Source organism: Pinus tabuliformis, chromosome X (assembly GCF_031772625.1).
Source record: "Pinus tabuliformis cultivar Carrire ecotype Pingquan chromosome X, CPIR1, whole genome shotgun sequence".
NCBI classification, from domain to species: Eukaryota; Viridiplantae; Streptophyta; class Pinopsida; order Pinales; family Pinaceae; genus Pinus; species Pinus tabuliformis.
Window position 1 is genome coordinate 1,180,116,292 of NC_142308.1, and position 72,089 is coordinate 1,180,188,380.

The following is a 72,089-nucleotide window of genomic DNA, read 5'->3' on the forward strand; positions in this document are numbered from 1 at the left end:
CCAACTTCTGGATTGCCATTCTTTCCTCTAGCTTCTAGATGAGTAGCTTGTACAGATACCTCATCTATGCTAGTGGGATTAAACATGAGGATGGTATGCCTCATGTAGCTGTGTAGACCACCAATGTACTTCAAAAGAGTCTTTGGTGAGACTAATGAGATACCCAACATCAATGCTCTCTTTCTGAATTCTTGAGTATACCCTTACACACTTTGCCCTTTCAACTATCGAAGAGTTTGCCAACTCATCATGGCTTGTTGCATGTAGCCCAATGGATAGAACTGCTTTTTGATTACAGCAACAAATTCACTCCAGACAGAGATGGTCTTGCCATGTCTTTTCATATCAGCTTAGGTTTTGCCTTCCCACCAAACCAAGGTAGTTCCTCCTAGGAGTAGGCTTGCCAGCTGAATCTTACCCTTATCTGGGTTTATGTTCTATACCCTGCAATACACATCAATTTGTCTAATCCAATTGTCCAACTTTTCAGCATTTAGCTCTCCATCATATATAGGCAAATCAAGTTTAACATCTAGCTTAATCAAAGATGCTTTCTTATTATGCACAGGGCTATTAGGAGGTGTGAGAAATATTTCCTCTTTCCCCTTTCCTTTGGAGTTGTCATGGAAGTGAGACTCATCTTCTTCTTTATCTTGCTTAGAGCCTGATGCATCTTCCACCTTTTGCTTTCTAAAGTCTCTGTACATTTCTTCAACCATAGACATTATAGCTAGGAAACTCTCTATGAATTGAGGGTCTAGCCCTACAGAACCTTCCTCCGACATTGTCTTTCAAGGATAGACTCTCCCAATTTCAGGATTAGTTTCCACCAACTCTCCTTGTCCTAATTTGAGCTTTGATCTTGTGAGCATTCACAGCTTAACCAACACAAGCTTGTCTAACCTTACAACCTTGAGCTCTGATACCACTTGATCTAATATTCACCCTATGAGTGACATCAGTTAAAGATTTATTAAACTAAGGTATTACAAACTCATGTGCTGGTGTGTGTTCTATGTTATTGATGAACCAGATCGATTAGATTGCCAATACACAGACACTAAAATGGAAAGACGGTAGAGAAATACAGTAAGAAAACATAAAGACACAAACAATTTTAATAAGGAGTTCACCCTATTCTCCAGGGCTACGTCTCCGGTCCAGCTTTCAGTGGTGGCCTTATTTTATTGTGCCTTTAAGCAGAGAAAATTACAATAGAGGGACTCAATGTGAGTTCTCCTAAAGCAGGTTTTGCTTGGCAGGGTGGTTCTCGGATTCCCCAAGCCACTTGAGTACACAGACTTCTTCTTCCTACCAGCTCTGTGACCTTCTGGTATACAGTGGAAAGAGCCAACTGTGATGCTCAGTCTAGATAGATTCCTTTATGGGATGGCTTGAATCTTCAAGCTCTCTAGTGCTCGATGCTGCCCCCGGTTAGCTCGGCCCTCTGTCTCTTTTGCTTTGCTTTACTGTTCTCTATGTTCAGTCCTCCTCTCTGGGTTCATTGTTCCACTTCTTCGTCTCTCGACTTCGATTACTCAACTCTCAATTGACTATATTCTTCCCATGTTCATGGCTTTAGCCATTTGACCCCTATGCCTATTCAGTTCCTCTTCCGCCTCTATCGATTCACCTTCTGTAGCTGTGCTTGGAGTTCCCTGTTTGGTGTCATCATGAACGCTCAGGGAGTGACCACTTGTCCTCCTCTAAATGGCGCCAGCATGTTTCGTCGATTCGTTTCTTCGGTTACGTCATGGATGAATGCTTTCTCCACCGTGGCAGTCAAACGGATTCCAAATCCCTTTAAAATGCAGTTTAATTCCTTGTCAGTTCCACTTCCTCCATCGGGCGCGATCTCAACCGTCCGATCTGGACCCTCCAGATCTGATGCCATATGCATGTTTCGCGTGGTTGACTTGCTCGACAGATAGCGTGTGACCAACGGCAGTTTTGTCTCACCTCCGCTTGCCATGCGTTGATCGATGTATAGAATTGCTCTGCTCTCATCCAAAACCTCTTACCATTTAAAGGTTCCCCGATCAATAACGCCGATTTTCCAGAGCGCGGGTCCCACTATTGCGTTTAGTGCTTTTTCCTTTTTCTGCCTATGGTCCTTTGGTTCCCCCACGTGACTGAGTGCTCAGGCTTTTCCTTCATGGCCCTGTTCACCTAGCAATATCAAAAATCACCTCCTTTTCCCATTTTGGGGCTCCCAGGGGCTACTTTGGCCTCTTGCGCGGTCTCCATGGGCCTCAATCAGCGCGCTTTGACCGAGGTCCTCGTTGCTCCATGTTGGCTGCCATTGCAAGGTTCAAGGTGTCTTTGATCACTATTTTGGATTTCTTTGGAGATTTGTTTGACCTGATACAGTCATCGTACTTTGACAGTCTTCTATTGATCCAATTCGAATCACTTGGCCGCATGTCGCCTTAGAACTCTAGCATTCCTTAACATTGCCAAGGATGCCTTGTAACTCCTCCTTAACACACTTGGAACTCATTAACACTCCATGCCACACACTCTTATTCCTTCATTTCCATGCATTATGACCTAGTGCTCCCTTGTGTTTCCCTAACACTCCTTGGCACACATTGGGCACACCATGGCACTTGTCACATCTTAGTAGGATTTCCTAGCACTCTATCATCTATTGGCCCTGCTTATCATACGTTGTCATCCCCTCCTTAGCAAACCTATAACTTTTTAACACTCCCTATCACACACGCACATTCATTCATTTACACATAATTGAAACGATTCCTCCCTTGTGTTTCCTTGGCAATCCCTAGCATGTGTTGGCACCACATCCTAGAACCTAGCACAAATTGGCATACCTTAGCACTTGGCATGTCTTGACATGCCTAACATTCCTTGGAACTTTATAACATGTGTTATCACTTCCTAAAATTCCCTGCACACCTTGGCACTCCCTAGTTTTCATGCCCTCATAGATAACCTTACCTTTTTTGTGACTTGGGAACCCAACCAAGTCATTGAAAAAATAGTGTTGTGCCTAGACCAAAGTATCCCTTTGTCTCAAACTACTTTTTCCATCCTCTTATCACAATCATAGGATTTCCTCCTACAAGTCCTAATATGAAATTCTCCTAACACACTTCATCCATGGGACACCTAGAATTCACTGACACTCCCTGGCATAATCTCTTATTCATTCATTTCCATGCACTTTGACCTAGTTATCCCTTATGATTCCCTGACACTCCCAAACACTCCTTGACATGCATTGACACTATCTGGCATATGTCAGCATGCCTTTTCATTCCTTGGCATGCCATGGCACTCCTTAATTATCATTCCCTCATAACTACCCTTATTTTCTTTTAGACTTAGGAACCCAACCAAGTCCTTCCTCGACTACAACAACTTTACCAAGTTACATTTACTACAACTATACTATGCCTTGTTCCCCTAATGGACTATAAATCATCTTGGACTTCTCATGTCCAATATTAACTCATCCCACTTAACAAGTTACCAATTTAAGGCTCACATCCAACAATGCCCATAAGACAACTAAGCAACATAGTTTACATCTTCACATGCCATAACATCTGGCATGTATAACAATCCATTGGCACTACATGGCACACATTATCATCCCCTGCATTCTTTGGCATGCCCTGACACTCTAGCATGCCTTGGCACTGCCTAGCATATACCCTTGTCACTCCCTCCTTAACACAATTGGAACTTACTGACACTCCCTATCACACACTCTCATCTATTCATTTCCGTGCAATTTGAACTAGTTCTCCCTTGTGTTCTCATGGGACTCCCTAACAAACATTGGCACACTCTAGGACTTGGCACATCTTGGCATGTTGCCCTGGCACTCTAGCATTCCTTGGAGCTACCTAGCATACCTTGTCACTCCCACATTAGCACACCTAGAATTCACTGACAATCCCTGTCATGCACTCTTATGCATTCATTTCCATGCATTTGAAACTAGTACTCCCTTGTTTTTCCTTGAAAATCCATAACTCACCCTGGCATGCATTGGCACACCTTACCACCTAGCACATATTGTCATGTTTCCCTTTCCTCTAGAATGCATTAGCACTTCCAAGCATACCTTGTCACTCCCTCCTTAGCACACACTAAAATCACTGACAGTTCCTGTCACAAACTCTTAATCATTCATTTGCATGCATTATTTTCACCTAGTGCTCCCTTGTGTTTCGCTAACGCTCCCTAACACTTCCTAGAACTATTTGGCGCACCTTGGCACCTAGCACATATTGGCTGCATGTCACTCTGGCATGCTAGAATGACTTATCGCTACTTAGCATACCATGTCACTCCCCTCTTACAACACCTGGAACTCATTGACACTCCCTATCACACACTCTTATTCATTCATTTCCATGCATTTTTACCTAGTGCTCCCTTATGTTTCCCTAGCACTCACTAACACTCGCCACACATTGGCACACCTAACTGCAATGAGTTTCACTAACAATCAATCCAAAAACCCTTACAGAGTCTAGCTAGTTACTTGTTCTTCACTAAGATATTAGAGTTAATTTTATTGTATAGTGTTCAGTGTGAAAATATTACTGGGTGTTTTTATCGCATAGAGTAATTATGATCTTCCCCATGTACACAAGAATAATTGAGAAGTGTTTCCCATAATCATTCAAGTGGAACTTCAACATGTACATCAGGGTAACCACAAAATATTTATTATATTTACACAATGCAAGGTGATAGGAAAATATTTACATTATATACGTGAATGTACTAAGATCAGGACCATTAACATCATATCTACATATTTACCACAAGATGAGGGTCATTACAACCCCTTAAAAATAGCCATAAGGCCTCCCTCTTTTGTAGCTCCTTGACCACAAGGATTTAATTTAAAAACACATAGTTTCTTTAAATATTTGTAGGTTGAGGCAACCACTTCAAGCCCTTGAACTTAAAGATAGTCAAATATTTGCAATTTGTTACAATAATAAGTCCATTATGCACACTCCTCATCTTAGAGTTGGGTAGAGAGGGAGAATACTTGATTGATGCCAACCTTGTAAATTAAAAACTTTGCCTACTCATTGGTTGGACACTCCACAACTAGTTGACACCACTAACACACACCAAACGTCCAAGATACCCATAATATGTGTCCTACACCCAAGGGCTTAGACTACACCTCCATAAAATGTACCTTCAACTTTAGATGTCCCAAAATAGTAATATCCTAACCCTAGCCTATTTGTTAGATTTTTGTAACTTTCTCCTTAACTAACATTTGTTTTTAACTATTTAATCCAGTTACCACATACTCTCTCTTGTTTGCACCCACCTAGTATACAAGAACACTTATGTTTTTAATACAACCAAGTTAAGACCATGTGTTTCCTTTTCAAATTCCAAAAGTATAACATGTCTATCTCTATAAACTAACAACAAAATCATTGCATAAAAAATGTAAGCTTAAAATTAAATTAAAATTAGATTATTATTATTATTATGATAAATACACCAAATATGGAAAAATTATTTTCAAACACAACCATAAAAAAAGTGTTAGTTTATCAAATACAACTACAAGCTTATTAAGCTAACCAGATCCATCTTAACCCGGATCTATCAAGCACTGAGAGGGATCCAATCACTCGATGTGAAAACCTCTTTTTTGGCACTTGGTAGATCCAGGTTAAGATGGATCTAGGCTGGTTATATAATACTATATAATATCTATATTTGTATCTATGTGTTTCTTTCTTATTCCCTCTCTCTATCTCACCTCCCAAACATACACACTATCTCTCTCTCACTCCCTCTTCCTCTCTGTCTCTCTCTCTTCCCTCTATCTTCCTCTCTCCATTGCTCCCTTGTCACTCCCTCTCTCTCTCTACCTTTCTCCCTCTATGTCTTTCTTCTTCCTTCCCTCTCTCTCCCCCTCTAACTTCATCTCTCTTAGTCCTCTCTCTCCCTTTCTCTCTCACCTCCCTCTATCCCCCCCCCCCCATCACTCTCTCTCTCTCCCCCCCCTCCATCTTTGTGCCTCCCCCTCTCTCTCTTTCCCTTCTCTCCCTATATTTATCCCAACCTATTCTCTCTCTCCCCTTCTCTTTTCTCTCCCTCTTTCTCTATACATCTATCCCTTGTCACTCCCTCTCTCTCTCCACCTCTATCTCCCTATGCCTTAGTTCTTTCCTCCCTCTCTATCCAGCTCTATCTCCCTATGCCTTAGTTCTTTCCTCCCTCTCTGTCCCCCTCCAACTCCATATCTCTCTCCCACACTCTCTTCTTTTCTCTCTCCCCTCTCTCTCTTCCTACCTCCTCCTCTCTATCTCCCCCCATCACTCTCTCACTCTCTCTTTCTCTCTCTCTCTCTCTCTCTCTCTCTCTACACCCTCCATCTTTGTCACTATCTCCCTCCCCCTCGCTTCCCTTCACCTTGCTTGCTATCATCACTTGGATCCTTAGTTAAGATAGATCTATGTTGGTTCTTACTAATATTTGTATTATATAAATTTCACATCTTTAAATACAAAAGTATTCTCATTTTTAATTTTATTAAAACCTTAATTTAATTTATATGGAAATAATTTTAGTAGTAGTGAGGATAGAGGGATTATATATATCTCAAAACTAATTACAACCCTTTTCCTATTAGCTTCAAATCAAAAATGTTATAAAATTAAATTAAATTAAAATATTTTTATTGTGAAATAAGTTATGGTTTTTGGGCATGTGGTATTGATAAGGCATGATATTGGCCCATAGTATTGTAACAAAGCCTATTTACAAGTTAATAATATCCATGGTAAAGTGGGGGTGAATATCGATGGTTAAGAATCTTGTCATATTGTTATAAAATATTTAGATTGTGAAATAAGATATGATTTTTTGGCATGTGGTGTTGATAAGCCATGGTATTAGCCCATGCTATTGTAACAAAGCCTATTCACAAGTTCATAACATCAATGACAAAGAAGGGTGAATATCCATCATTAAGAATCTTGTCATATTCTTATAAAATATTTTGATTTTGAAATAAGTTATGTTTTTTGGGCATGTGATATTGATAAGCCATGGTATTGGCCCATGGTATTGTAACAAAGTCTATTTCCAAGTTAATAATATCCATGGTAAAGTGAGAATGAATATCCATGGTTAAGAATATTTTCATATTGTTATAAAATATTTTGATTGTGAAATAAGTTATGCTCTTAGAGCATGTGATATTGATAAGCCATAGTATTGGCCCATGGTATTATAACAAAACCAATTTTTTACAAGTTAATAATATCCACTGTAAAGTCGGGGGAGAATATCCATGGTTAAGAATCTTGTCATATTGTTATAAAATATTTTGGTTGTGAAATAAGTTATGGTTTTTTGGCTTGAGGTATTGATAAGCCATGGTATTGGCTCATGGTATTGTAACAAAACCTATACACAAGTTAATAACAAAATCAAAATATAGCAAATTGAATTTTATTATTTTTATTATTAATTAAGCCCAGATTTAGATTTTTGCACTCATCCCCATGCTTTTTACTTTTATTATTATTATTACTATTATTATTTAACTAAGCCCGTTTTTAGAATTGTTTACATACTTACATTACACCTACACATCTACTCTATACTCTATAAATATTGTATTTATTGTTTTTTAGGGAGGGAAATTTTAACATTTTTGAAAAAATTCAGCCTTAATTTTGATGTAACAAAGCCCTCCTAATTCCAACCTTCATTTACTTTCTAAAACAAGTAGTATATTTTTACTTTTCATAGGGTGGAGGGAGAACTAGTAGATATTTTCACTTTTCATAGGGTGAGAGAGAAAACGAGATTAAAGAGAGTTGTGAACTAAGTTTTCACTTTTCATAAGGCAGAGGGAGGGAAAACTAGTAGCATAGATATCGAACCCCACCATTAGATCTTCAATCCATTAATGGTGCCTAGGTATGTTTCATTTCTAACCTCACTGCATTTATACCCCACTTTTAGTCTTCTTCCACACAAGGAGAAGTATAAACACCTCATATCTCTAGTTTAAAATTCACTATTTTTTTCATCCTTGCTTTTAAGTTTACGAGTAGCATATTTTCACTTTTCACAGGGCAGGAAGGAAAATGAGATTGAAGAGAGTTGTAATTAAGGTTTTACCAATATCAGACTAATATCGAACCCCACCATTGGATCTTCAATCCATTAATGGCACCCAGGTATGTTTCATTTCTAACCTCGCTGCATTTCCACCCCACTTTTAGTCTTCTTCCACACAAGGAGGACTGGTTCAAAATTCACTATTTTTTTCATCCTTTCCTTTAAGTTTAAGAGTAGCATATTTTCACTTTTCACAGGGCGGGAGGGAAAATAAGATTGAAGAGTGTTGTGAATTAAGGTTTTACCAGTAGCATACTGATATCAAACCCCACCATTAGATCTTAAATCCATTAATGGCACCCATGTATGTTTCAGTTCTAACCTCGCTGCATTTCCACCCCACTTTTAGTCTTCTTCCACATAGGGAGGAGTACACACACCTCAAATCCCCCACCATTGGATCTTCAATCCATTAATGGCGCCCAGGTATGTTTCATTTCTAACCTCACTGCATTTACACCCCACTTTTAGTCTTCTTCCACATAGGGAGGAGTACACACACCTCAGATCTCTGGTTCAAAATTCCCTATTTTTTTCATCCTTGCTTTTAATTTTACGAGTAGCATATTTTCACTTTTCACATGGCAGAAGGGAAAACGAGATTGAAGAGAGTTGTGAGTTAAGGTTTTACCTCAATTCACTATTTTTTTCATCCTTGCTTTTAAGTTTACAAGTAGCTTTTTTCACTTTTCGTAGGCGGGAGGGAAACCGAGATTGAAGAGAGTTGTGAGTTAAGGTTTTATCTCTTCAATCCATTGATGGTGCCTAGGTATGTTTCATTTCTAACCTCTCTACATTTCCACCCCACTTTTGGTCTTCTTCCACACAAGGAGGACTAGTTCAAAAGTCACTATTTTTTTCATCCTTTCTTTTAAGTTTAACAATAGCATATTTTCGCTTTTCACAGGGCAGGAGGGAAACGAGGGAACATAGGTAAAAGAATATGTATTTTTCATTCTTTTATGGTTTGTCTCTATAGATTTGAATTTACTGGGTGTACATTGTATGCATCTCAAAATTTCTCTTTAGGAAATCCTATTTTTATTCTTTCCAAGAAAAACTCTCTGGGGAATCCCAATGGATGTTTCCCCACATTCATGGATGGCATCCCTGGTAAACCCACTGCCATTGACTAGTGCACCTCATCCAAGGGATTTCAAACAAGGCACCTACCAACACAAAACTAGCCAAATACCTAGTAACATTAATGACATTCGGTTGGGCTAACCCCTTGGACTCAATAAATCATAATCAACTACACTATTTCCATATTAACATATTGATCCTATTTAACATTTTGTTAGAGTAACCATAACAATCCAAGCATGTTCCTCTTTTTATTTTGGTTTTTAATTCCTTCTTTGGTGTGGTGACAAATTTATATGACTGTATAGATGTTTATTTTTTTAGAGTATATGTTGAAAAGTAGATGCTCCCTTCCATTCCACCTTGTCTTTTATGTATTGATGGAGTTCAGTTTCATTAGTTGTGAACAAAGTACTATGTCAGGCATGTATAAAAGGATTCTTGTATCATTATTTATAAACTAAACATTGTCCTTAAACAAGAAAGGTAGATTTTAGATAGAGAAGGAATGACCTATTATTCTGGAGCTATGCATGAGATCCTCTTACTTCAGTTTCAAAGGTAAAATTTATGAACAAACTCATGGTGTGGCTATGGGCTCTCCTCTATCCCCCATAATTGCCAACATATTTATGGAGCACTTCAAACAGAAGGCTCTTAGGTCATTTCCATACACCCCTGAAGAATGGAAAAGGTTTGTAGGCGACATATTTGCCAAGTGGAGTTATGGAAAAGAAAAACTTGACCTATTCCTCAATCACTTAAATAGCCTCTCTAACCATATAAAATTCACTATTGAAATTGAAAATAACAACCAACTTCCCTTTCTTGATATCCTTCTAACTAAAAGGGATGGGTCTCTTGGTTTCCAAGTCTATAGAAAGAAAACCCATACAGAAAGATATCTACATGAAAATTCCCATCACCACCCTAAACAGAAGATTGGCATCATTAGGACCTTAACTACTAGGGCAGCCAGAATATCTTATCCTGACCATTTAAATGATGAACTCAACCATCTTCACAAGGTGTTTGAACTAAATGGCTACAATAGAAATACCACCAAGAAAGCCATGCACATATCCGTAAACAAGATTAACAATGATATTAAAAATCAAAATTTATCAACTCCTAAGGTCTCCCTTCCATACATAAAAGGCACTACTGATAAAATCGCTAAAATTCTTAATAAACATAACATTAATGTAGCATTCACCCCTACTATCACTTGTTATCACCCCAAGAAACTCTCCTAGGTTGTAGCTCGGAGATGCTTGGGACATCACAAACTCAACTTGATGTTGGAAATGGATGAATGGAAGGAATGATGCATATTCAAGCCAGATAACCACTCCTACTTTGCTTGATTCCAGACATGCGTGAACATCCCCAGACTACAAGGCTTTAGACCACCAATTACTCACAGTTTAAGGATTTGGTGGATATGGAGAATACTGACCACACCAGCAGATGCACAGGACCCTGTGATGGCCGGCTGCAACCAGTAAAAAGGTCTGCAAATCTAATTCCCTAGTGCACAGATAGGATGACAGCTCTCTATCACTAAGTGAAAAGAAACCTGATCAATACATTCACTGATACATTCAAGATTATAACACAGAGGTAGGATGACAACTCCTCTAATGCTACACATCAAGAGTCCAAGAAAAATGCAAATCAAGCACAACCTAGAACAGAAAAGAAATGGAAAGTCAACAATTAACAGCAAAAGAAGCTTGTATTAGCTGAAAATGAAGATGAGATGCTGCGAGTATCAAAGCAGTTACAGTCTCTAGAAGTTGAACCTTACATCAAAACAACAACCATCAACCCTGATTGCATCTATTTTCTAGGTATATATAGAGTTTGATTACAAAAATTTTCTACTATTCTATGCATGGAGGGGTCATAATGGACCACCAACTGCTTTAACTGCTTGACAGAACTTTTGAGTGCAATTGCTTGCTGTAGTGAACAAAATTGATCTTCTGTGGATGCTCTGTTGTCCTTCTCGGGCAGGTGGACTGTTATATGGGATGAAATCCCATAACCATTGAATGCATTTACCTGCTTGACTTTGTACCTTTTCTTCTCAGCCATATTGCCTCTTGAATGCAGTTGTTGAGGAGTAACTGCGCAGAGTACTGAATACTGGCCACCTTCGTCCTTCGGATGTATGGGACAGGCTATGGGTGAGAGGACTGCATGGCGGATGTATAAGCAGGGCGGAGGAAGGACTTCGGCCATTGGATCGAATGGATGGATGGCGGAGATCGCTCAGCGGGAGGTATCGGGAGGAAAGCGACCGAGAGCCGTTGGATCTTGGGCGGGCAGATCCAACGGTGATCGGGCAGAGGAGATGTGTAGAGTTTAACGAGCGGGACAAGTGGTTTAGGCAGTGGGTGGTATTGATCGCACCGCTTTGGAGGGTCGGGTGATAATCATACGTAGGGGAGCGATGCCAATCAATGTATGACGCGTGGCAAACGGGACGTGAAGAAACCGCTTTGATCGCGAGTTAATGTCCGGGCGGTTTGAAGGCGCGGGAGGTGAGACTGCCATCCGATCACGGTGGAGTTGATTGGACAGTGGAGGAAATAACAGGTAGATCATTCATTGAATGTAACAGGGGCCATTAGATCAAGGTCCGACGATCAACGGCTGGGATCAGAAGGTGGTGATGGACTATGGGAGTGCGGGATCACATGAATATGGTTGTGTGGGGACTTAAGCTTTGCGCTTAGGGCTTGGAGAAACAGGGTTTATACAGAGTTTTGGAGGAAAAACAGAGGTGGCAGGGTAATGAGAGTGTGAGCGGGGTGAAAGGGAATGAGAAAGATAACTGATACAAGTCCCTTTTTAGCCACAACAACTCGGCCTGGCCTGCATTTGAACCTCAAAATTGTCCAAAAATGTAGCAGAGCTAACAACACCATCATACAATTATTCAACTCAGTCAAGGATCCCATAAACCCTAAACTTCAAAAAGGTGTTTATGTGATTCCTTGCTCATGCTGTAAGGAATACATAGGTGAAACAGGTAGGTCTCTTAATATTAGAATTAAAGAACACACTGCCGACTTAAGAAGAGAAGGGAACTCTAAATCAGCCTTAGCAGAACATGTTCACTCTTCCTCTCATTACATCTTCATGGAAGAAGTCAAACTGGTTAAAAAAGAAGACCACTATCTTAAAAGGAAAATCAAAGAAGCCATTGAAATAGAAGAAAAGAAGAACAACCTGAACCCAGACGATGGATTAAAACAAAGAAACACCTGGAAACCTTTACTTGAAACCTTAAAAAATCAATAATTAACTCTTATCCCTTAAAATAACCTATTCTCTCCTCCCTTAAAAAAGTAAAAAATAAAAAATAAAAAATAAAAAAATCAATATAATAATTAAACAAAAACATCAATTATGTAACATCCTCCTTAAACAATAGACCAATTAACAAACATAAACATAAATTAGTAATTGATTTCTTCACATTTAATCATTTGATAACATTTAAAAAATAACTAATAAAATGCATATAGTTGTCATTACTCAAATCTAAACAAGTAAAAATTAACTCACCAAAATAATAGCAAAATAACTCACCAAATCTATAAGGATTAATTAATTAATTAATTAAAAAGTTAATTAATTAATTAAATTAATTAATCAAATAAAACAAATTAATCAAATAAATAAATAATTAAACAAAGAAATAAATACATAAAATTAAATTAATAGACATATTAACAAATAATAAATAATAAAATTAATTAATGAATCTATTCTTTTAATTAACTAATCAAACAAATTAGTTAATTAGTAAAACATATGAATGACTTAATTAACCAAATTATTTAAAAAATTAGTTTTACATAAAAGTAATAAACATAATAATTAAATCAACAAATAGCAAAATTAATTAATTAATGTATCCCTTTAAACTTATTAATTAATTAATTAATTAATCAAATTAATAAATTAATAAACATATTAATAAATAATAAATAATTAAATTAATTCATTTTATTAATCAAACAAATTAATTAATTATTTAAACAAATTAATGAATCAATTAAACCAACTATCTAAAATAATTAATTTTATATAAAAATAAAATTAATAAACATAATAATTAATTCTATAAATAATAAAATTAATTAATTAAGTTATCCCTTTAACTTATTAATAAATAAATAAATTAATTAATTAATTAATTAAAAAGCTAGTAGGATAAGAGCCGGCCTATTTTATTATTTCTTTTCTTTAATAACATATATATATATATATATATATATATGTATATGTATGTATATATATATATATGTATATATATATGTATATATATATATATATATATATGTATATATATATATATATATACATATATATATATATATATCTATATATATATATATAGATATATATATATATATATGTATATATATATATATATATATATATATATATGTATGTATATATATATATATATATATATATATATATATACATACATATATATATATATGTATATATACATATATATATATGTATATATACATATATATATATATATATATGTATATATGTATATATATATACATATATACATATATATATATATATATATACATATATACATATATATATATATATATATGTATATATACATATATATATGTGTATATATATATATATATACCCTAAAAATAGCTTTTGGATACATCATTAAGATCTGGATAATATCTATTGACGCATCCCCTGATGATGGACTCACTTGGTAGTCCGAAACATTGGGTTCACAAAACTCTATAACAGAGCATTCCTCCTCTATCTAAAACTATCCTCACCTGTATGGATTCATTATTTAACAAGAAAGGTAGATCCTTAATGCTACATGTTTGTATCTCAGGGAACTTCCAATCCTAATAAATGAGGTGAAATTTAAGTGTTTCCAAAATCCAAATCTCAGGTTTTTTGAATTCACTCATATATGGTCCTAGAAAAGCGAAGTGAAATTTAATTATTTCCAAATCTCAAGTTCTGTGAATTCACTCATATTTGGTGCTGGAATCTTTTGAGCAAACAAGAATAATTTCTTTTAGTTGCATTCAAATTTTCCAAAAATAATACTAAATTTCTCCCTAACTGAAATTCTCCCTGAAATGGCTTTGGGATTGAAAATTTTGTAAATATTTTTAGGGAAACAACCCAAAATACCTTTTCTAGATTAGAGTTTTATAACACTGGGTACTAAAATAGTCTTCTACTTTCTATTGCAAATGTCTGATAGAGTCTTCCCAGAAACTAATCAGAAAATTAGGTAGATGCACTGGACCGACTAAATAATTTTTAATGAATAATCACTTAACATAAATGATATATTAGTTTGCATAAATATATAACTTAGAAGCATGAAATGAAGAAAAAATCTCAACGAGATTGACATATTCTTAATTGAGTTGAATGAGGCTAGGAATAACTTTGACTAGAGGGTGTTGAAAATGGCATAAATTTTGTTCTAGTTGGATAGATTTAGAACTAAAAATCAGCAATTTTCTATCTTGCATAACTTGGGAAGAATTTTGTATCTCGAGTCTCAACCTTATCGAATAATATGATTTATGCCTTTTAATGCTGAAATATGTTGTGATACCACTTGCTAGTAATCTAAACACTTTGGATGAAAATTTATTTGTGAATTTTACTTGCAAAAGATATAAGTGAAAATATAGATTAATTGTCCCTGGTGTAGAATTTCACATGCTAGTAACCTAAACACTTTGGATGAAAATTTAGTTGTGAATTTCACTTGCAAAAGATATAAGTGAAAATATAGATTAATTGTCCCCTGTGTAGAATTTCCTTGAAATTCTGCTACTGCTTGAATGAATAAATTTGAAACTAATTGTTACATGAAGACAAAAAATATCTCTACCAATTTGTAGTGGAATAGAATAGAAATAAAACACAGTCACACTATAGAAAAAGAAACAAAATTTTCTAGGGAACCCAACTGGGAAAACCCTCTGCTAGCTGTAGAAATTTAAAATACTATCCATATTAGACTTTGAGACACCTTCTTCAAGACCATGTTCATTGATGCTTATTGCTTTCCATATTCATTTTCATAAGCATTAGCGTTGTTGTTCGTCAAATCAGAGTAGCTAGAAAGTGTCTCTTTGATTTCAGAAAGCAGATCAGGATCAACTTCATCCAAGAGTCCCCTCGAAGGCTCATCAGTAGCAAGAAGAAAGGTCTTTTTTTATTTTATTTCATCACATGCATCCATCATAATAACTGATTTGTCTTCATTTCTTTCACAGACATTTTAAATGTTAGATGAAAAAGGTAATTTAGTATGATATAATCCTTAGGTAACCAACCTCAGACATATTGTTGGTTAATTTATGTTGTTTTAAGTTTATTGAGTTTGAGTTTTATCATGAAACTACTAGAAGCGTACTAGAATGGGCGAGTTGATTATCTTGATAACAATGTTATGGTTTGATCTATTCCTTGAAATGAACTTATAGTTGATGGTCAAAATTTCACATTCCTTTCATTGTTTTATCTTCACATATAATGAATATCATTATGTTATAGCCTCTAGCTAGATATATACAGTAACTGCCACTCAGAAGTTGGATGCCATCATTTTGGAGCTTGAGCTTAATCAACTTACCTTTGTGTGAGTTGAAAATGTCATTAGATCTCATTATATCGTCCATTGTAGAGCATGACTCTAATTTACCTTTGTTTCAGTTAAAAATGTAATTAGATCTTGCTACATAATCTTTTGTAGAGAATGAATCCAATTTCTCATAGCCCATTTGCTTGAGGTATAACAAAGCTACTTTAATTTATTAAACTTACTTTTCATATTCTATTTGATGATTGTGATTTTGCAGGCCACATTTGCATTGGAAAAGGGGCATATTTAATGAAGAGTGGAAGGAGAGGGAAGCTTCAGTTATGTCCTTTCAAAATTTCTAAGGTATGTAATAAAATTAAAAAAAAAAATCTCCATAGAATGTTGTGCTTTAACTTTTTCGCTTGATAATGGATTATTTATGTGATCTTCCCTCTCTTACACACAACTAGAGTCCAAACATACATGGTTTGTTGGGATATGTGGACAATGGACAGATTTATGCTAATCAGTTATCTAGAAATTTACACTGTAGAAGATCAAGCATCTACAGTTGAATATTTCCTTGCCACTAAATTAGATTTGAAGAGTCGAACTCCTATTTTTCAGGCATATACCTCAATTTTAAATCAATTTATTGCTGACTCTGTATAGACCTTCCATGGGAGGGAAAAGAGTGATCACTACCATTGCTTAATCTTTCTGTAGACCAAGTAAATATTCCAAATGTGTATAAATTAGTGGCTCCTTGGAGAATCCAAAGAGTGGCACTATTGTAGCAACAAGAAATTCGTTTATTTTGAGTTCTTCATTAGTGCATTGATAGTATATTGTTTAGTCCATACAATACCTCAACAGTGTATGATCAAATTACAGTTAATCCTGTCATAATATTTTGACTTACCCTCTTTTAGAGGGAAACTAGAGTGCATGTCAAGCCTGCACATCACAATTGTATCATGCAAAGTTTACCTGGGACAAGTTTTGTGGATCTAAGCAGCAAGATACCTGTTGGAATTCAAGAAGCAACAATACTACAAAGTGGGAAAGATGTTTCACAGTTAACCTAGATTTCACATTATGGTTGGAGTCGGTTTGTTGGCAAGATGCTGGATACCCCAAATTCGTTTTTATGAATGATTGCAAGATTGAATCCTTCGACATAGTCCTCACTCAATTGTCATTAAGTGATGGGTTTTCTTAGAAGTGCTACACACCTATAAACTTTACTAGAGTTGTTCTTGAGTCTTCGGAAGTGGTTAGGTTTTCAAAGCACACACATACAAGAAGAGGAGAAATAATATGCCTGACTAATTTGAAGTTATCTACCTGTGAATAGGGTGTTCTCATTCATAAACTTGACAACTCGCTCTACTTATTTCTAGTGAACAACTTTGGGGCTTGCCATGAATCGTGAGACAATTCCAACCCCATAACTATAAATTTCTTATTTAAATCTATACCCACTAGATTAGAATCTGCACAAGGAGAAATCCATTCTTATTTCGAAAGAACCTACAAACAACTTGTACCATGCTATTTAATATTTTCTGTATTTATTCACATCCTTGGTTTGTGACATAAAGATGCAACAAGCTACCTTGCATTTTCTATACTAACACTCCTAAAAAATAATAAATTATGCCCAAATATATCATTTCAAATGATCTATGTAGCTCACTTTTTGGTTTTTCAATTATCGAAGTTGTTACCTATATTGATGAGAACTTCTACAACCGGTACCACAGTGACAATATATGTTATAGTTTTATCCGTGTTTCTCTGAAGGTGTTTCTCCTTTAGTAGAGAACCAATACACTATAGTTTCCATTAAGGGGAGAAGTGTACCCAGTAGCAACCTTGGCATGTGTGCAGATGGGTTGAATGCAAATTAGACTCTATCTGTTGTTTTGAAAGTGTTTCTCCTTCAAAAATACTTCATCTTAGTAGATACTTTCGGTCAGCACCTTTATTAGATGCGTGCAGCGTTGGGATATATGTTGTAGATTATAGTTTTCCTATGAGATTTTAGCATCGATGAAAGCAGTGCATCGATTTCAGGCATATTTAGTATGATTTTATATTTTGACTTAGATGCTCACTTTTCTTAATTTAGGTGTTTTTCTTAGTTCCGTTTTATGCAAAGATTTATCTTTAAGAAAAGTGCACAATAGAGAAGGGTTCTATATTTTGATCAGGGGGCACACTTCTAGGTAGGAGGTACTCTATTCTAGGAAGCTTTTGCCATGCAGGTTAGGTGCTTTATTCGAGAATCTCAAGAGGCACTATTGTAGCAATAAGAAATTCATTTATTTTGAGTTCTTCATTAGTGCATTGATAATATATTGTTTATTCCATGCAATACCTCAATATTGTATATAGCCATATTTAGTATTCTTTTATAGTTTGACTTAGATGCTCACTTTTCTTAATTTAGGTTTTTTTCTTAGTTTTGTTTTATGCACAGATTTATCTTTAAGAAAAGTGCACAGTAGATAAGGGTTCTATATTTTGAGTAGGGGACACACTTCTAGGTAGGAGGTACTCTATTCTAGGAAGCTTTTGACATGCAGGATAGGTGCTTTATCCGAGAATCCCAAGAGACACTAGTGTAGCAATAAGAAATTTGTTTATTTTGAGTTCTTCATTAGGGCATTGATAGTATATTATTTATTCCATGCAATACCTCAATATTGTATGATCAAATTACAGTTAAGATTGTCATAATATTTTGACTTACCCTCTTTTAGAGGGAAACTAGAGTGTGTATCAAGCTTGCACATCACAATTGTATCATGCAGATTTTACCTGGCACGAGTTTTGTGGATCTAAGCAGCTAGATACCTGTTGGAATTCAAGAGGTAACAATACTACAAAGTGGGAAAGAGGTTTCGTAGTTAACCTGACTTTCACATTATGGTTGGAGTCAGTTTGTTGGCAAGATGCTGGATACCCCAACTTCCTTTTTATGACTGAGTGCAAGATTGAATCCTTCAACATATTCCTCACTCAATTGTCATTAAGCGATGTGTTTTCACATCTATAAACTTTACCAGAGTTTTTATTGAGTCTTTGGATGTGGTTATCTTTTCAAAGCACAAACCTACAAGAAGACGAGAAATAATATGCCCGACTAATTTCAAGTTATCTTCCTGTGAATAGAGTGTTCCCTTCCATAAACCCGATGACTCACTCTACTTCTTTCTAGTGAACAAATTTGGGAATTTTCATGAATTGTGAGACAATTTCAACCCCTTAACTATTAGTTTCTTATTTAAAGTTATACCCACTAGATTAGAACCCGCACAAGGAGAATTCCATTCCTATTTTAAAATAACCTACAATCGACTTATACCATGCTATTTAATATTTTATGTATTTCTTCGCATCCTTGGCCTGTGACATAAAGACGCAACAAGTTACCTTGCATTTTCTATACTAACACTCCTAAACACTAATAAAGTATGCCCAAATCTGTCATTTCAAATTATCTATGCATTTCACCTTTTGGTTCTTCAATTATCAAAGTTGTTACCTATATTGATGAGATCATCGACAACCGACGCCATAGTGACAATATCTGTTAGAGTTTTATCCGTGTTGCACTAAAGGTGTTTTTCCTTCAATAACACTATAATACATTGTAGTTTCCATTCAATGGAGAAGTGTACCTAGTAGCAGCCTTGGTCTATGTGCAAATGGGTTGAATTCACAATAGACGTTATCTACTGTTTTGAAGTTGTTTCTCCTGCAATAGTACTTCATCTCAGCAGATCCTTTCAATCTACACCTTCAGCAAATGCATACAGCCATAGGGTACATGTTATAGATTCCAGTTTTGCTGTGAGAGTATAGCAACAATAAAAGAATCACATATTTTAGCCATCTTATTATTGTTGTATGAAAGCATGCTTTTCTAATGTTTCCCAAACTTTTATGGAGCCATATCTATTATACTTTTATAGTTTGACTTAGATGCTCGGTTTTCTTAATTTAGGTGTTTTTCTTAGTACTATTTTATGCATAGATTTATCTTTAATAAAAGTGCACAGTAGAGAAGGGTTCTATATTTTGAGCAGGGGACACTCTTCTAGGTAGGAGGTACTCTATTCTAGGGAGCTTCTGTCATGCATGTTAGGTTCTTTATCCTAGACAGATTTCCAAGTCCTTGCTTCCTTGACAAAGTCCTTGCCAGAGAAGACACTGGTAGATAGAGTTCCAAGTACCTAAATTTTCCAAAAACCCACCTGAGCCTAGCTATCTAGCCTAAAATCCTTTACATTCCAGTCATCTCTTGGCTATGATTTCATAGAGAGAGCCCTCTATGGTTTGGTAGGGCTAGCTACCAAACTAAAAGCTTGGTCTGTGGTTACCTCCGTCGATCTCTTCATCGGCCTAGGACATTATGGAGGATAACAGAGGGCATGACAACTAGGGAGTGCCAAGGTGTTCTAGTGAATGTAAGGTTCCCAACTCATGGAAAAATGCAATTCTAGTTGTGATGTCGTGACTACCAAGGTGTGTAAAATGGAATGCTAGGGCATGCTAAGATGTGCCAAATAGTACGAAGACATGTAAAACAAGCTAAGATGTGCCAAGTGCTAAGGCATGCCAAGATGTACAAGGGTTCCAAGTCCCTGCCCCCTATTCTTCCATATGATATCCACTTACGACACTTCCTTTGCAGAATTTGGTGCATTGGATAGTTATAGGTCATTTATAGGTTATAAATGTCTTTAGAGTTTCACTTCTAATTGAGTATTCAACTGAACATATTGATTCTCTGATACATAACTATTTTTCCCTCCACCCAATTTTCATAACTTCAATAACCATTAGGTAGGGACCTACATCATCGATGTTGCTTTGCTTGTTTAGTAAAATATTGCTGAGACTTTAATTTATTGAAAGTTGTAGAATTTACAATTCACGAAGTTTCAAGGTATAATTTAAAAAAATATAATTCTTTAAATGGTGCTAGCTCAATGGAAGAGCACCTACTTTGCAAGCAGGAGGTTGGTGGTTCGATTCCATCATGCCATGACATACATATGGAATGGTAATGATCAATTTTGATGACGGAGGCTCTTTTGACCATCACCAATGTGCTTTGGTGACATTTTTCTACCCTCACCAAAAATATGAAATGGTGACGGTCAACGAACGCCCCCATATATATGCATCAATAGTGACGACCCTCAAAGGTCTGTAACCATAAATTGTTGTTGTTGATATGAAATGGTGATGGTCGTTGTCCATCATTATAGTCATTATTCATGATGGACATTGAATGTCACCACAACACCTATACTTCTAGCAATGTGGCTTTTGGTGACGGTCAATGAACATCACCATATATGTGTAGCAATACTGACGACCATTAAATATCCATCACAATAAATCATTATCATTCATATGAAATGGTGATGGTCGCTATCCATCATTATAATCAATATTCACGATGGACCTTGAATGTCACCATAACACCTATACTTTTGGCGACGCCACCTTTGGTGACATTCAGTTTTTGGTGACCGAGGCTATGGTCCGTCACCATTGCTCATATGCAATGGTGACGGTCGCTATCCATCATTATAAATCATTATTGGTGACAAACTTTGAATGTCACTACAACAACTATACTTTTAGTGATGCCACCTTTGGTGACGTTCATTTCTTGTTGACAGAGGCTATGGTCCATCACCATTGCTCATATGAAATGGTGACGGTCATTATCCATCATTATAAATCATTATTGGTGATGAATTTTTTATGCCACTACAACACTATACTTTTGGCGATGCCACCTTTGGTGACGAATGCTCTTTTGACCATCACCAATGAGCTTATGGTGACATTTTTCACCCCTCACTAGTGTTCTTTTTTATTGTAGTTATTTTTGCATCCATTTTTGTGTCCACAGTTCAATCCATGTTTACATACACTTTTTCTTCCTCTTTTGTGTCTTGTTTTGCATCCTCATTTTCTTCTTTTTTTGTTTGTTTACCATTTCATCCACTTTTGCATCTAACTTTGTTGTGCAACAATTTGTGCCATGTTTTTCACCTACCATTGCACCCACATTTGGTTCTATGTTTGCATCCACATTTGCATCATATTCTTTTTTCCAAGTTTGCATTGAATATTATGTATGTTTTTGCATCCTCTTTTACGTTAAGTTTTGCATCAGATTTTGCATCTCATTTTACATCTACTTTTGAACCTACTTCTATTGCATCCAATTTTTTTCATCTAAGTTTGTGTCCATTGTTGCACTCATGTTTGCATCATGTTTATATCCCTTTCTGCATCTTATTTTTCATCCAATTTTGCCTCCTTTTTTCATCCAAGTTTTTGTCCTTTTCTGCATCAGTTATTGCATCCATTTTTGCTTCACCACAGTTTGTGTCAAGTTTTGCACCTACTATTGTACCCTTGTTTTCTTCCACTTTTGCATTCTCGTTTGCATCATATTTTGTGTCCAAATTTGTATTGACTATTGCATATTTTTTTTCATCCACTTTTGTGTCCATTTTGCATCTTGTTTCACATCTACTTCTATTGAGTCCACTTTTGCAACCAATTTTACATCCATTGGTTGCACATGCACAGTCTATTGTTATGGTCATTCCTATTTTTTTTCTTAGGGTTTGATCTAATGTGTGTATATCTCCATTGTTTGTAGAGTTTTAAAGGGCAAAAATAGGAGCATACATGAGAAGAAAAACAGTGGAACAAGCTGGGGTGGTTCTATTAACCAGTCTTATGTTGTAGCTGATCATTGCAGTGGGTAGGGTTCTGCAACCAATCTACAACAAGGTTTTGAAGACAAGGTATTCTCTTCCTTTCCACCATGATATTGCATTAGATGCTAATTAGGACTATGGTCAAAACCTAGCCTCCCATCATAAGACACCATTTGGTCACCATTTTGCTACCCCATTGCTACAAATAGTGAAACTAGTGTCAAGTTCAAGATGGGTCATGGTAGCTCAATAATTTGCAGTTAGTAGATCTGATGGGCATTCCTTTTTATATGATACAACAACTCCAAATTCCTAGTCTACTACCCGAGAAATAGATTCATAAAGAGATAAATTGGATAGAAATGATAATGTATCAAATCCACCTTTGTTTTCACAGACAATTCCCTCAAAATTTTCTCAGGCTAGTGAATTTGACAAAATTTCATCTTGCAGATGGAGGTCTAGATAACCTTCAGGTGTTGAACATAATTTTGAGCAATTTAGAAACTATTTTCAACATTTAGATTCATTGCATGAAACTAGAAAATTTGGATTGGAATCAGCTAGAAATTTTACCTTTGGGCTAGCGAGTGCAATAACATTGATCGATGAGCTAAAACCCTAACTAATGTAGAGAAATAATTCTACAATGAAAAAGAGAAGTATATTTTTTTATGATTGTGGAAGAAATAATTACAAGGAAACTTTGCAATATACTATCAGATTTTCAACTCATCTGGCATGGAATAATGCAACTGAACCTTGTCTTAGAAATAAAGACAACGACAGATTTGTCTTTGCATAAACTAGTATTGTAAATTATGAAGAGTTTGCACATTCAAAGATTGGTCATAATGTAGAGTACTCTACCTATGGAGATGTTACAAGGAATAATGTTGAAGGCCTTTTAGACATTGATAAGAATGAAAAAACCTTTCTTGAAAACACAATCGAAAGGAAAATGTCTCTTGTACCTAACCTGATGGAAGGTAGCCACGTTAAAAATCACCTCAAAGGGATGACCTCACTATCCCATCAAGATGAAAATGGTTGTGAAGGTGTTTGGTATTACTATAGCCACTATAAAAAAAAATGTCATTGGTGAGGGTTATGCCTATGACGAACCTTTAAGGTCTATCACCAGTGTCACATATGGTGACGGTCCTAAAAATGTGTTATTATAAGTGCATATAGTGATGGTCCTTTAAGGTTTGTCAGCAAAGCCATTTTCAATAATACGTTTGGTGAGGGTCATTAAATGACCATCACTAATTCCCCCTTTGGTGACACTTCTGGTGATCCGAATTGGATCCATAAAGAACTGCCAAAAGAACCATGATTGTATCAGGTCGGGACAAACATTGAAGAATTCAAAAAAGTGATCAAAAACACCTCTAAACCAGTGGCAGTGGCAGCCAGCGTGGAACAACGAGGACCTCGGTCAAAGTGTGCTGACCGAGGCCCATGGAGACTGCGCGGGAGGTGAAATTAGCCCTTGGGAGGCCCAGATCGGGAAACAAAGGAGGTTTTTGATGCACTGGGTGAAAAGGCTCAAAATGGAAGAGCCCCAAGCACCCGGTCGCATGGAGAGCTGGAGAACCGAAGGACAAAAGGCGAAAAGGCTAAACGCTAAAAGGCGAGACCTGCTCCGAAACTAGCGGTATTGATCGGGGGCGCCTTGAATGGTAAGTGGTTTTGGATGAAAGTGGAATGATTCTGCTCATCGAACAACGCGTGGAAAGTGGAGGAGAGAGAAAACCGCCACTCATTGCACGTTAACGGTCGAGCAAGTCAACCGCACAAAATGTGCGTATGGTGTCAGATCTAGGGGCCCCAGATCTAATGGCTGAGATCGTGCCCAATGGGGAAGTGGAATCGACGAGGGATTAACCTGCAGTTTGTAAAGAATTTGAGGTCCGTTTTGACCACCACGGTGGAGGAAGACTCATTCCACGACTTAACCAAAGAATTGAACCGACGAAGCAGGCTGGCACCATTTACAGGAGGACATGTGACCACTCCTTGTGATCCTGATGATGACGCTGAACAGGGAAATCCAAGCGCAACTGCAAAAGGCGATTTGACGGAGGTGGAAGTGGAACTGAACAGTCTTGGGCTCGAATGGCCTTAAAGCCATGAACAGAGAATAGAACACACACACACACAGAGAGAGAGAGAGAGAGAGAGAGAGAGAGAGAGAGAGGAAGACGGGAAGGAAGAGGAAGAACAGAGAACAGAAGAAGACAGTGAAGCAAAAGCAGAAAGAGGATAGAGGGCCGAGCTGACCAAAGGCAGCGTCGAGCACCAAAGAACTTGAGAGATTCAAGCCATCCCAGAGAGGATCTATCTAGACTGAGCACCACATTGGGATCTCTCCATTGTAGACCAAAAGGTCACAGAGTTGGTAAGGAAAAGAGTCTGTGCACTCTAGGCTTTGGGAATCCAAGAACCACCCTGCCAAGCGAATCTGTCCAGGAGACTTATATTTAGCTCCTACATTATAATTCTATACTTAAGACACAATAAAATAAGACCACCACCGAGAGCTAGACCGGAGGTGTAGCCCTGGAGGATAGCGTGAACTCCTTATTAATTTCTTGTGTTCTTGTATTTTCTTACTATATTTCTCTGTTATCTTTCCATTTCAAGTGTCTGTGTATTTGCAATCTGATCGATCCGTTGCTTAAATAACATAGACACACACACCAGCACATGAGTCTATAATACCTTTGTTCAATAAATCTTTAACTGAGGTCACTCATAGGGTGATTATCAGATCAAGTGGTATTAGAGCTCTAGGTTGTAAGGTTAGACAAGCTTGTGTTGGTTTAGCTATTGAATGCTCACTAGATCAAAGCTCAAATTAGGAGAAGGAGAGTTGGTGGAAACTAATCCTGAAATTGGGAGAGTCTATCCTTGGAAGACAATGTCAGAGGAAGGTTCTGTGCGGCCAGACCCTCAATTCATAGAGGGTTTCCTAGCTATAAAGTCTATGGTAGAAGAAATGTATAAGGACTTTAGAAAGCACAACGATGAAGACTCCTCAGGTTCTAAACAAGATAAAGAAGAAGATGAGTCTCATTTCCATGACCACTCAAAGGGAAAAGGGAAAGAGGAAAGCTTTCTTACACCTCCTAATAGCCCTGTGCATAATAAGAAAGCAACTTTAATAAAGCTAGATGTTAAATTTGACTTGCCTATATATGATGGAGAGCTAAATTCTGAAAAGTTGGACAATTGGATTAGACAAATTGATGTGTATTGTAGAGTACAGAACGTATACTCAGACAAGAGTAAGATTCAACTGGCCAGCCTACACCTAGGAGGCACTGCCTTGGTTTGGTGGGAAGGCAGAACCCAAGCTAATATGAAAAGTCATGGTAAGACCATCTATGTCTGGAGTGAATTTGTTTCTGCAATTAAAAAGAAGTTTTATCCATTGGCCTACATGCAACAAGCCATGATGAGTTGGCAAACTCTTCGTCAGTTGAAAGGGAAAAGTGTGCAAGGGTACACTCAAGAATTTAGAAAGAGAGAATTGATGTTGGGTATCTCATTAGACTCACTAGAGACTCTTTTGAAGTACATTGGTGGTCTACATAGCTACATGAGGCATACCATCCTCATGTTTAATCCCACTAGTATAGATGAGGTATCTGTACAAGCTACTCATCTAGAAGCTAGAGGAAAGAATGGAAATCCAGAAGTTGGGGGACCATCCCAACCCACTGCAAGCAAGAGCAAGGAGAAAAGAAAGAAGAAATGGAAAGCAAGGAAGGCTAACACTGCATAAAAAAGCAAAGCTTCATGCACTCACTGTAAAAAGGATGGGCATGATGATGAGCATTGTTGGATTCTGCATCCAGAGCTGAGACCTAAGAAGTTCGAGGGAAAGAAGAAGAAGATTGTTGTAGCTATTCAGAAATATTTGGGGTCAGACTCAAGAGATGAAACAACTATTGCAGCCACAGGTATAAAAGGTTGTCTACTTTAGAGAATGATAAAATCAAGAAGTAGGTGCAGGAGTTGCTCGAGAAAGGGTTCATCAGGTCTAGCACATCACCATGTGGGTCACCAATCGTTTTGGTGAGAAAGAAAGATGGCTCGTGGAGAATGTGCATTGATTACCGAGCACTAAATAAGATAACAATCAAAAATCGTTATCCCCTTCCTCGCATAGATGATCTTTTAGATCAGTTGAAGGAATCTGTTTATTTCACCAAGTTGGATTTGCATAGTGGATACCATCAGGTCAGGGTTGCAGAGCAAGATGCATGGAAGATTGCTTTCAAAACAAACCAGGGATTGTATCCATGGCTGGTTATACCTTTTGGCTTAACTAATGCTCCTGCTACTTTCATGAGATTAATGAATGATGTACTCAGACCTTTTCTTGATGATTTTGTTATTGTGTACCTAGATGACATTCTGATTTTTAGTAAAACGTGGGAAGAATAGTTAAAGCATGTTAAGCAAGCATTAGATGTTTTGAAAAGAGAAAAACTTCATGTTAAACTCTCAAAATGTGAATTTGGCAAAACATCTCTAAACTACTTGGGTCATATAGTAGGGGGAGGTGAATTGAAAATAGATCCCTCTAAAGTGGCAGTGATTGTAAATTGGCCTAAACCCAAGTCTGCTACAGGAGTGAGAAGCTTCTTAGAAGTAGCACAATATTGGAGGAAGTTCATTTCTAACTTTTCCTCAATTGTAGCTCCCTTACATGCTTTAACAGGATTGAACAAGGTGTCTCATTGGGGAGGCAAACATCAGAAAGCCTTCGACACCTTGAAAGAAAAGATTAATACAGCACCTGTACTAGCACTACCAGATCTACAAAGACCATTTGAGATCCAAACTAATGCCAGTGACTATGCCATGGGAGCAGTGTTGACACAGCACAGTAAACCCATATGTTATCATTCTGAGACTTTTAATCCTGCAATAGTTAACTATCCTACATATGATAAAGAATTGTATGCATTAGTTTAGAGTGTGAAAAAGTGGAAACATTACTTAATGGGAAAAGAGACAATAATACATACTGATCATCAACAACTTCAGTATCTGCACTCCCAAACTAAGTTGCAGCAATCAAGACACTACAGATGGATGGGTTTTCTACAACACTTTCATTTAGTCATCAGATATAAAAAGGGCATACATAACAAAGTTGCAGACATGTTATCTAGACCCATTATAAATGCATCTACCATACTTAAGCATAATTTTCTACTACATGAAAGCTACATTGAACAATATGCTCAGGATATGGACTTTAAATATGTATATGCAACTTTGAGTCAAGGCAAAAGAGTAGAAGAATTGGATTATCATGTGAAGGACCGACTCTTATACTATTGTGGGGAACTCTGTATTCCACAAACTGAGAGGATAAAGATAATTAGGGAAGCACACACTTCTCTGATGTCAGGTCACTTTGGGGTAATTAAAACAGTTGCACAGCTGCAAAGATTTTGTTATTGGCTGAAAATGAATGAGACAGTTTCTAGATATGTAAGAGGGTGTGCTAAAAACAAGCCCAGCAACAGAAAACTACACTTGTACACTCCATTGCTAGTTCCTTCTCATCCTTGGGAAAGTGTTTCCATCGATTTTGTTGGAGGACTGCCTAAATCTAGGAAAGGTCATGATTTTTTGTATGTTGTTGTGGATAGGTTTAGCAAAATGTGTATTTTGATACCTTGTAATAAATAGATTACGGCTGAACAGACTGCAAAATTATTCTTTGAACATGTATGGGTTCATTTTGGATTACCCACTTCTATTGTATCTGATCAAGACACCTGATTTGTGGGGAAGTTTTGGTCAAGTCTGTGGGAACTGATGGACACCAAATTGAAAAAAAGCACAGCTTTTCATCCACAAATTGATGGCCAGACAGAAGTAGTTAACAGGATAGTGATCCAGTTACTGAGAGGATATTGCAGTAAACATCCTAAGCTTTGGGATGAATGCTTGTGTTATGTGCAGCATTCTTACAATAGAGCATAACACTCTTCTACATAGAGATCTCCTTTTGAGACATGTTTTGGTTTCACACCAAGGTCTCCTTTGGATTTTGTCTTTGGTAAAGATACCGTGGTTGATGGACATAGTGATGTGGACAGGGCAACTAGGTTCATTGAATAGATCCAGGAGATCCACCAAGCAGTACAAGAATAGCTAGAAAAGAACCAAGCCAAATACAAGGCTAGGCATGACAAGCATCGAATGGAGCATAGTTTCCAAGTTGGTGACCAGGTCTAGCTATATATCAACAAGGATAGGATGCAAGGTGAAGGTAAAATGCTAAAGCCTATCAGGTATGGACCCTTTAGGATACTTGAGAAGTTTGGTGAAAATGATTTTCGCCTTGATCTACCAGCTTACATGCACATCTACTCAGTCATAAATGCAGATTGCTTGAGATTGTTTGAACCTTCAATGATTGAGGACCCTGAAGAGCAAAGTCAGTTGCCTTCTATAGATGACCTGCTACCTGAATATCTTAATGAATTGTAGGAAGACACAGTGCTGGACAGGAAGGTGAGGACAGTGTGGAGGGGAGATGTGGAGTACCTCAGGATTGGGCTCAAGGGTTCAAAGCCAAGCAGTGCAAAGTGGATTGAGATTGGACAAGTGAGAAAGCAATACCCTCACTTAGTCGATGCTTGAAAACCAACTTTTGGTGGTCCAAAATCTTTTTCAATGGGAAGGTCGTGATCCTAATTAGATCCATAAAGAACTATCAAAAGAACCATGACTATATTAGGTCGAGACAAACATCGAAGAATTCAAAACAACGATCAAAAACACCTCTAAACCAGTGGTAGTGGCAGCCAACATGGAACAACGAGGACCTCGGTCAAAGCACGCTGACCGAGGCCCATGGAGACTGTGCGGGAGGCAAAATTAGCCCCTGGGAGGCCCATATCGAGAAACAAAGGAATTTTTTGATATGCGATTGGGTGAAAAGGCTCGAAATGCAGGAGCTCCAAGCACCCAGTCGTATGGAGAGCCAGAGAACCGAAGGACAAAAGGCGAAAAGGCTAAACGCTAAAAGGTGGGACCCACTCTGAAACTGGCGATATTAATCAGGGACTCCTTGAACGGTAAGAGATTTTGGATGAAAGCAGAGCGATTCCACTCAGCGGATGACGTGTGGCAAGTGGAGGAGAGAGAAAACTGCCGCTCATCGCGCGCTAACGGTCGAGAAAGTCAACCGCACGAAACGTGCGTATGGCGTCGGATCTGGGGGCCCCAGATCTAATGGCTGAGATCGCACCTGATGGGGAAGTGGAACCGACAGGAATTAAGCCACAGTTTGTAAAGAATTTGAGGTTTGTTTTGATCGCCATGGTGGAAGAAGACTCATTCCACGATGTAACCAAAGAATTGAACCGACAAAGCAGGCTAGTGCCGTTTACAGGAGGACATGTGGCCACTCCCTGTGAGCCTAATAATGACACCAAACAGGGAACTCCAAGCATAGTTGCAGAAGGCGATTCGATGGAGGTGGAAGTGGAACTAAACACTCTTGGGCTCGAATGGCCTTAAAGCCATGAAGAGAGAATATAACACAAAGAGAGAGAGAGGAAGACGGGAAGGAAGAGGAAGAACAGAGAATAGAAGAAGATAGTGAAGCAAAAGCAGAAAGAGGATAGAGGGCCGAGCTAACCAAAGGCAGCGTAGAGCACCAGAGATCTTGAGAGATTAAAGCCATCCCAGAGATGATCTGTCCGAACTGAGCATATGGGGAATCCAAGAACCACCCTACCAAGTGAATCTGTCCAGGAGACTTATATTTAGCTCCTGCATTGTAATTCTCTGCTTAAGACACAATAAAATAAGGCCACCACTAAGAGCTAGATCGAAGATGTATCCCTGGAAGATAGGGTGAACTCCTTATTAATTTCTTGTGTTCTTGTATTTTCTTATTGTATTTCTCTGTTTTCTTTCCAATTCAAGTGTCTGTGTATTTGCAATTTGATCGATCCATTGCTTAAATAACATAGACACACACACCAACACATGAGTCTATAATACCTTTGTTCAATAAATCTTTAACTGAGGTCACTCATAGGGTGATTATCAGATCATCTGGTGATGATATTTTATTAACCCTCATCAATGCTCTTTTTTGTTACTTTTGGCAGCAATCAAAAAATGTTCGTTGTCATTGATCATTCCAATGACTTTTTGATGACGCTATGTGACTGTTACTATATTTTTTGTCAAAAGATAACTATTTAAGACCATTGTTATGGAGTCTTTTTCATTATGTTTCCAATGCCATAGTGGTTAGAGTTAGTCAATTTGTTAAGATGTCATTAGTGTGTATCATTTCCCTCAAGTAATGAGAACATAACTTTCCTATGAGTCAACACATGATTCATCTTTATTAGGTTTATTATCTAGCAAATTCCCTTTAGATAAAATTCCACTACTATGTGTAGGAAATATATTATTTAATACATAATCAAGCTTTGTCAATTCTATTAATGAGAGATACCTATCACTCCTCAATAGTCCTGGCACACCTTAACATGCTTTGGCACACACTAACATTCCTTGGCACCTCACACGTCTTGGAACATATTTGTACCTAGAACATCTTGCCATGACTAGGGCACCCAAGCACATGTTAGCATGCCCTAGCATAGCGTATCACTATCCTATCATGTTTTGGCATGCCCTGTAGTCCCTAGCATGCCCTGGAACACCTTGGCATGCATTGACATACGTTGGAACTTGACACACAATGGAAATTGGCATGTATTCGAACCTATTATTAGTGTGACTAGCATGCCCATTTTGGAAAAGTAAAGTCACGACTTATAAACCCTCTTCTGTCTTAATTTCCTTGCATTTTATCTTAGTTATTCGTTTTGTTTCCTTGATACTCCTTGACACATATTGGAATACCCTAGCACCCTACACATCCTAGCATGCCTTAGCACCTGACATGTCTTGGAATGCCTTGGAACTATTTGGAACATTTTAGCACACCCTGGAACTCCCTAGCACACTATGACACTTCTTGAAATTCCATGATATTCCCTAGCATGCCTTACCAATGCTTAATATACATTTTCACTCCCTCCTTGGCATGAAAACTAGCACTCATTGACACTCCATGGTACACCATAATATTCATTCACTTCCATGAATTTTGACCTAGTGATCCCTTGTGTTTTTCCAGTACTCCCTAACACTCCTTAACATGCATTGGAAGTCTCTAGCGCACCTTAGTACTCTTTGACATCCCCTTCCACTTCATAGCATGCATAACACTCCCTGACATACATTGGCACTTGGCACATGTAGGCGCTTGGCAAGTCTATTTAGCATGCCTAGAATGTGTTATGATCACTTGGTATGATTTGACATGGTTTAATATTAAATTTATTTGAGATCAGTTTCTGTAAAGTAAATGAGAAGAAATAGAGGAAGATTTGACACTTAGAACGCATGAAGACTTGGCACTTGGCACCTATTAGCACCTAGTGTTGGTGTGCATATCATGCTCCTCTTGGAAAAGGTAAATTGATGACATATTAACCCTCTTATTTGTTCATTTCCTTGTAGTTTAACTTGTTTCTCCCTTTTGTTTCCTTGACAGTCCCTGGCATGCAAACCCTTGCACATCTTGGCATGCCTTAGCATTTGACACATATTAGCATGTTTTACATGCCTTCACACTATCTGACACATGTTAGCATGCCCTAGAATTCCCTAGTACACATTTGCACTCATTCGCTCACAACTATCCTTACATTTTTTCACGACTTGGGAACCTAATTAAGTCCTTGGCCACTATAATTCATGTGACATTGGCCTACTTCACCCACAAAAACTTGACCAATTACACCTACAACAAGTAGAATGTGCCTTGTTCACCTAAGAACTGCCTATAACTCATCTTATGCCACTCATGTCCAAGCTCAACTTGTCCCACTTAACTAGTTACCAAGACAAGGATCACATCTAGCCATGGCCATAAAACAACTAATTAACATAGCTTACATAAGCAATATTTCACATGTATGTTCAATTCATATAAACAATACAACATTAACTGAGAGTTTGCAAGAACCACATTAGGCACAAGACACATAAGATATAAGCTCACACAATTCGAGTGCCCCAAAACTTATACACAACAATGTACAATATGAAATTATCTAGAATAGTTTAAAACATGAACATGCAACCAAAGTGTGCCACATCTCATATAAAAATAATAGCTAAAATAAAAATAGTGTTGTGCCCAACACAAAGTCTCCCTTTTTCTAAAACTGCTATGTCGAGCCCCTTATCACAACCGTAGGCTTGCCTCCTACAAATCCAATTCTCAGCTTTTCCTAGCACACTTCATTCTTGGCTCACTTTAATTTGTTGACACACCATGGAACACACTCTTATTCATTCCTTTTCATGTATTTTGAGCTAGTTATCCCTTGTGATTCCCTGACACTCCCTAACACTCCTCAACATGCATTGACATTGTCTAACATGTGTTAGCACACATTTTCATTCCCTAGCATGCCTTGGCCCTCCCTAGCTATCATGCCCTCACAACTACCCTTAATTTGGAACTTGGGAACCCAACCAAGTCCTGAATTGACTACAAGAGCTTAACCAAGTTACGCTTACTACGACTAGACTATGTTGTTGAATTGTGTAGGTTGGGAGGCACTCCATAAGCCTAGTGAGATGAGTTTGTGTGAGTTTGGTTACAAAAGGATTTATGGGAAAATAACGCAAGCGAAGGGGTTTTGACCCAAGATGGGGTTTAAAATATAAAAGAAAATTAAAAGGGAAAATCAATATTTCCTAAGGTCTAAGTGGATAAAACCATAAGTTCTACAGGGTTTGTAAGAGGCCTAGGAAAATCTATTTAAGGAGGCCTTAGGATGAAGGTAAGGCCATCAAGCGTAAAGGAACTTATTTTATCAAGGAGACCATGAGAGATGTAGTCCTAAAGTAGGCCGAGTTAGAGGGTCGATTGAGGGTTGCTAAAGGGAGGAAATTATCATCCACCAATAGCAAGATCATCATGTGAGGGTCCACAAGAATTCCACATAGCTCAATGGGTTTGATGTAGGAAGTACGATGGAATATTGTTGGTTCTATTTTGGAATATTGAGCTTGGGAGAGGTTTCTCATGAGAATCTGGGCATGTGATTTCAGAGGTGTCTCTGTGTGAAGGGCGCATCAAATTTTGAAATAGTAGAGAGGGTTAAGACCTTGTCTTGTGCTGGTTAGTAGGTCTCAAGGTCTGTGATAAATACCAACACAAATGGAGTAGGGCTTGGACTAGAATTTAGGGCTAGAATAGAAGTAGTTGCAGGCATAATATTGACTTAGGTAATCATAGTTTGAGGGTTGTAGAGATCTAGAGTAGGATCTTAGGGAAATTGGAAACAAGATGGGGGAATGCTTGTAGCCTGACCTCACTTTTAAAGACTCGCTGGAAATGAAAGTGGTGAGGGTATTGGTAAATTTGGATATCACATATGCCTTATGGGGTGAAATGAAACTCTAGCATCAAGGAATCACTTCTCTTTAGACTTTAAACTATGAGGGAATCCCCTTTAGATGTTGTATATGTCACAATCACAACCATAATACTACAATTGTCGACTGGGCTTCTATAGCATCAAATGAAAGTACAAGCACTCGTCTCCCAAGATGAAAGAGAAAGTATTTTTCCCGACGATGACGAATCCTTTCGTCCTTTATATAACGGTCTAGACTGCCCGTACTATCTAGATGGCTCTAGCTCTCGAACTCACTACAATTGTTCCTATCATTATTGAGGGAGCTTCCACAAAGCACGGATCTAATCATCCACAACTCCACTTAGCCACTGCTTCGACAGTGTTGCCCTTAGGTACTCTCTCTTCACCTATTTCTTTATCTTCTATTGTTAGTTGTTTTTTTCATTTCGTGAAATATTGGAATACAATAGAACATGAACTCCTTGTATATATGTTATTGAAAGCAATTATAAGTTTGTGTGGCTAGGAGCAGGTGGTAGATATCAACTTCTTCAATGAGTCCTAGAAGTCACATCCCTTGGGTGGATGACTTCAAGAACAAACTAAATCTAATTTCCATTGTGGCTAATAATTAGAAATGGTTAACTTGATAGGAAAAAAGGTATTGTAGGAAAGCCTTATGATTTTTTGATAGCATGATTAGATCCTTAGATCAAATGCTTGTTATGCAACCAACTCACAAAATAGCAGAAAAGATAAATCAACGACTTGAGAAATAGCCTCTTTGAGGGGGGAACCTCCTTTACATCACATAAATGAACAATTCTTGGATGATACCAATGATAATACCTCCTTTGTATATATAGGAGTCTAAGGGGTCACAATATAATCGGAGCCTACATAACAATAATAATGTAAGGTCACAACAATAAAAACATGGGGGATGCATGGGCACAACAATAACATTAGGGAGCTACAAAACAATAACAATAAGGGGGATACACTAGTATTATAGGGACATAACATGCCCCTATCCTTCAAAAAAGTATTTTCCTCAATGCTTGAGTAGTTATGGATACTTCTATATAAAATTCTCATCCTCCCATATGGAATCTTCAACGAGTAAGTTCTTCCACTCAATGAGATACGACGAAATTAATTGATTTTGTAGTTGTTGGGTTCTTGTTTCCATGATTGCGTCAAGCTCAAATATGGTTTTTCCTTCTTTGTCAATTTTTGGCAACATTGTTTGAACTGGGAGCTTGTCACTGATAACCTTCTTTAAGCATGAAACATGGAAAAATGGGTGTAGTCAGAAAGTTGTAGGAAACTTCAATTTGTATGCCATAGTACCAATATTTTGCAATGCCTTGTAAGGGCCATATTACTTGGGTGATAGTTTATTATCCTTATTAGCTTGCTTGAGGGACATTTTTTTGTATGGTTGTAGCCATAAAAATACTGAGTTACCTACATCGAAAAATCTTTCACTATGATGTTGATCTACCTATTATTTCATTCAATTCTATGCCAGGGTGAGGTTATCCTTTAAGAGTTGGAGAACTTGTTGTTGATTCTCGATGTGATTTTCCACTTCTTGAACCTTAGAATTTTATCTTAAATATGATGTGATGGATGGTGGATGATATCCATAAAGTGCCACAAATGGCGTCATTTTTGCTGCAATATGGGAGGAAGTGTTATACCACCATTTAGGTAGAGGTAACCACTTGATCCATTGTGTTTGTTTATCATATACAAAGAAATGAATATATCCTTCCAAACATTTATTCACTATCTCATTTTTTCCATCATATTGAGGATGATAAGATGCGCTATGAGCTAATTAAGTACCAAGACAAGAATCACTTCAAACTGTTTTTTTAAACAAAAGTTATGCAAAATTAAAAAAAAAAAAAAAAGCCCATACTTTTTTCTTGCTTTTTAGGAGCTTGATATTGAAACTATTGTATCTATGTAATTTAGGATCTACAAGGTATGAAATTGGGTCTTATGGTATCCATATGTCTTCTTTCTAATGCCATAAGTTAGACCAAAATTTGATTCTTCAAGATAATGTTATGCCCAATCTCCCATGATGGCTTGATTATGGAGTGGCTCAGTAGAGAGAACTTGTAAGGAATTCCACGTGTCACTCTTTCAACCTTCGACCCTAAAAATGATACATGAAAAACTAAAGTCTGTGCACTTTTAGTCAATTTTTACAAAATTCAAATATGATGCTCTTAGAGGAAGTTATGATGAATTTCCCAAGGTCGCCTATTTGAGATTGAATTCTAGAGCATGAAAAAACCATAACTTCTTCATACCATATCTCTAAAAATATAGCGAACCAATATCTAAATGTTTTACAAGAATTTCATCAAGATATAGACTCCATGTGGTCGAAATTTCAGGTTTTGAACCTTAATAGAAAAAACATTATAGTGAAAATTCGAAGATGACCTGTTTGCAGCAGCGAAAAACTAGAACCCAAAGCTCTGATACCAAATGTTATGCAACCAATTCACAAAATATAAAAAAATATAGATTAATGACTTGATAAATAGCCTCTTCGAGGGGGAAACCCCTTTAAATCACATAAATGAATAATTCTTGGATGATACAAATGATAAGACCTCCTTGGTATATATAGGAGTCTAAGGGGTCACAATATAATCAGAGACTACATAAAAATAATAACGTAAGGGCACAAGAATAACCATAGTGGGATTCTCTGGGACACAACAATAACAACATGGGGGATACATGGGCACAATAATAACAATAGGGGGCTACACTAAAAATAACAATAAGGGGGATAAACTAGTATTATAGGGACCTAACAATGCCATGTGTACATGTTGATGTAGAACAATGATGGTGGTGATAAAAATGTCTTGAAGTAAAAACTTAAAAAGTGTATTGAACTTAGTTAACCCAATTTGTGAGTGCAATAAATTTGTTAAAGTTCAAGATTTTAACAAATAAAAGGAAGCATATGGATATCCAAGATGAATGTTGAATCCATAAATTGAAGATGTATATGAAGACACCAAGTATGTTCATGACCCTAGAGAAATATGTAGGAATAACTCTTTAGTCATATGTACCATTATCTTTTGTTGATTATTGTAGCCTTGCAATGAAACAATTCTTTATGTAAAGGGCATTCGTTGGTTTGCTTGATATGGCATGTTGTAGCTAAAAGGAAAATATAACAAGAGTTTGTATCTCCTCTAGTTGTTTACTGATGAAAGGTTGTTTAATGAATGTGGTGTCATAAGTCCTTAGATTAGTAGGTACATAGTGCAAGACAAGTTTGGATGCATTCTATAACTATAAAAATTTCTTAGAGAATTACAGGGAACATTATTTGGATAAATAGGTTTCTTTATAAATGGAAGTATGTTCATAAAATATATATAATTCAATGTTTATAGCTAGTTTGATGTTAGGCCCTAGGGTACAATAAGTTCCTGATTATTTTTTGTGGTCACAATGTTTGCCCAAAATGTATGATTGGTCTCCAATTGGTATGTTGTTTGAGATCAAAATCCTATAAGTAAATCATAATGGAGGAGCATATATAACAAATTTACTATAGATATGCTAGAGAGTTTCTACAATGAATATCTAGTGGTTGGTTATTATAGTGGTGAAAGATGAATTGAAGGAATATTGTTTGACACCTAGTGTTAATGGTAGATATTTCTTAGTTGGAATTATGAGTTTGCAGTAAGGGGGACATAATGTTGTTCTAGACATAATAGAGAGTTTTTGGAATTTAATCCAAAATCATGGCAATGATATTCCTTGTGGTAACAATGTATATTGGTTGGAGATGGATAAACAAGGTATACCTTTTATTATATTGAATCAAAATCAGGACATATAGAAAGATGAATAACATATTATATTTGGAGGAATTCTAACATGCTCTGTGTAGATCATTTATATTTCTTATTGATATTTTTGAGTTTGATCTTAGCAAGAGTTGGTACTTGGGAGGAGTAGTGTAATAGCAAGTGATATTAAAAAAGCTTGCACTTATTTCCTCAACGATATGGAGCATGTAAATAGTATGTAACCATATCTATCTATGTATTATGTAAAGGGAATATCATTGTATGAATCTTGCAAGAAGTCATACCCATTATCCATATGTCCTTGACGATCTCAATAACTTGTTTAATATAATGCACAATTTTTGATAGAGTATAGATCATGTGTTAGTTGAATTCTCTACGAGTGGATTGTGTTGGTTGTAAAATCTAGGGGACATGATAATCCTAAAAACCTGAAGTTTCCTATACATTTAGGTGGAGCTCATTGATAACATGAATGAACCATGTACTCGAAGGAGATCTTAGTGGGTCAGTAGTTGAAATAGTTATGTACCCATCTATTTTGGTGGATTTCCACTTATTTATGTGGATGGTAGCATTTGGTAATGTCTACATGATTGAGGAATGAGATGAAAATGCCAAGTTATATCATATATATACATTATTGATCAAGAGTGTCTTTGATGCATTGAACCAATGCAAGATGGTGATGAAGACTTACCTAACAAAGATAAATATATGTCCAACTCACTAAGGGTGAAAGTTGGGATTATTAACTCCTACATATCATATAGAATATTATGTGATGCTTATGATCATACATGAAAAGTTCATGTTTTGTTAATGTATTGATCATTTTGATGTAGATTTCATCTCAACATGTGCATTCTTTATATGTATTTTTAGGAGGTTGTTGGATCATGGTTTGATGAAATATTTTGGTCAATATGATTTTTTAAGTTAGTGCATAATTGGAGTTTCCTCAATATGTTTTTAATGTGCCAAGATAGCACGTCCATCTCAAAACAAACTCTCTTATTTATTTATATATGTACTATTACATTGTTAAATAAATTGAACACACACAATTTTGGTGTATAAAATATGTTCACTCTTTTATTATTTAAATTAAAATTTTAAAGATCAAAAGATTTTTATTTATTTTTTAACTTTTATCAAGTAAAAAAAGACAAATTAATCTTAGATGAATTTAATTATATCACATGCATCCATAGGTTATTCATCCATTGAAACCTATGTGAACCCATGAAAATAGAACTCTATGGTTAGGTATATCACGATCCATACAATTTTCCCCGTTACTGCTCAAACAAGCCATCTTGGGAGGAATAAATGGGAAACAATTGGGGTAGGCCCACAATCCACATGGATCCATATGTTTATCAACCAATTTCACTTTAACATATTGATGTGACTTTTAGAGATGGTGTGATAATTACCCTCTATGGAATAGAGATTAAAATTTTAACCACCCATAGGTTTTTTATTGTTTCATCTCAATGGGAAAGGAGAAAAATGGCATGCATGAAAAATATGTTGTAGCTCTATCTGTTGTGAAGGTAACATGTGTGAACGAAAAGTAGCAGGAGAAAACAGAAGTGCATGTGATATATGGTTTCTTCTAACAGTGCAAAGACCAAGAGTACAGGTGATATATGCATTGTTTTCACCTACAACATCTCCTCCATATACTCTTATCATCTTTCCTTTATATATTTTTATAAAATTAGTAGTTTTAATAATTTAAAATAGATTAGAAAAATAAGTATTATAACAAATATTTTGAAATTAAATCTCACTGGGAGGATTTTTTTTTATATTCCATTAAGAGAGAAATAAATCTCAAGTTTCCTTTTTAATGAACTATATCACTTTTTGAAACCTTCACATCATTGGTCTAATTCATGGAGGTCAACATTTTTTCCCTCCTATTAACTAATTTCAAACCCTTTGTTTATGTAGGTATAATTATGATCTACCCCACTTTTAGGGAAAATCCAAGTCATGCATTTCCTTTTATCTAAACTCAGTGACTGCAAATCGTCCCTCTATATTCACGTTACTCAATCAGTCTAACATTCGATGGTAGAGGAGCTTAGCAGCACAAGAGTGCCTTCTCCATGTCCTCAACAACAAATAACAACATCTGGTAAGTATAAGGAATATGATCTCTCTCCTACAAGTCCTTGGACTCCTACAATCACGAGTTCAACTGACCAGGCTAGGTAGTTGAGGTTGGTGCATTGTGATGAGAAGGGAAAGTTTAGAATAGACTCGAGGCCTCACTATTATTCAGCTAGACAAAGGGCCTATCAACATCATTTCTATTTGTGGCGAAGGGAACATTTATTAGGAGGTTGAGTTCATATGCATTGGAGGTAGAAACTATTCAAAATTATTAGAATTATCTTGAGGACAAACTCAATTACTGGAAGGCCAAGCCCATCAAGTATTCTAACCATATTTATGAAGAGCTTGAATCTATCTAAAGGTGGATTTATTATTAGTGGGGTCAAATTATTCAGTTATGGAAAGGTCATCATTTTCTGAGGTTGTATCCTTAAGAAAAGAGTATCAAAGTTGTTGAAGTTTCCAGGGTTTTGGAAGACCAAGATCAACTTATTATACATGTCGAGTTATTTGATTGTTTCCATATATATAAGAAAGGTTCAAAAATGCATTGTAAATATTAATATCAAGTTAATAAGAATCATCATCTTGTCCCTTTTATATCTCTATTTCATGTGTTCATTACTTTGTCTTCCTAGCATTTGATGAAATATTTGAAGAAATGCATCAAAGAGAGGTTTAAATTTTTGTGAATTAAAACCATCATATTTTAGCTTGGGAACCTTACATGATAGTATTTCCCTTTATCTTTTGGAATTGATTCATGCTCTCATCATCCCATTTAGGATCTTAGTCCTTCAACAAATTTGATATGGGTTTGGTAATATCTACAAAATTGAGTATATACCTGTTGATGAAATTTATTCTATTGATTGAAGATTGCACTAATATCTTTCTTCTAGGTAATGGGATTTTTTGGGTTTCTTCTATGATGGTTGGATCGATTTTGATGCCTTCCTTTGACACTATGTTCCTAGGGATATTTTCTTCATAAAATTTGAGAGCTGACTTCTTTGGATTCAAGGATATCCCATACTTTCAACATCTAAATAAAACTTATTAAAGAAAGCCTATTTAAGAAGATGAACATGGGAACTTATTTTTGGACATAGATTACCTTAGTGATTCCCCCCTTGTGTTGGAGAAGAGCCAACCTAATGTGAGGGAAGGCACCGCTGAGGTGACAATGGTAGTCTTTCTAAGTTTCTCTCGAGGTTTTACATTTATAGTTAGGGATTTTTGTCATAAGTGAGAACTTGGGTGGTAATAGTTTGGCACTATTTCCAAGGATGCCCATTTCCTTATGTATTGAATTTTTACATTCATATATTGATGATCCTACTGTTAAAATTTATAAAACTCCATCTAGTGACTTTCCATAAGGAGGTTGTGTTGAAGAGATATTCTACAATAACATCCTCATAGGGAATTTTTCCTTAGATTGCAACACTGGAAAGCTATTATAGAAGAAAGGTATACAAACTAGCATGTTATTCACAAAATTCATGTAGCTCAAGTAATTAGTTTGTTGATGATATAAGTTCCTTATTTTTAATAGATATGGCCTCACCATGGTTAGATGACATCTACAAACCACTTTAATTCTCTCAAATTAATGAAGCTCCACATGAAATTCTAGAAAATATCATTGATAACATTCCTACATTCCAAGGAAATAATGTTCTTTTTTCCTTGGATCATTGGCCAAAATTAGGAGGGTGATATTTAAAATGGGAGGAGCGAGACACTAAGATGTCACCACAAAGTTGTTTACATTGTCTCCTGTGGATGGTGTCGTGGAATGATGGAAAGGATTTATTGATAATTAATTCAATGCATGGCTCCCTCCAAAATGATTTCCTTGAGAAATAGGGAGAACGAAAAGGTAATAGATACTTATTGGTTGATCTTATTAGTGCTAAAGGAAATCAGAATGAAACTATAGAAGAGCTTAGTAAGTGGTTTAACCGAATTGTGCAAAAATCACCATGAAAATATTAAAATTATAGAGGAAACCATCCTCATATATTACCTTGATTAAATTGATGGAGAGCATGGTTTCTAGATCAAAGAAAAGGATCCCGAGACAAAGTCACTGCATTTCCAATGTCATCTATTTTATTTTGAATATTGTCTAATTGAGATGATATAATGCTAGCCACTTCAATGATTTTTGTTTGTATTTGTGAAGTTAATTTTTGAAGGTACCCTATGTATTCTCCTAATATTACATAGAACCTTTGAATATCATCCATACTAGTATCCACAACCTTCTGCATATCAAACTATTGTTCTTGCTACTTAAATTTAGTGCCAATTATTTGATCAGATTTCTAAAAAAATGTAATTGCACTGATCTATAGAATTTTTTACTTTATTGTCTACAACCTATGAATTTGAGCCAATAGTTCTTCTTGGGAATCATAGAGTAGGTAATTATGGTTTTCATTAGAGTGCTCCAACTAAGAATCTGATTGCTGCTCCCTTTTATCCAATTTGGTCACTTCTCGATGATCAAATGAATTCAATTCATTCACAACCCTATGTGTATCTTGCTTGAATGAATCTATCTGCAAATGATGGCACATAACATTTTTGTTGATGAAGAAGGCTACGTACATGTTTTGGGCATAATCATCTAATCCCCTAAGACAGTTGAGCATAAGAGTTGAAGTTGGACATTGTGAAAGTGGGTACCTACTATATTTTCTCTAAAATAAGTCAAACATATACCATGCGAGTCTTGATTTCTTCTCTTCATCATGCATGATATGTTTGCAATAGGAAAACAATTGACTATAAGATTTGTGCCAATGATGAACCTCACTATTGCAACAAGAATGCTGCAACTCCCAAGGCTACCAACTTTAATTATCAACCCGAGGTTCATACAAACTTAAGAGGTATCGACACTATATTTGAAACATACAATGTGTCCTTCCTTTTTTGTCATGATGTAATGGAGTGCATGTACTAAAATAAAATCCTAAACTAATTGCAGAAAATGAAATGTTTGAATGGAACCTTAACCTATTGCAAGAAAGAAAGTACAAGGAAAGAAACCTATTCTAATTACATAAAGATCATGAACTAAATGTAAAAGAAACCTAGATTAACCCTATTTATCACATGTGATGATTTAAACTAACTGAGCATGAAATCTGATCTATAGAGTACTAACCATTGTGTGCATGTGTAACTATCAAAGAACTCATTTTTAAAATCTTTTTTCTTTATAAATGCAAATGCTATTCTTTCCTTGATCTTTGGCAAGGGAGACAAGTGTGGAGCAAGAGGGTTAAAATGGTCTTGATGGCATGGAGGTTTAGTAGAGGCCTAATCCCAGCTTCAATGATGATTTTTCTCAATTCGGCCTCAAAACAGGATTTCCTATAGGATGCTACAGGATTTCCTACAAGATTCCCTGATTTACTACAGGATGTTACAGATTTACTATACGAAATTATAATTCATCGAATGGCCAAGAAAATCAAATGCAAATTGAATGGGACAAATTTTGTTATTGACTAGGATGTCATAGGTCCCCATTCAAAGTGGAATCACTCAAAATACGTATTTTAACCCATGATAAAAAATAGAAAAACATTACTAGTCGAAATTCTAAAAATTCGAGAACTAGTGAGATAGTAAATCTAAAAAATGCCTAACCTAATCAAGTGAAAATGCAGTGGAGTAATTTTTGTTATGAACTAGAATGCTTTTTTGATCTAATTCAAGTGGAACCAACTCTATTGAAGCTCATTATCATGCTCTAAAAAATAGAATAAATTTATTGTTCTTTGCCACAAAGGAGTTCCAGAAATCTAGATCTGGGAATAAGAAATTTAATTCAAGTAGCTCAATGATTACTATGGACTTCCAAAGCTTTTCCAATGATGAAATGATGCTTTTGATCCTGAAAAATAACTTGCATTAACCATTTAACTCAATCCTACAAAAGGAAATCATTAATACTAAATGCACAAATAGAAAGAAATAAAAACAAGAGATGCATGGGAATAAGAAGTGGAAAGAAGGAAAGAAAATGATACAAATGGGCTCTGAGGCTCCTGGGATGACCAAGCCCAAGGAAACTCAAAGACCTATAGAGGAAAACAAGATTTAAAAGCTGAACATGACACCAATCTTCATTATTTCATCAATACAATTATATCCCTACAAGAAAATACAATGGAGTTGCAAAAATACAAGTTCTCTCCACAAGGAGACCAATGAAAATATATCCCTAGAGGAAAATTTGACTTGGTATTTATAAAAAATCATTAGGAATCATTCCCCATGAATGGAGGAATCTTTCCCCAACAAAATCCCTTGATTAGTGGATTTTGTCCCTAATACTAAGAATCTACATTAAATGGTAGGGAACACATGCCTAGATTTCTCAATCATTTGAGTTCCACAATCTGTGCCATAATTCCATAATATCTTTTTGATTTATTATTTATTACTGATCCTCCTGTAGTAGAGAGCAAGTCCCTAAATTGTCTCCTCCTCCAAGTCCTCATAATCTACCCAAGATTCTCATAATATTCCACAAAAATAAATAATATTAGGCACAAATATGGAATTATTCATAAATCTTCCTAATGAATATATTAAAATTAAAAATTCATTATCTAATGCAAGAAGAGAGGTTTAATATGCTGAAGGATGGTCATAGGCCTTAATTTATGTTTAATTTAGAGGCATGGGCCTTAATTTATGTCTAATTTAGAGGCCCATCATAACCCCTACTGAAAGTTTTGCTCATCCTCTAAGCAACTTAGTGTCCTGATTGTGCCTCATTCATAGCCCTAGTGGCCTCTATCTTGTGCATCAAGAATCTTGGTTGTAAGTTCTACAAGGACAAGCCCAAAAAAATAATTGTGCAAAGAAAAATCATTGTTTCTTGCGACCATTAGCTTGCATTCTTCCCCTCATTCAAGATGGGTTCTTGAATATTTTTCAGTTTATCAAGGTCTTCCACATCCTTATCAACCTTCTGCTACCTTGTTCCACCATTTAGACACCTATGAAACCTTGAAAATGTCTTTAGATGAGAACTAGACAATCATATAGTAATTCCTGTCAAAACTACAGGAAACCTATAAGAAACCCTTTTAAAACTATAGGACACCCTTTTTGAGCATAAATGATACTCAAAGCCTAGGACAGGACCTCAACTTGACTCCCGTGCCTTTTTCCCATTTTTAGGCCTTGGACAAAAGCTAGAAAGAGATTGGAGACCTCTTGGAAAATATATTTTCATCACTACAATTTGAGTTTTGTTTTGATGGTGAATGCCTCATTTCCTTTTGTTACCTTCTTCTTCTCTCTTGTGACCTAGATGACTACCTAATGGCCTTGAAGTTCTCTATTTTGATTAGGTCTCTCTTAAGTTCTGCCATCTTGGGGGTTAGCATAATTTGTTCATTTCTTCCTTCTTGTAGCAACCTTCTAGCTTCCTGTAGAAGTCATTCTTGCTCTTACAAGGTCTTCTAACTGTATGGGAGTGATGAGAAATGATGAAGAGGGATTGGATGATGATGCTAGGGCTCAAAGGGAGTAGTGTAGGTTTGTGAAAATGAAGAGGATGCTCTGTTTTTTTTTTTCAAGAATGAAATGGGATGGATGAATGATGAATAAATAGTGAATATGAAGTGGATGGAGGGATTGGAGTGTTGTGGTGACTTGGCCTTTGCAAAAATTTCCTCTTTTAACTTCTTTACTCATTCCTTGAAATCACCACCCTTCATAATTTGAATTTTCAACATTGCATGAGTGAACGAGTGAGCTAAAATTAACTAGTTGAAGGTGTCTGAGACTGCTGACCCATCCTTAGCTTATAAAACCTCATCTCTCATGCATTTACAACTTTTTTTTAACTATAATATGCTCAAGAGAAGAGGTCAAGAATATCGCATACCTGTACTTACCTTATGGTTGTTAGAGAGACATGCATGTTGCTGTTGAGTTTATGTTGATGTGCAAGTGTTGGAGGACCTATATAAACATTCCTAAAGAATATCTGACCCATTTCTCCATCATATTTCCTCTCGTATATTCTTCTCGATCGTCCTATAGATGTTGTTTGTTGGAGAGTGAAGTTCTTGCTTGTATTTGTTGCATGTGTTTTTCTCTTTTTTTCCTCTGATGTTTTTCCTCAATGTGCAGGTACTGGATGGTGATGTTGATGATCCTGATGCTACTGCTAAGCTCTGGAGGAGCTTCGTTGACCTCTGGATCTCCATGTTGATGCTAACTACAACCTGTGTTTTTTTTTTTTTTGTGGGACAGGATATCTTGTAGCTGCCTCTCCCTCAAATTTTTTTAATCATTTCTTCACTTCTAGAGTATAAGGATGGTTGGCATGGGTAGAAAATGGGTATAGGGATTGGTGAATGAGAGGCATATATTTCAAGTGTAGTCCCCTTGTTCTCTATCTTCATCCTCTTTTGTTTGTTTTTTGTTTTTTGAAAACTGTAAGTTTTTTGAAAATGACTTTATTGGATGGATGTAGGGGTGATCATGGTGGAGAGAGGCATGGTGATGAGTTGATGAGGTAGACATTTATTTTTTTGACATAAGCAGGTCATCCCCTTGCTCTAGGGTTACTTCTTTTAGGATTCCCAAGCCAGTGTAATTCCTACAAGATCATCCTGTAGGTTTTCAGGGAATCCTATAGAAAACACAAAACCCTTGCAAACTAAGCTAAATGAGTAGAAAAATGGAGGGAATGATGGAATGATGAAGGATGTGGAATGGAGAAATGATAACATGAATGGTATAGGTCCCCTTTGATCCTCTCTTGTTGCTCTGATCCTCCTCCTGTTGTCCTGCAAACAATATTTTCAAAATTCAAGACAGCCTCTTATAGGAGACTTGTTTTTTCCATATCTCCCAAATGGTAGAATAGATTGACCTAAAAATTTCTGAAAATGTTTCCATGATCATCATGAACCTCCCCATAAAAAAAATTTGGTTAATGGATGCATGGATCTTGATAAAAACTAAAAATAGTTGAAGGCGATGGAGGCCAATTTCTTGGAAACCGTGCACTGGAATTTGTTCACATTTCTTGCACATGTTACCACCATTCATATGCATCTCTCCATGAAACCTATTTTTAAATGGATGCACGGATATCAAGAAAATGCAAAAACGGTTGTAAGTGATGGAGGGTTATTCCTCGAAAACTATGTACTGGAATTATCTGAAATTGCTTGAGCATGTTACCATCATCCATATGCATCTCCCCCTGAAACATCTTGGAAAATGGATGTCTGGTTTTCAAGTTATGGAAAAAACAAATTTCTTCTTTATGTATTTTTTTTTTCCTGTAGTAAAACAAAGCCTTCTTGTAGTTTTTAGGACAACAAGCAAATTGAATGGGAAAAGCTTGAGAATGATGGGTGGATGATGGAAAGAGATGAGGGTGATGGATTGGAATGGCCTTGGCCTTGTTGGAGCATTTGAGAAAAGAAGGAGAAAGTCAAACTTTGACTTATTTTGACTAGGTTTGACCTATTTTTTTTTCTTTGGTGGCAACTTGATTTTGTTCCTTGTCGATGTTGGAGAGAACCTACATTCATCAAAAAGATACATGGAGGAAGGATTTTTTTTTCCTTCTTTTTTCTAGGCCTACTAGCCTCCTCAAGGAGGTTTTCAACTAGTAGGTCTCCCTAGGTGCCTCAAAGGAGGTTTTCACCTAGGATCTTTTCTTTTTTTCTATTTTTTTTTCCCAAACCATTGGCCACCTCATGGAGGTTTTCAATCAATGAGCCAATCTGGGGCACCTCCAAGGAGGTTTTCACCTGAGATTTTTATTTTTTCTTATTTTTCATCTTTTTTTTCTTACCCTGCCCTACTTGAAAAACAAAATCACTTTCAAGTATAAGAATACTTCCAATGGATCCATGTGCACATCAAGATGACAGAAAAAATGATGTGTAGGCTTCAAATGTATGATTTGACATGTACCTAGATTTCAACGACCAAATGATTTGACTTTGAAAGGATCAATCATAGTTGAAGAAGAGAGTGTTGCTGCAACTTAGTGATTGTCTAGAACCAAACCTCAATATAACTTTCATGCCCTTGGTTTGATTGCTTATCTGGGTCATTCTTCATGTCTTCTTCTACCATTACCTTCAAATCTTCCTCTTTTTGTTGATTGTTCTCTTGAATACATGGAGGATTTGATGGTAACGATGAGGGAGCTTTCTCAATATCTAATTTTGATGTCTACTCTTCATCAAGTGTATCTCGTGATTATTTGGTCTTCTCATTTGAATTCTCTTCTTCTTGATGTTGTCCTTCAATGATATCAAGATAATCCTTTTTCTTCAATACTCTTCCTATGGTGAATACCATTGAATTTAAGAGGAGATGTTTGGAAGTGTTGTACCTCAGCATTATAAGTGGGCTGAGCTACTTCAATGTGTGGGTTTGGAAATGGTGGTACAGGTAGTTTCGTGGGAGTGGATATTTGCGATGGATGTGGTTGAGGTTGTGGTTCTAGTGGAGATGAATTGTAGGGATAACATGGAGTTGGGTATGGAGGATATTGAGGAAATTACTCAAGATATTATGGATGACTCCCATAATTTCCTTGCCAACCTTGCTTCCAAGATTGGTTTTGGGGTTGAGATGGCCAATGTTTCCAAGGAAAGGGTGTGTTCCAATTACTTTGAGGTGGATATGCATAACCTTGAAATTGTGAATTAGGCTCTTGCATCATACTAGGTTGACTAGGTTGCCATGGTCCTCTTGGAGCTACATAACATAATTGCATTGGAAATTGACTTGCTCCATTTTCATCTTGGTAAACTTCCTTCAACCTTGGTAATGATGGACAATGTTTAACATCATGTGATTCCACAACACAAATATCAACATTTTCTTTTCCTTCATCTTGCATTCTTAATATTTCTACTTTTTTTGTTAGATTGCTAAGAATTTCTCTTTTAAAATCATCAAACAGATTTCCAATTTTAGCTTGACTTATTGATCTTGATGTCGATTTACCTACTCTTGCTTTTCCTCTTGATATGTGTTTGCATGTTTCACAAATTTCCTCAAATGATAATTGGTATACATCACCTCTGCTCATGAGATCAAGGATATTAATCCATTCATCCATAATTGTTCTAAGTAAGAGGGTTTTTAGTGTGTCAGATCCTAAATGATGTAGTTTTGCACTCTTAACATTATACATGAACCTTTCGACTAGATCCTCTAGACTCTCATATTCTTTTTGATTCATTCTAAAGATTTCTTCTTTAAGATCATGATATTTATATTTTTCTAGAAATATATTTTTCATATCATTCCATGATCTTATTGAATTAGTCCCTAAACTCATGAACCATTTAAGAGCTCTATGCTTCAATGTTTTCGGAAACAATCTCAGTTTTTGAGTTTTTAATAAGTAACCATAAAATATACAAACAATTTCAAATTCAAAGAGAAAAGTTTCCGAATCCTCTAACCTTAGATCATAAAATTTTGGAAGAAAAGATGGAGGGATGTTCTTCATGTGCACACTACCATCAGTATATTGAATGGGAAGTCCAAGAGGATCCTCCTCATTGTCATTATCTCCGTCCATTTCTTCTACATTCTTTGTCATCTTCTTCTTCTACCTATAAAAGTGAATGGTGATGTGGCCCTTACTGCACCATGTGATCAAATGGGGGGTGGGTTGGTGTTGGAGATTTTTTGGTTTTTTTTTTTATGATTGAATGAAAACACTAATGCAATGCACTTTTCTATTTTTGAAATGAAAAATGCCTAATGCAATTTTTTTTTTTTGCCAAAAGTAAAAAGAAATGAATCAGCTAGGGAAGAAAACAATGCATACTTTGACACATCCCCTACAATGGTGCCAAAAAGTGATGAGCCTCGGTATTGCAACAAGAATGCTGCAACTCCCAAGGCTACCGAATTTAATTATCAACTCGGGGTTCTTACAAACTTGAGAGGTATTGACACTATATGTGCAACATACAATGTGTCCTTCCTTTATTGTCATGATGTAATGGAATGCATGTACTGAAATCAAATCCTAAACTAATTGCAGAAAATGAAATGTTTGAAATGGAACCTTAACCTATTGTAAGAAAGAAAGTACAAGGAAAGAAACCTATTCTAATTGCATAAATATCATGAACTAAATGTAAAAGAAACCTAGCTTAACCCTATTTATCACATGTGATGATTTAAACTAACTAAGAATGAAATCTTATCTAGAGAGTACTAATTGCCGTGTGCATGTGTAACTATCAAAGAACTCATTTTTAAAATCTTTTTTCTTTATAAATGGAAATGTTATTCTTTCCTTGATCTTTGGCAAGGGAGACAAGTATGGAGCAAGAGGGTTAAAATGGTCTTGATGGCATGGAGGTCAAGTAGATGCCTAATCCCAGATTAAATGATGAATTTTCTCAATTCGGGATCAAAACAGGATTTCCTACAGGATGCTACAAGATTTCCTATAGGATCCCCTGATTTACTATAGGATGTTACAGATTTACTATACAAAATTATAATTCATCGAATGACAAAGAAAATCAAATCAAAATTGGATGGGACAAATTTTTTTATTGACTAGGATGTCTTAGGTCCCCATTCCAAGTGGAATCACTCAAAAATACCACTGTTAACCCATGCTAAAAAATAGAAAAACATTACTAGTCGAAAATGTAGCAATTCGAGAACTAGTGAGCTAGTAAATCTAAGAAATGCCTAGCCTAATCAAGTTCAAATGTAGTGAGTTCATTTTTTATGAACTAGAATTATTTTTTGATATAATTCAAGTGGAACTAACTCGATTGAAGCTTGTTAGCATGCTCTAAAAATTAGCAGAAATTTATTGTTCTTTGCCACAAAGGAGTTCCAGAAATCTAGATCCGGGAATAAGAAAGCTAATCCAAGTAGCTCAATTATTACTATGACCTTCAAAATCTTTTGCAAGGATTAATTGATGCTTTTGATCCTGCAAAGGATCTTACATTAACCATTTAAATCAATCCTAGAACAAGAAATCATTAATATTAAATGCAGAAATAGAATGAAATAAAAACAAGAGATGCATGTGAATAAGAAGTGAAAAGAAGGAAAGAAAATGATACAAAAGGGACCTAAGGCTCCTAGGATGGCCAAGCCCAATGAAAATTAGAGACATATGGAGGATAACAAGATTTAGAAGCTGAAATGACACCAATCTTCATTATTTCATCAATACAATTACATCCTTATAAGGAAATACAATGAAGCTGCAGAAATATGAGTTCTCTCCATAAGGAGACTAATGAAAATCTATTCCTAGAGGAAAATTCGACTTGGTACTTATACAAAATGATTAGGAATCGTCCCCATGAATGGAGGAAGCTTTCCCCACCAAAATCCCTTGATTAGTGGATCTAGTCCCCAATACTAGGAATTGCATTAAATGGCAGAGATTGCATTCCTAGATTTTCTCAATCATTGGAGTTCCACAATTTGTGCCATAATTCCATAATATCTTGTTGATTTATTATTTATTATTGATCCTCATGTAGTAAGGATACATTCCCTAAATTATCTCCTCCTCCAAATCTTCATAATCTTCCCAATATTCTCATAATATTCCACAAAATAAATAATATTAGGCACAAATATGCAATTATTCATAAACATTCATAATGAATATATTAAAGTTAAAAATACATTATCTAATGCAAGAAGAGAGGTTTAATATGCTGAAGGATGGTCATAGGCCTTAATTTATGTTTAATTTAGAGGCACAAGCCTTAATTTATGTATAATTTAGAGGCCCATCAGCCAACATGAAATTGACAATAACACTTTATCTGTATCTGCCAACCTATTCCTTGCATTGTCTACCAACTTGTGGCCCTTGATATTGTCAAGTGCCTCAATATCAAACTCACTACCATATGGATGTTGATATTCATTGCAGTATTTCTTGTTCTCTTACTATCAGAGCTATCATCATCATTGTATTCCGATGAAAATAACTAGCCCCATGAATGGGCCATGTAAAATCTTGTGCCTGTTATGTTAAAATTTCTTGCTATCTTTATCGAGGAAATATGTAATGTCCCTAGCCACCCCTTGGCTATGCCACTCAAACAACCCCTAAATTTTACCTTCTCATTCAAAACCCTAGGCAAAAATTAAACCAAGACTAAATATATATTTTTCAAATACATGTAACAGATTTCATTTTTCCCAAGCATAACTAGAAATATTAGCATAATTTAACCGAAATACACAAATTGAGCTTAATTAACCACAACATTATAGAACCATATGTAAATGCAACAAAATATACATAAAACTAGTTCTCAAATACTTATCTATGAATGTTTTTGGGTGGTTGTGAACTTGTGACATTCCTCTCAAGTCCCGACCATAGAACTTGCAGTTCATAAATTCTCAACCATGGGTCGCCCCTAAGTTGAGGCTCCAACTCCAAAGGAAATAATCATAAAACCAATACAAAACCCTAGCCCACGTCCAAAGTTCCAACCCAACAACCATGCTGCTTCAGGGCTCTAGGCACCCTCCAAGCTAATTGCCAAGGTTCCAACCCTCTACCACTCCAGTCACCCTCCTTTACCCACAAACCGACATTGATTTCCCCCCAAATCTCCATGGCACTAGGTATAATAGGGCCAACAAACCTCGGAGCACCAAGCTCCCCGGAGCTAGCACAGGGGCTCACACCATAACAAGATGCATCAATATGACCCAATTAACTTAATAATCACACCTTGGCTAGTCTAGAGTCCAACCTTAGGTCTCATTGGCCATTAGCCAGTCATCATACAAAATTTTAGGGGTTAATATTTGCAAGTGGGCTAATTTTGCATGATTTTTCCAAAAAAATAGATTCGCCAATTACCGTTTTTTATAAAAAACGATTCACCCAAATTTTACAATATAAAAATAGTTTACATTAAAAATTGCCAACATTATATAGAGAGTATATATAAAATCATTATAAATTTGAATTATTTTACAGACAAATTAATAAACATTGTATGGTTTGCATATTAGGGACTAGTAAGATTCACCAATGTTTTTAAACTTCAAGAAAATTTTCCATCCTTAAAATTTTCCTTGCTAGTCATAGACTCCACCCCAAGATTTCCTGCATTTTGTTAACAAAACTCTCTAAGGAATCTTTAGAATCTTAACCTTAACCCCAATAGTTCTCAAAAACATTGTTATACTTGTTTGTATGGGGTCTTCTATCCACAATGCTTATTTACATTAAATACTTTCTTTTAGGAAATTCCACTCCAATGCACTTATACAATGGCTTCATCACATAATGTATAATATTTCAACCTGTAAGACAACAAGATTGTCTAACACATAAAATACACTAAAATATATAACTTACCATGGAATGAAAACCCAAACATTGCATCCGCTACAATGTCAAATGTGTCAGCCAGTTGTATTGGTAACTCCTCCGATAACAAGGATGGAACAACAAGTGCTTCTAGATGAGTATCAAGCCCATGATAAAGAGTTTTATTTGTCTGTTTGAATAACAAAAAAATAGCATGTAACCAAAATGATAAAGGTGGCATGTATCCACAAGTCCATCACCACCATTATTGCTAGGACCACAAATGATTAGAACCCGATTATAATCATCTTGCTTGTAACCTGGCTTGTAAACCAAAATCACATGTATCTTGACCCGTGTTGCAGAGATTATTGATCTAAGCTGAAGAGTAGTCTCTGAAATATTGACCACCATGGAGGATTGTTCCCACCTGGTCTAGCCAAATAATGTATCTATTTATTTGCATTTACCAGTAATCCTGACCATTATTTCAATCTGTGGCATGGAGTAGTGGAAGATGTGGTTAGGTTTGGAATGCGAGAAGAGTGGTGGTAATGAGCTCTTTTACCCTGTATGCAATAATCTAACCTTTAGAACACTGATTGGCAGAATATGATGCTAACAGAATAACAACAGTAAGAAGGGAGTACTCAACCTGATATGATAATCACAAGTAGAACAGAGATGAAATATGCTTCTTACTGACTTGGTTCTACAATTATACCATACTTTAATAGAAAGGTAAAAAACGTAATCAATTATATCATCACTTCATCAAAATCAGTATATATAACCCCTCAGTTGAAGTATAAGAAAATTCAGTTAATAAACAAAACCAATAATTTGTATTAAGTTTCATTTTGTTTCATTGTTGAGAAGATATTAATTTCATTTAATAGTTGATCTACTCCATACGAACTCCCAAAATAGATCCCTTTTATAGCAACAAGGTGACCATCAGTAAGTCTCCCAACATATATAGTCCCATAAGCACTATGTCCACACTTTTTTTGTAGCAACAAAGCTTTTACTAGCCTTATCCAACATCTTATAAAATAATAGATCAAGTTTGAATTCTTCAGAGTGCATAGGTAGAAGGCTTTCAAGTTGGCTTCCATCCCTGGTCTTTCTAATTCAAAAAATAGATTATTTATGTTGTCCGTGTAAAGAAAATGCAATAAGACTTATTTCCACAAGACCAGCTACAAGGACTATTCTCTTTGTTGCATTGTGATCTCTTCAACAGTCCTTATCATATTCCTTCTCACCGTGATTTTTGCATACTCTTACATATTCAATGCCTTGATGGAACCCACCTCCTTGATATCCATCTTTAGAAGCACACCTCACATTGTCAGTTACATATATCGCATGTTGATAGACCACATTGGGGTCATAGTTAACATCATCAAAAAGCTCCCATAACACCCAATTCCCACTTTAGCCTACAATTTTCATCCAAACGGGTCAATATGGGTGAGAGTATCCAACTAATGAAACTTTGGCACTGCAACTAGGAGAAGTGACCAAAGTCATCATCTCCATGGTGCCATATTGTCTCATTCAGAAGGGATAACAAAAATCCTATCAAACATGCACTTCTCATCGCACCTCTGCATATAAGGAATATTGCACTTCAGCAGACAACCGACAATGTTCTTGCAGTCAAATATCCGAAGAAAGATGTTGAACAGAAATTGCATAATTCTTCAAGCCTTTGACACTGAAGCCCTTGAGTTTTTTAGGATAGGAGGATTGGAGAGGATTGATGATGATCCCATTTGATGAGAAACTAAGGAAATTATATTAAAGATTGTTCATTTAAATCCTCATAGTATTTTTTTAGCATTGCAATTTGAATCCATCCAGCTAACAATCCCTTGAATTGATATAGAATGGAAATGGAATTGAGGCATCCCCACAACTTTCACTGCATTTCCTTGTGCCCTGGGCTATGTTATAAAACACTCTAATCGAGAAGACCTGAGACAACCATGAACCTAAAAAGGCCAGAATAACAAGATAGGAAAGACTAATACTCATTTTTCTTGAATATCACCGCATCATTTTAAGGAATTCTAAGACAACATATACTTCCCAAAATAATAGAGCAAATACCCATGTATGTTTTGTATATCCACCTGGTTTTGAAGCCTACTATGGCAATATTTTGCACTTGATATGATGGTAGCCTTCATCCTATGCTCATTGCCTACTCCAAACATCCCCTTTCAGCTTCACTTCTTCGTTCAATTGAAAAGTATACAATGTTCCCTATCAAATCAACCTAAAAGTAGGGCAATCATGGCTCAAAATATATATGCATTCAATTTTTTGTTCATATTTCTTTTTTTTTGGTTCTCCACAAGACAAGAGGTTGAATAATTTCTTAGACATTGTAGTAGCCTATGTTTCATAGTGTCCTTGATTAGTACTTCATTTTATGTCCACAACCACCGAGAATATTTCATGTATAAATAACATAATTAATTATAATAATTATTGGCATTATCATTGCTAGCCTTATTTTTAGTATTAATTAATCTCTTTACTCTAATAATAATAATATTTAATAACAATAATAGTAATTATAGTCTTTATTATTATATATATAAAAGGTACATTTTGATAAATAATAATTTTAATTTTCCTAATAGATTAATTGCCCATATATAAAATTATTAAGGTCGGCTTCATTTTCATTCCTTTCTATATTAATCCCTTACTCTTTGCACTCTTCTATGTAGGTATTATCCTGAAGATGAGCCTTGTTATAGGCTCGAAATGTCGATTCAAAAATGACTACTGTGGGATTTATTCCAAACATTATAACTCAACCAAATAATTTATTATAATTAATCTTACGATTTATTTGTTATAGTTTAAGGCGACTTTAATAAATTTATAACATTATAATAGATTAATTTCTAGTATTCTTTATTATTGTATAAAGTTAATAATTTGTAATTATAGTTGTTTATTGTTATTAGTAATTAGATTTATTATTATTGGTGTTAATTATATAATTAACACCAATAATAATAATTATTAGCTTTATTTTTATTAGTGTTAATTATATAATTAACACCAATAATAATAATTATTATCACTAATAACAATAAATAATTATAATTACAAATTATTAACTTTATATCATAATAAAGAATACTAGCAATTAATCTACTATAATGTTATAAATTTACTAAAATTGCCTTCAACTATAACAAATAAATAGTAGGATTAATTATAATAATTATTGGCATTATCATTGCTAGCATTATTTTTAGTATTAATTAATCTCTTTAGTATAATAATAATATTTAATAACAATAATATTAATCATAATCTTTATTATTTTCTATAAAAAAGTACATTTTGATAAATTTTAATTTTAATTTTCCTAATAAATTAATTGCCCCTATATAAAATTATTAAGGTTGGCTCTATCATTTTCATTCCTTTCTATATTAATCTCTTACTCTTTGCACTCTTCTCTGTAGGTATTATCCTGAAAAAGAGTCTTGTTATAGGCTCGAAATGTCGATTCAAAAATGACCACTATGGGATTAATAGTTTAAGGCGACTTTAATAAATTTATAACATTATAATAGATTAATTGCTAGTATTCTTTATTATTATATAAAGTTGATAATTTGTAACTATAGTTTTTTATTGTTATTAGTAATTACCTCTATTATTATTAGTTTTAAAAACTAATAATAATAGAGGTAATTACTAATAACAATAAAAATTATAGTTACAAATTATCAACTTTATATAATAATAAAGAATACTAGCAATTAATCTATTATAATGTTATAAATTTATTAAAGTCGCCTTAAACTATAACAAATAAATAACAGGATTAATTATAACAATTATTGGCATTATCATTGCTAGCCTTATTTTTAGTATTAATTAATCTCTTTACTCTAATAATAATAATATTCAATAACAATAATAGTAATTATAATCTTTATTATTATATATAAAAAAGTACATTTTGATAAATATTAATTTTAATTTTCCTAATAAATTAATTGCCCCTATATTAAAATTATTAAGGTTGGCTCTGTCATTTTCATTCCTTTCTATATTAATCCCTTACTCTTTGCACTCTTCTATGTAGGTATTATCCTGAAGATGACCGTTGTTATAGGCTCGAAATGTCAATTCAAAAATGACTACTATGAGATTTATTCTGAATACTATAACTCAACCAAATAATTTATTATAATCAATCCTACTATACATTTCTTATAGTTTAAGGCGACTTTAATACATTTATAACATTATAATAGATTGATTGTTAGTATTCTTTATTATTATATAAAGTTAATAATTTGTCATTATAATTATTTATTGTTATTAGTAATAATGATTATTATTATAGGTGTTAATTATATAATTAACACTAATAAAATTAAAGCTAATAATTATTATTATTGGTGTTAATTATAATAAATATTAGATTTATTTTTATTAGTGTTAATTATATAAATAACACCAATAATAATAATCAATATTACTAATAACAATAAATAATAATAATACAAATTATTAACTTTATATAATAATGAAGAATACTAGCAGTTAATCTACTATAATGTTATAAATTTATTGAAGTTGCCTTAAACTATAACAAATAAATTTACAAATAAATAGCAGGATTAATTATAATAATTATTGGCATTATCATTTCTAGTCTTATTTTTAGTATTAATTAATCTCTTTACTCTAATAATAATAATAATAATATTTAATAACAGTAATAGTAATAATCATCTTTATTGTTATATATATAAAAGGTACATTTTGATACATATTAATTTTAATTTTCCTAATAAATTAATTGTCCCTATATTAAAATTGTTAAGGTGAGTTCTGTCATTTCCATTCCTTTCTATATTAATCCCTTAAACTTTGTGCTCTTCACTACAGGTATTATCCTGAAGATGAGTCTTGTTATAGGGTCGAAACATCGATTCAAAAATGACCAATATGGGATTTATTCTGGTGCAGGAGCATTCGGATCTAAAATATCATTATATTTTAGCAGACATAGGGGTTTTGTGTTTTAAGGAAGTTAGTTTCCTAAGCATTAAATTAATCTAATTTTAATGTTTTTGAGAGATATTAAGAATAGGATTTAATTAAGTATTGTGAGGCATATTTGTAAGTGTTCTTGAATGTTGGATAACATGAGAGAATTAGGCTAGTTAAGATTCCATAGGGATTGAGAGATTTAGTGTAAATCTTAGATTAGGAATTGGTTTCATGATTTGAGGAACTAGAGAGGATCCTTAGGGATAAAGAAGAGATTTTAGGATTTTGTTGAGAAGGTTATGGATCTAAACCAAGAATTGGTTATAGAATCCTTTTGTATAAATGTAAGCCTAAAAGGCATAAAAAAGAGTTAGCTAGTTAGCTAGTTAGAGGGTTACTAGTTAGTTAATTAGACAAGGTTTGGCTGTAAGCCTATGGGCATGAAAGGAAAAGGCCACTGATATAGAAGATTAGGTCAAAGAAGGAAATTCTATGTAAATAATTGAGCATTAATACAAAGAACAGATTCCAAATTTATATGGTGTGTGAATGTGCATTCATTAACTAGTGATTTATAGATTATATATGAATCAGAGTAAAACTGTATAACAGAGTGTTGCAGGTATAAGATCAGTGAGAAGATAGTACTGGAGAACACCAAATATACAAAAGAACAAAGAGAGGATAGTGCACAGAGGAGGAGTACAACAATCGGAAGTGATTGAACAAGTTCAGAAGGGATAAACGTACAAAGAATGATATAGGCGAGTGTCGGGTGAATAGACTAGAACACCGAGAAAGTGTGTAAAGGTGAAGGAAGTAAAGGCATGAAGAAATGAAGTAAACGTTCACAGGAGCTGTTGTATCAGTCAGATCAATGGGCAAGATTGTGTGCGATAGACGGATAAGATCTTATCGCACAAATAAAGTCAAGAAGTTGAGCGGTGGATATTAAGCCACGTGTTAAATAGAATCGAAAGGCGTTTTTCGTAGGAGGAAGCAGTTTCTCGCACGACCTCAAAACCATAAGAGGTAATTAAAAAACAAACCCGCGAAAGTTATAGTCTACGATCTAATTCTGTTGAGTTCTGGATAGATCATAACCATCCGTTGGGTGATTTATCGGATGGATATCACGTCGAAAAAGGAACGGAGGTTAATTTAGAAATCAGACGCGATGAGGATTTATACGGCGGGGTTAAATCCTCATTGAGTTCTAATCATCTGGATCGTCCGTTGGTTGGTGGATCAGATGGTAATCACGCTCGAACTTGTGCGTGGGTTAACATTTTGAGCGAACCTGATGAATTATTCAAAAAGGTTTAAACTCTTTGAGTTCCAGCGGGTGAATGGGTTGTCATTGGAGATCTCACGATAGCCATTGATCCGAAGGAGCGAAATCGACAGTGGAGGTTGAATGTGATAAAGAGAACATCAGTATATGTGCAAGGGTTGTGAAATGGCAAAAAGGTAAGTTTAAGTGGGTTTATGGTATATTTCTATTATATGAGGATTATAATAGAAATAAGTGGGATTAACATATTTTGGGTTAAGTTGAGTTTTAACCAAAGTCAGAGACCACAGTATGAGATATGGTTAATATGCACGGTATTAAGAATTAACCAAAGTTTCTGAAGGGTTGTGTAAAGTTTCGCTTAAAGGTTTATCGTAGGTTTAGACTTTGGATAAGTTAAACCAAACGTTTTCGCTTAAGAATTTTACTAGGGAACATTAAACCTTGGTTACCGAGGCTTTCACAAATGATATGGGAGATTAATCTTCGGGCATAGTCAAACATGCAATTTTAATTGCATAATGTGGGTAAGAGCAGCTAAGGCTGTATCATTTGGTATCAGATCCTAATAAGCAAATTTTGTGTTATGGTTTAAAGATGTGTATGCAGGCAAGAGGAGATCAAGTTATTTGAATCTGATAAGTAGAAGGCGTGACATAAGATGAGAGTAAGTGATACTCTTAAGAAGAAATTGCAGAAGTATAAAGAAAGCACAACGATGTTTGTTTTCTTAAGGAAAATGGAGGTTCACTCAAATGTGAAAAGTGGATGGAGACTACTTGTGAAATCATACACACATTGTTTTATTTAACTCTGGTTTGAGTTTTACAGGTTAAAGACAGAGTAAATATTGTTAGAAGCAAACATATAAGGAAAGTTGTATGTGTTCTAAAGAACAAAGTGAATGGGAGACTGGAAAAACAAAATTGGCAATGAACTTGAAGAATCCGACTGAAGGTTGGACAAAGAGGCCAAGAGTGTTCTTAGAAGGAAGCTGAGCAAAATCATTTTAATGTAGCCATAGAAATTTGGCAGCAGCAAGCTTTTGGAAGCTTGAAATGATATTTGGTTTAAATACCATTGATATGCAGGTAACAGCAATTAGTGAAGCATCTCAGCAAGAAGATCACAGCCTGAAGAGTAGTGACGAAGGAAGCCAGTAAGGGTTTTTGAGAGAGTGGCAAAACCCAGTATTTCGTTTGTGTTTGAAATACAAGAGGACAGTTGTGTTCTCAAAAGTGCAGATGAGTTGAAGTCTAGAGCATGGAGTGCTCATATGGTTCCATAGGAGAGAACTAGAGAGATGCCAAAAGGCTGAGCTCAGAGGAGAGAAGCTTAGTGAGGTATCCTGCAGCAGGGATGAATTGTTGTTGTAGAGACTTGTGCAGATCATGGTGAGTGAGTGAAGAACTCATAGAGATAGAGAAGAAGATGACTACTGATAGTCATAGCAGAGGTTCTGAGGAAGACCACAACAGAAGAAAAGTGAAGAAGGAGGATGCCAAGGAAAATGGAAAGAGAATGAGTCAAGAGGAGATTGAGAAGGAGATTGCAGAGTTAAAAGAACAACTCAATGTATTAAGGATGATACTGGAGGAAAACCAAAGACAAGGTTGGGTCTTGAGGAAAAAGGTAGTGAAGTGGCATAAGTTACAGAGACGCCTACAACAGAGGCAAGTGAAGTGGCTGGTGGAAAAACTTAGAGAAGCTGAGTTGGAAATGGAAGTTTCCATTTGTGAAGGAGAACAGGGTGAAGTTCTGGGTGAAGATGAATACTGGAGATCTGTGAAAGATCTTGAGAATTTAAGACAACAAGAAGTTTGCTTTGTTGAGGAAGGAATTATTGATGATTTTCTGAACTGTTGGGTAAATTCAGATCAGCAGGAGGATATGAAACCTTGTATATTTGAATCTAATAATTTTGATGTGATTACACATTTTGCTGAGGATGAGCATTCTTTTGAAGCTATCAAAAGTATGAAAGAGTATCTTTCAGAAGATAAATACTCTAAACTAAAGAATGATAGAGAATGTCTCTTAAATGGGAAAAGTATTGAATTATTGTAGCAGAAAGAATTTAGTAATACACTGATGTTTGAAGCTGTTACAAGACAGGAACAATTTCTTGTGAAATAAGGAGGTGAAATTTAGTCTGAAGAGCTGATATGTGAAGCAACAGTTGAGACTGTTGAACCTTGTAATTTTGAAACTAATAATTTGTGTATAAATGCAGGAATCATAAGTAATGATGAAGTACTTATGAAGTGTAACAAAGAAATTGAATTGCTAGAGTATTTACTAGAAAACTCAGAGTATGAAAGTGTGATTGCAAAGAAAGGAGTTCAATACAATGGACAAGAGCATAAAGACATCATTGAATCAGATGGTGTGGAAGAGAGACATGCTGACGGTCTTGAGAATCCTTTAGAAGATTCTTTAAAGAGGTTGAATCAGCATACTAATGTGGAGATAAAGGAGGAAAAGGCAGAGCAACATACTGAAATGTTGCCAAAGGAAGAAGAGGCACTGAGGCCTTATGATTTTTATTTTAATAATTGTTTTGTGAGTGCAGGTTTTGTTGCAGATGCTGGAGAAAATTTTGCACAGATGAGCAGCCAAGTAAAGATAAGAATAGGATTCTATGGAAAATTTTAATCCATGGAACAGAGATATTATGTTGCTAGAAAGAATGTTGGAAAGTCAGGATTCAATGCAGAAAGAGATAATCATGAAAGAGGGTAAGGATGAAAGGTGGTAGTAAGAATCCGACAACTTCAAGCAGAAGATAATGAACAACAGTTTGAAGAGTTAGTGGACATCAACAACAAACTAAAGCAAAGAGAAAGAGGTAACAGTAAATTGCAGAGAATGTACCAGCCCAAGGATGTGCTGGAGTTAGAGAATGAAGAATTATGGTAGTTAATGATGAAGTAGTTCAGATTGAGGAGATTGAAAACAACAGTAGGAGTGATCAATCAAAATGTGAAGCTGAGTGAAGAAAGGAAGATGAAAAAAATAATAGCAGACATGCAACAACAGCAAAGGTGCAGAGTGTTTAGATAGTTACAAACTAAATTTTGGGACCCTAGAGGTTTTCTATCAACATATGAAGACACGTGATCAGGAGATCATGAATTTTTTCTACCTTGGGAGTCTGATGCAGGAGCATTCGGCTGAGAAATATTATTGTATTTTAGTAGACATAGGGGGTCTTGTGTTTTAAGGAAGTTATTTTCCTAAGCATTAAATTAATGTAATTTTAATGTTTTTGAGAGATATTAAGAATAGGATTTAATTAAGTATTGTGAGGCATATTTGTAAGAGTTCTCAAATATTGGAGAGCATGAGAGAATTAGGCTAGTTGAGATTCCATAGGGATTGAGAAATTTATTTTGAATCTTATATTAGGAATTGGTTTCATGATTTCAGGAACTAGAGAGAATCCTTAGGGATGAAGAAGAGATTTTAGGATTTTGTTGAGAAGGTTATGTATCTAAACCAGGAATTGGTTATAGAATCCCTTTGTATAAATGTAAGCCTAAAAGGCATAAAAAGAGTTAGCTAGTTAGCTAGTTAGAGGGTTACTAGTTAGTTAATTAGACATCATTTGATTGTAAGCCTACGGGCATGAAAGGAAAAGGCCACTGACACATAAGATCAGACCAGAGAAGGAACTTCTATGTAAATAATTGAGTGTTAATACAAAGAAAAAATTCCAAATTTATATGGTGCGTCAATGTGCATTGATGGACTAGTGATTTATAGACTATGTATGAATCAGAGTAAAACTATGTAATAGAGTGTTGTAGGTTTAAGATCAGTGAGAAGACAGTACTGGAGAACACCTAATACACAAAAGAACAGAGAGAGGATAGTGCACAGAGGAGGAGTACATCAATCGGAAGTGATTGAACAAGTTTAGAAGGGATAAATGCACAAATAATGATATAGGCGAGTGTCGGGTGAACAGACTAGAACACTGAGAAAGTGCGTAAAGGTGAAGGAAGTAAAGGCACGAGGAAATGAAGTAAACGTGCACAGGAGCTATTGGATCAGTCAGATCAATGGGTGAGATTGTGTGTGATAGACGAATAATATCTTATCGTACAAATAAAGTCGAGAAGTTGAGCAATGGAGATTAATACACGTGTTAAATAGAATGGAAAGGTAGTTTTTGTAGGTGGAAGCAGTTTCTCGCACGCCCTCAAAACCGTAAGTGGTAATTAAAAAAGGGACCCGAGAAAGTTATAGTCTACGATCTAATTCCGTTGAGTTCTAGATAGATCACAACCATCCATTGGGTGATTGATCAGACAGATATCAGACAGTAATCGCGTTCGAACTTCTACGTGGGTTAACATTTCGAGCAAACTCAATGAATAATTCAAAAAGGTTTAAACTCTTCGAGTTCCGATGGGTGAATGGGTTGCAATTGGAGATCGTGCGATATTCGTTGATCTAAACGAGCGAAATCAACGGTGGAGGTTGAACGCGATAAAGAGAACATCAGTATATGTGGAAGTGTTTTGAAATGGTGAAAAGGTAAGGTTAAGTGGGTTTATGATATATTTCTATTATATGAGGATTATAATAGAAATAAGTGGGATTATTGTATTTTGGGTTAAGTTGAGTTTTAACCAAAGTCATAGACCATGGTATGAGATATGGTTAATATGTGCGGTATTAAGAATTAACCAAAGTTTTTGAAGGGTTGTGTAAAGTTCTTCTTGAAGGTTTATCGTAGGTTTAGACTTTGGATAAGTTAAACCAAACGTTTCCACTTAAGCATTTAACTAAGGAACACTAAACCTTGGTTACCGAGGCTTTCACCAATGATATGGGAGATTAATCTTGGGACATAGCCAGACATGAAATTTTAATTGCATAATGTGGGTAAGAGAAACTAAGGCCTCATCATATTCCAAACACTATAACTCAACCAAAGCATTCGATGTGAAAGCATTTTGCATGCAGATGTGATCAAACACTTGGATTGTGTCCTCCATTTTATCAAACTTAACGTAGATTTCAATCAGAGCGAGCTCTAGAAAGGCATTTGTTTCAAATCCCACTTTGATTACCTTAGCTTGAACTTGCGCACCACATTGTGGACACCTCAAGTTGGCAAATGGAATTAGACCACTTGTCAATGAAAATTGATCTGGATTTAAACTTGCAAGCTTCATCTAAAAGTAAAGCTTCAGAGTCTCAATATTGTGGCCTTGTTGGGAATAAGATGAAATGATTGCATCCTAAGACACAAAATCCCGTTCAAGCATTTTTTCAATGAGTTGAACTACATCTTCAAGATTTCCCCTTAACAACCTCGGGTGAAGATGTTTTCTTGGATTCCTGATTGTTTTTGTTCTTAAGTGACCTCCTTATGCCCCAGAATCTAGCTTGGGGGTGTTAGGGAAACAAGAAAGACCACAATGTTGCCCAATCTATGGTTGGGTGGAGAAGCTTAGTCCCTAACTCAGTTGGCCATTTTATCTGAGGTTAGTACTTCTTATGATTAAAATGTTCATTAAACTCTAGGTTGGATTCAAGGTATGAGGTATAATATTTTATAAGGAAATGTATATCACTAATGATACTGCTTTATAGTGCATGAATTAATTTGATGGTTGTAAGAGTTCAATTACAGGCCTATGAGTTCAGCCTTGAAGCATACGCAGGTAGAGTTTCTGAGTTAGATATGCACTATTTCTTGTCACCTTACAACCATTGTCACTACACATTGATAATCATATCAACACTCTGATGAAATCAATAATGGAAACTTGTAATTTATCCTTGTTTCTTTCTATCCTAACTGTGGCATGCAAGTAGTTGCAACTACTATATATCCTGAGGTCTACCATAAAATGCAATTTTTGTAACAAACTTTTGGGGGATGTCATATTCTATTCTATAGTTGGTATTTTTATTCTATTTATCCAACATTGATTTTTATTATCCAATGGTTTTCCTACAAGACATTGACCACTGTAAGAATACATCTAGCTCAAAGAGCATTAAAAGGATTACGGGCATCCTACAGGCTTAATTACACACACACACACACACAAGTGTGTGTGTGTGTGTGTGTGTGTTTTTAGCACACATAGACGTCATGATACCCAAAGGAATAAATACTCATATAGGTAACATCGATTTGTTTTGATTTGTGACTTGCAGTTTTACCCTATGATTGAAATAAGCGAGCAGGATCTCCATATACATGAACTTTCACATAGTCTTTCTAACTCTAAAACTTGACAGTTATTAAAGTCTCCCTCTTTGCAGAGGGTGTCGATGACAAGAAAGTTAATTATTTGAGAAGCGAAAGTCCCAAAAGTGTGGTTAACTCTATGTAAAAATTCTATTATTATGCACTTTGGTTTCTGAACTATCCTGCAAGGTAGATATCTCCTTTCATTCATTTCTATTTTGATTTTCATTTTCTGAATGTTGATGAAACTAGTTTGTCACTAATAAACTAACTCAACTTGTAAAGCTCTATATACATCCAAAAGATAATGTGCACAATTGAGATTATAATTTAATGGAATGAATTATCCTAATGATTCACTATTGTGACCATTATGAAGGTCTTCAAAGTGTTACAGTTGTTGTATTATTGAGTGCTTAATACTTTTTCTAGCTAGTGATAAGAAATAACCTCACAAATGAGGTACCACATTTCACCCATCTAATTAAATGCTCCATGTTCACCAAGTTAGCAAGTGGAGGGAAGGAAATTCAAATGTTCCCCTCCAAGAATTGAAAATCAACCCACCACCGGAGCCGAACCCCTATGAAGACCATAGACATAAACAAGAACCTCTATTAAGTATCTTGGAGAAAGCCCATATCGCAGGACAAAAACCAACTCAATTGATAAGATAGAAAAAAATGCCAAATTATATAGTGGAAAGAAAATTAGTTATAGGAATTTAACAACTCAACAAAAAATTGCATACCACCAAGTCCAGAAAACCACAAAGAGCTGTTACCAAATGAACCACCAATAACTGAGAAGCTTGTGAAGTTGGTATTGTTGTACAAAGAAGGAGAAGAATTATAGGAGCATACGAAGTGTAGAATAGTCATTTCCTTGGGGGATTATATTATGCAATCAGGTGTATTTTTAGGAACAAGTGATTCTTCGGGAAAATTTCAGTCTGATTCCCTAAATTTGAGCTTTTTTTTTACTTTGAAGAGTTGGAAATCCTCTAGAATTGGAAGTTTTTGAGGTATACGAGTCCAATATTAGAGTGTAGGTCAATAATTAAACTGAGTTTTATGGCTCTGTGAGTCTGTCTTTGTGGGGGGTTTTCTCTAAATTTAATAGCAGGGGAAACCCCAGCTATTCCTGTTTGACAGGGAAGAAAAAACTAAATTTGGGTTCCTTGAAGGATGATTGGTGCCTCAGCATCGTTGACGGTTTGGATGGCGATGCATGTGCCACATAACGACAACACCATTGGTATCACCAGATCTAGCCTGTGAAGGCCAAGCTCAAACAAACTCTTCTAGGTCAGGTATCATTTACCACATCAATAGCCACAAATATTATTCTAGTGGATCACAACTAAATGAAGCTTTTGGGAATTTGTCTCAAGAATTTTTAGATTGAAGAGGGGGTTTGGGATTTGCTGCTGGTGACATGACTCAAGTTTTGAAGAGTGCACCAAACTCTGGGCCTATTTTAGGGCGAGTTCTTAAGTCACTCACGCTAATTTTGCACTTTCTGCAGGGGGCCAACTTCAGCGGAGCACAAGTAACAATATGAATTCGTTTATGCACCTTCTGGCCTCACCAATGTCATTTTCATACAGGGATATTAGTGTGTCGGGTTCTTCTGTTATGGATGGATCATCCTTAAGCCAACATAGTGCCTCTCTCTAACTCGATTCGAGTCCAACCAAGATCAAGCAGTGAAACAACAACAGTTTTAACAAAGGCAACAAAAAGAAGCATATACTCCAACCTCGCAAAAAAAATGCAACAAAATTCACAACAACAGGTTGTCTCATAACAAGGTCAATCTCAGGGAACCAGACCATAGTGTCATGTCTAATATATTTTTGGGCAAAAAACTTCTGGGAGTGTCCACATCTAGGGAAGCAATTGCCTAGGTAGGTCCATATCTCTCTAAAACTTGAAACTGGTCCTAGTTTGATCTCTCTAAAACTTGAAACTGGTCCACGTCTTATCTTTCCCAAAATGGAATTTTGTCAAGGAATTATAACTCCAAAAATTGAAAAGAATGATCAATTTCTACAACAACCACAAATGATGAATCTTAGGATGGTTTTTAAACCAGAAGATGCTTTACAACAACAAGTTATTTAGCGAATTATGCAGAGGCCTGAAAATGTATTAGCTTCCTAGATTCAAAGATAAAAGTCCATGTAGAGACGTTCTTCTCCACAACTGCATGCACTTATTCAGTAGTAGAGAATGATGCATCACCATCAGCAACAATAGTAGTTGCTACAGTCACTACCTTAGCGCTTGCAATGGTCTCATCTTCAATAACAAAAAAAAGAGTTGCAGCATCACATGCAACAACATAACATTATACCCACATCATTAACAAATCAGTCTGCAATGGAGAGTGGATTGTGTGTCCATAGGCTGATGCAATACCTATACCATCAACGACATCGTCCTCCTGTAAGCTTTAGTTATTTTTTCCATTTTTATGGGTTTACACCTAGGCATAAAATGCAACAGTGCATACATTCCAATATGCTATTTTGAAATATTTTGAAATCTCTATTTACCTTCCCACATAAGGGCATGTGCACTAGCATTAGAAATCTATGTGCAATTTTCTTTGCTGTTGCAAGATAACAATATTGGTTATTGGATAAAATTTGTGGCCGAGTTCTTTTCTCCTAATGCAAAGAAGAGGTGGTTTCTATTTGTATGGAAATGTTGGGCATCACACACTCAAGGTTTTTCCTCAAGCTGCAATGGTGCGTTTTCTGTAAAATTTTTGTTGTCTCTTGTACATTTTCTTGGAACTTGTATAGTTAGTTTTCTTTGCATAAATCTATGATTATAATGTAAAAATACCTTTAGTATAATATGGACATTTGATTAGCCAGTATTCACTATAAGTTTTCATCAAGACTTTTTATCCTTCTTTTGTAACAAGTTGATACTGAAAAGCATTAGGCAAGATGTATGGCAATGTGAGATCTGTGGATCAAAGCCAGGGTATGGATTCAATAAGTAACTGCTTTCTTTTCTTTTAAGTATATGTATTTGGAGTGATGTTTCCTTACTTTTGAAGGCACCATTTTATTTACAATACTGAAATTGCAACATATGTATTGTTGTTTTAGTTTTTATGTATCTTTCATTTCAAGTTTTCTCAAGTTCTTCACCAATCATCAAATTGTTTCAATTTTTATGGATTAAGACCAATAGGAAAGGAACTCATTACAAATTAAATGGTGGGAATATGGATAATGAATCCATTGGTGATTTGATAAGATTCTATGAAATTTAGAATGGGTGTGTATGCCCATAAATTATTTAATTTCATTTAGTAACTAGAGTGGTTGACCATTATCTATCACTTGTACAATAGTAGGATAGTTATGTTTATCTAATCACTCGTACATTAGTAGGATAATTATAATACAACAACTATATCTTTATTATGATGATAGTAGATGAAGTTTGTGTTGTAGATGAATTGTAGGACACCAACAATGATTTTAGTGAAATTCTGGTAGAACACCATGAGGTATGATTTATCATTTGTTGCTATATCATGGATCACCCACACATTGCCAACATTTAAAACATGGATTGTTTCTTTTTTCATTTTCATATCTATGCTAGGGAACTTGGAGCCATGAAAAAATGCAACCAATATGAATTAGTTATGAGAAAAATCTATAAATCAGTGTCAAGCAATTTTCAATATCCTTTTCTTCCGATTGGAAAAGAAATGAAATAATTTTAATGTGAGCATAATTGAGAATGATAGCTAACTATTTATGATCAAAGGAACTTTATCTAAAATTTTCAGCATCCAAGATACTATCTATGATTTAATAAATCATTCATATTTTCTGAATGGTTTGAATGGTGTCAGAACTATAGGAATTTTGGAAGGGAATGGGATTTGATGTCAGAGTTACTTATGAAGCTCATTTAGGGGAGATCTTGTGTTCAAATGAAAGGAGTATTACTTGCTCAAGAAGAATTCTTGGAAGATACTTGAGAAATTTGTTTTGGGTATAAGTGTGCAGGGGGCACTTTTGAGAGGCAAGTCTTGGGTTACTCATATGGGGAGGCGGATGATTGGTGTATGGATATATTCATATTTCTCTCTCTCTCTCTCTCTCTCTTTCTCTCTCTCTCTCTCTCTCTCTCTCTCTATATATATATATATATATATATATATATATATATATATATATATCTATATCGCTATCTATATATATATATATATATATATATATATATATATATATATATATATATATATCTCTCTCTATATATATATATATATATATATATATATATATATATATATATATATATATATATATATATATATATATATATATATATATATATATATATATATATATCTATATATATATATATATATATATATATATATATATATATATATATATATATATATATATATATATATATATATATATATATATATATAAAATGTTGGCAACTCCACTTGTCAATGTGCCTGCCTCCTAGTTTGTTTGATTATTGGTGTGTTCTTGTGCTTGATTTCTCTGCTCTTGATTGGGAGTTGAATTTTGAAAATGTCATCTAGCTTAAGATTTATCCCCAGGAAAACGTTCTTATGAAACTTGGGTAGCTCATTGAGCATACATCTTAGGACATTGGTATTCATAAGTGTAGACACTTGGTTTTAAAAAGACTAGTTTTGAAGAGAAAAAATCAATATAAAATGAAATGCTAAGAAAACTAAAAAAAGGTTTGAAGAGACAAAATCAATATAAAATTATATGCCAAGAAAACTATGTACTATAAAATAATATTGATAATATGTTATCATGGCAATTTTTGCCTTGGGTCCATGTGTGCATATATTGTTGTGAAGCAAACACAATATATTTGTGTTTGCATGGATGCAAACTTTGCTAGTTTTGGAGGAATAGAAAAGAAGCCTGAGTGAGTGTTGGGTTTCCATACCAGAAAAAGAAATAGGTATGTTGGAGTTATGTATGGTGTTGGCCAAGGACTGTATTGGTATATGAGTTCTTGATTCTATAACTAATTATAGAGTAATAGAGCTGAAATTGTTGGATGGTGAATAACTAGAAAGTTTTGTAAGTTCTATTTTTTTCTATAAAATGAATTAAATTTGTGGTTGATGTTCTCGCGATTCATTTCCTTTCGTTCAAAAGAATTACATTACTTTACAGCTACATATACACAGATATGGGGAATACTGGTAGATCTTTCCTTTTCCATTACCAAGACTATTCCCCTGGATGAACACAAAAAGTAGGAACAACATAGTTGAACTCTCTTAACCCAAATAGAGTTGATAAGGTCATTTAGGTAAAATGAGAGTCAATTCAAGAAATAACTAGAGGGCTTGGGCTAGACCACTTAACCCTCCTTGGTTATTACTCGTTTAAGACCTTTAGTAAGAAGCATTTGAGTTTCTGAAATGCTAGTTTGGCATATCATTCCTATCTTTATCCATTTCAATCCTTATAGTTTCTTCTCAAATTGACCCTCCATCCAATTCATGATCATCCTTGAGTGTAACTTAATATATGGGATCCTAGCTCTAACAGAGTTTGTGTGAAGTCTTGGTATTTTCCTTTTTTCTTCCTATGCATGTTGGTACAACATCTGTTTGTTAATGATATATGCTTGTCTAGGACAAGACCTTTCTTCAATGATGATATTCATCTTTGGATATTTTTCACTTTAGTATTCTACGATTTACATATTTCATATTTCTATGGTTTTTTTTGTTCAGTATTCAATGAATTAATTTGTATCAAACCCCAACTAAATGAATGGTTTTTGATTTCCAGATTCATGTTAATTGAAACAAACATTTTACACATTCTTCCATTTTGAGAACTAGTCTTCCATCTCTTGTCCTTCTTCCTTCAAGTTGACAGAATTCATTTGCCTCTCCTTAGATACTCTCTTTTCAGTTTGTCATTTCTCAACTCCAAGCTCTAGAAACAACATTTTGATCCTATTATTTCCTAACC